The sequence below is a fragment of the Nomascus leucogenys genome, chromosome X (genome assembly GCF_006542625.1).
Source record: "Nomascus leucogenys isolate Asia chromosome X, Asia_NLE_v1, whole genome shotgun sequence".
Classification (NCBI taxonomy): domain Eukaryota; kingdom Metazoa; phylum Chordata; class Mammalia; order Primates; family Hylobatidae; genus Nomascus; species Nomascus leucogenys.
In genome coordinates this window covers 11800836-11872924 of record NC_044406.1, presented here as the reverse complement: position 1 = coordinate 11872924, position 72089 = coordinate 11800836, and the positions used below count along the sequence as shown (strand labels likewise).

At 40.5% G+C, this 72089-nt stretch overlaps 1 protein-coding gene and 1 long non-coding RNA gene across 2 annotated transcripts; one reads left to right on the top strand and one right to left on the bottom strand.

Annotated features, from left to right (window-relative positions):
• Positions 1 to 36989: 36989 nt before the first annotated feature.
• Positions 36990 to 47039, bottom strand: LOC105738515. Its single transcript, XR_001114334.1, has 7 exons — positions 46970 to 47039; positions 46737 to 46800; positions 46585 to 46623; positions 45822 to 45903; positions 40848 to 40901; positions 38698 to 38871; positions 36990 to 37084 (listed from the first exon to the last, which is right to left on the bottom strand). It is a non-coding gene; the product is annotated as an uncharacterized LOC105738515 (long non-coding RNA).
• Positions 47040 to 61824: 14785 nt separating this feature from the next.
• ATXN3L (ataxin 3 like) lies at positions 61825 to 63572 on the top strand. Its single transcript, XM_012500886.2, has 2 exons — positions 61825 to 62527; positions 62681 to 63572. Exons 1-2 carry the CDS (start codon positions 62294 to 62296, stop codon positions 63356 to 63358), a joined length of 912 nt encoding a protein of 303 aa, XP_012356340.1. The 5' UTR covers positions 61825 to 62293; the 3' UTR covers positions 63359 to 63572.
• Positions 63573 to 72089: the final 8517 nt, after the last annotated feature.

Sequence of the window (72089 nt, the reverse complement as noted above, 5' to 3'; positions counted from 1 at the left end):
TGAGCCTCCAGCCATGACAGATGGCTCGCTCTCAGTATTACAGATATTTTTTCTCTGATCAGTGTCTCAGCTCCAATTTGTGCTTAACATTTTTAACTGCCCCTCATCACTGCCATCACCTTAGGCATTTATGGAGATTAATTTATACTACATATGCATATGTATGTGTCTGCATGCATATAATGACCAGCACACACACACATAATTTCATTCTGTTTACCATTCGCACACAACAACTAGCATTGTGGTCATGCTGGTTGCCCCTCCCTCACTGGGTTATTTCTTTCGGACAATCTATCTAGATGATCTTACTCACTGGAAAGGCGTGATACGAAGGCGACTCAGCTGGGTGAAAACGTGGTTGGAGCATAAGCGTCCCAGCATCAAACAGTAATAGAAACAGCAGTAGCAGCAGTGTATTTCTACAGCACTCTTAAACTCGGCTTGGATTCTCTACAATGGCTGTGGGTAGAAAAAATAGCAGGGCCTCTGACGAGTTGTGGATCATCTCCAAAACCCCTCTCCACCACATTTATGAGTACTTGAAACCACAAAAGTTATAATCTCCCAGTCCCAAGGGCCTATTCTATATCCTGCTGCTCCAGCCAGGCAGCTTCATTTTTGGCTCTGAGAACCACATCTCTGTAATTACAAAACTTGAGTTCAAACAATGTGGGGATTTTCGGGAGTGGTTGAGAAAGACTGTCAATAGAGAGACTGCACATGGCAGCTGTAGCCCAAGCCAGGGAATATTCTCATCAGCAAACCACAGAACAGGCTTTGGAACAATGTCTTTTACCACACCTGCTATCCCAGTCATCTTCACACGTGAAAGGATAAAATTTACACAGATGTTCATTTCCTCCAGGGAATATTTCAAAGCAATGATAGTTTTCATTTATTATTTTATGTCTAATTATTAGCACTGTTCTTTTTTTTTCTTTTTTTTTGACCAATGATGATAGTAGTGGTTTCCTTTAAGACTGGATATCTAAAATAGTCTATTTTATATCCCTTAGCAATCTTTATGTTTCATATATTTGATACAAATAATAGTATTGCAGTGGTGGTCAACCAGGGTTGATTTTGCCCTCCAGGGGACATCTGGCAATATCTGGAGACATTTTGGTTGACACAACTTCTGTGGGAGTGGAGGTGCTCCTGGTATCTAGCAGGTGGAGGCCAGGGAAGCTGAAAACTGGATTATTCGTTAATTATGCCACTGCTATGCTGTCAGTAAATCTGACGAATGCTGTTCTGTGAAAAGGAGAGCTCAAGGGTATAGAATTCCAGGTGCCAAGCAAGCCTTCTTCCAGCATATTTTGACCTGGATGAAGGCTCACCCCAGAAACCAAAAAATTTTACTTTGATCTTGACTAAATTCTGGGGACCAGCCAGAATATAGGGGCTGGCATGTGATTGTGATGGGATTGTTTGCCCTGCCAGACAATCTAAGTTTGATCTATTTTTGGTGGATGTCTTGGGGCCTGGTGTCTTCTTCTTCCTCTTCAGTGCTTTTCTCAAGACTAAGGATTTTCTTAACCTATAGTCTCTTGTACAGCTAATCATATACTCTTTAAGAAGCAAACAAAATTGATGTGCATAAATCAAGTGCAAATTGATTTAAGATTGATTTCTTTGGTTTAAAAAAAAATGAGAGTGGCCGGGCATGGTGGCTCATGCCTGTAATCCCAGCACTTCAAGAGGCTGAGGCGGGTGGATTGCCTGAGTTCAGGAGTTTGAGACCAGCCTAGGGAATGTGGCAAAACCCCATCTTTACCAAAAATCCAAAAAATTAGCCGGGTGTGATGGCGCATGCCTGTGGTCACAGCTACTCAGGAAGCTGAGTTAGGAGGATCACTTAGGCCTGGGAGGCGGAGGTTACAGTGAGTGGAGATCGCACCACTGCACTCCAGCCTGGGCAACAGAGCGGGACCCTGTCTGGAAAAAAAAAAGAGTGGCAAATACTTGGCGTGGGAGGCATGCATGACCCTGCAAAGATTTTCACCAGGTCTGCCCACCTTCTTTTACTATTAAGCCATAAAACTTCTGAAGCCAGTCTTGCCCGCAATATTCTATTTTCTAGAATCTGCAGAGTCAGAGTTCAATGAAGGATTTTTTTAAATTGTAAACCAAACTAAAAATAACCTAAAAACTTACCTTTTTGAGAGTGATACTTCCAGACTGCAACATTATATAAGGATGATCTCTCCATCTTCTCATCCCCAGATGTCCTGCTGCTCCTAATGATAGAATACAGAGAGGCGGACCCTATTTAGGTGGGCATGTGATGTTCTTTCAGCAGATGCCCAAAGAAAAGAACCAGTGCTCTTTGTTTTGTCTCTGGTCAGCTTCTAGTACTTTTTCTAGTCCTCCGTAAGTAATAGAATTTCTCTACGAACATTGTTAAACTAAAGCTGCTAATATTTTTAGGTGGGATAATTGTGTTATGGTTACATTTTCAAAAATCTTCTTTATTTTTAGAGATAAATGCTTAACTATTTGTGAATAAAACAATCCAATGTCTGGAAAGTAATTCAAAATAACTCAGAGGGGCTGGGCACAGTGGCTCATGCCTGTAATCCCAGCACTTTGGGAGGCTGAGGCAGGGGGATTGCTTGAGCCCAGGAGTTGGAGATCAGCCTGGGCAGCATGGTGAAACCCTGTCTCTACAAAAAATACAAAAATTAGCCAGATATGGTGGTGCATGCCTGTGATCCCAGCTACTTGGGTGGCTGAGGCAGGAGGATCGCTTGAACCTGGGAGGCTGAGGCTGCAGTTAGCCAGGTTCATGCCACTGCATTCCAGCCTGGGCAACAAAGCAAGATCCTGTCTCAAAACAAAACAAAACAAAAACAAACAAACAAGCAAAAAACCAAAATAGTTCAGAGGGAAGGGTATGAATGAAATGAAGTTAACCATGAGTTGATATTTGTTTTAACCTGGTGATAAATACATGCTGGTGTATGTATGCTGATGGGAATGATCCAGTTTAGTTGGAGCAACTGATGACCAAGAAGAGAGAAGAAATCGCCTAAGAAGCAAACATTTAATGATGTCATGTGAGGACAGGTGGATTTCAGAGACTAAAGCCTCTTAAGTAATCACTTAAACTTGGAGTTTGAATTTTGAGCATGCTGAAAGCATTCACCCTCCACTCTGGTCATTTTGCCAGATATGAAAATATTTAGAAAATGAGGAAAGACGTTTCTAAGCCACATTAATTTCTATTTTGGCTAGATTTTGCTCTCGATCTTTTTTTTTTTTAACATACTGGGAGTCACATTGAGCATATTTGATACCTTTAAATATCAAGGGTTTATTTAAATGTTGAACCAATTCATTTGTCCTATAATCTTGACTTTATAAGGGTGATATCTGGGTCAATACTCAAAGATTTTATAAGAATACTTTGGTTGATATCACTTTCTTCCACCCCCTCAAAATAATGAACTACCCAGAACTGTAATGTTTCCTCCTCCATTAGGTCAGGGGTGGGTGAAGCTTTCAAGCTGCTATCACTTTTTCCAAATAGTTTTACTCATTCTTACTCCTAATTAATCTACAGTATTATGTAGCAACGAAATAAATAGTCTCCTAAGGAAAGCATTCTCTCCTTGGCTGTTCTAGAAAACTCTGCTGACTCATTCGCAGTTGGGCTTGAAGAGTTTTTTTCAGGCTCATAATGCCAAAGAAGCTACACTTTTTCTGAGAAACGCCTCTGCTTCCCTGACCTTAACTAACAGGGGAAGCTTTTCTTTTGGGTTTTCGGTGTCTGGGCAACTTACGGGGTTTAGCGTGGTTCGGGGAGCCATTTCTAAAGAATATATTCTACAAGTTAAAGATTCAGTTGCTGTCTACCCCACCTCCAAATTCCTTTACATGTGTATCAGATAGCTTTTTATGCTCAGGCCCTGGGTTCATGAGGACTGGTTTGTGGCTCTGCTGGTTGCCCCTCCCTCACTGGATATTTCTTTTGGAGAGTCTATCTAGATGATCTTACTCACCACAAAGGGGTGATAAGAAGGCGACTCAGCTGGGTGAAAACGTGGTTGGAGCTTAAGAGTCCCAGCATCAAACAGTGATAGAAACCGCAGTAGCAGCAATAACAGATGTTCCAAACTACACATATACACAAAGATTTCAAATAATAACAATAAGATGGACCTCAATTTGTGGTCCATCTGATGAAATCTTACTAAATTGAAATTGGATTGTAAATGTTTCCAGCAGAAGTCAATGAAAGTGATCACGTCTTTCTACTGTTTATTCTTGATATGATGGTTTCAACTGATATGAGGCCAGGTATTTAGACCTGGTCTAGCTTGTGCCTGTATTTTCTACTCAATTACCTAATTTATCCTAACACTATGAATCTACCCAATATTGATGTACCTACATGTTTGTACAAGTAGTCATTAAAATCATGCTCGGTAGGGTAAATCAAAGTCAGTCTTCAGCTCATTGCCAATGGCATTTTCCTGTTTCTTTGATAGGAAATCCCACCCTTCAGAAGACATGCCTTTCAAGAGTTCAGTGGTGGAGTTTTACTTTGACTTCCTGGTGATAGAGGTAGGAAGTCAATCAATCAATCTGGTCAAATTAACAGAGGATACATGGAGTAAACAAAAACAGCCCGGGGAATAGAGTAGTCTGAGATCTAATTTTGACTACGTACTTTTATCTGGGCAAATCTTTTGAATTCTCTGAACCTGTTTCTTCATCTATAAAATGAGAGGTTAGAATGTTTATTCCCTAAGTTACTTTGATTTTTGCATTCTGATGGTGTATTTACTGAAGACTATTTACTAGGTACAGTCCCTTATAAGAAATGCAAAAATTTTAAGACATAACACTTCCTCTCAGAATGCATGCAATCTTGTTGGGAAAAAATTTTTTAAAAAATAGTAGTATATGCTACATCTTGTGGTGGTGATAGGGAGGTTATAAATGTTCTGTCCTCAAAGTTGAGGGGACCTTCATTCTAGCTGCTATTTGGCGGGAAATGTATGCAGAGGAATATAGTGAGGACTTGTATGAAATGTTAATTTTAACTGAAACAGATTTATCCCCAGGACTGGGGTCAGAAGACAAATACAAGAGTAAGGGGCTCTACAATCTAAAAGCTTCTAAAGGGTGTACAAGCAGTTAGTCATTAAAGTCATACCTGGTAGAGTAAATCAGTCTTCAGCTCATTGCCAATGGCATTTTCCTGTTTCCTTGATGGGAAGTTCCAAACTTCAGAAGGCATGCCCATGCTAGACATACTATGCTAGTAATGCAATGCAAGATGGGTTAATCTCCAGCAAAGCATATAAAAACTGTGAGAGTTTTTTGTTGAGTTGCATGGGTCAGGAAGGACCTTCCAATGAGGTAAAAGTTTAGATGGATCTGGAATTTTGGAAGGAAGCCATTCAGATAAAAATCATTGTGGTATTTGTGATATGATAACTCTCTTTCCTGAAAGCTTTATCAACCAAAGGAAATTAATATTGGAGGGAGACCCACTGTGGTTGGTTGTTCATGATCACAGAAGTGGTGAGAAAATAGGTTGAAGTTCTTCTTTAGCTTAATTGGATCCTGTTGTTTAACAAGTATAGGAATCAAAAATAACAATTTAATGTTTTGTACATGGCTGTGTGGGCTCAGTAATCCATAGTTTCAAAAAATATGATTCTGACGTTCAGCCAGATTTAAGAGCCAATGCATTATTAGTCATATCTCCATGGAAGCACTGTGTTCAAATTGGGAACTTTAGTTCAAGGGAGAGATGTAGAACTTGGAGAAAATCCAGAGAAAAGCAATCAAAGCCATTAGAAGTCAGGATGGTGGAATTCTAGAAGAAATGGTAAATGAAATGAAGAACAGAATGCTAAGGGAGAATTAGACTTTGAATATGGAAACCACTGTTATTTGGGTGGTAGCTGACAGTTGTTCTCTGGGTATATGAGAGAATAAAAAAAGTGGGAGTGAGCAAAAATGGGAGCAATTGGGATTTAAAACAGATTTGCCAGCAAAGTCTTGACAAAATCTGTGAGAGAGTTGTTGGGAAGTTAAAGGTGGAGATTATGGTGTTTGGGTAGATTTTTTAAAGGTATAATTTGTATTGATGTCAAAAGGCAAGAGATAGACAAGGCAAAGTATCATTACTCCATACATATTCAAATTACTCAGGGCTGAGCTTTAATCTACATCTACCAAGGGACCACAAACAAGAACACACTTAAGGAATGTAGATTTACATGACTAAGGGCCCTGGACTCTCTCTGGTGATTATAGATACTTTCTGTGTACTTGGAGGATGAAGAATAGGGAGAGAGAGGTCTTTTGTGTCCCTATGAATGTTGGAGGCCGGAAAAACTTGCACTGCATTTAAAAAATCCTCAGACTCTCTAGCAATTGGCCATGATGGGGTTCATTGCCATTAGTCCACAAAGTGGGGACTGAGCCTAAAATTAGATTAGGTCTGGAAGGGAGCTTGCAGACACTCTAGTTTAGTGCTTCCCCAAGTGTGTTTGAGAAACAATCAGGGTTGGAATGTTAGGACTGTTCCACTAAAGAATAAAAGGACTTCATTAGTCATATAAATTCTTATAATGCTGAGCTAAAAAGTTAAACAAATTTACTTATTGCAGGGATTCTCAGAGGCTTGATTCTTCCAGCAGGGCATAGTAACAAGCATATGCAGTGCTGTATCTTATAATGAAATACTTTGAGACAAAAGGAATATTCTGGACCAACTCCCTCCTCTAGTTTTTAAGAATAGCATTCTGAAGTTCACAGAGGTAAAGAGAGTTACTCATATGTAGACTTAGTAACAGGTCAAGGCATAGAAACAAGTCTGTCAAATTTTGGAGAGTACTTTTTCAGGACTCCACTCTGTTACAGTTATATACTTGTGTTAGTTAAATAGTTATCATTTCTAGGATGCATTTGGGACAAACCAACATGAGCAGTTCTTATACATCCAATGAAACGTTGTTGATAACCAAAGCCAACAGGATCAATTGCAAAACTCATACCACCATGAAGACATCACGTGATGCTGACCAATGGGAAAGTTGTGATTGGAACTGATCTTGAAACCACTATACTTGAAGACTGTCTCAGGTCAACATTTTAGCATGCTCTGTATTATATTATTGCAGCACAAAGTTCAGCATGAAGGTCTTAATTTTCTATAGAAACTTCCTTTATGAGTACTACTCTATGCTTCTAATACATGGTTTGTGTGTACATAGACATTTACCTCACACACAGGATAGAGGGTAGAAGAGATAATGCACTGCAGATGGATGTTGGGAGTCAAGTAAATTGCCACCAATTAAGTTATTTCTGATAAAGTGATTCTTTATGCCTTATCTATTAAAAACAAAGCAAAACAAAACAAAAACACCTCTCTATGCCATTTCCCCCTAAGGAATAGAAAGTATTAATCTATGTATCTGAATAGCAACCACAGATCATTATTTAAGCATAAATTCCCTGCTGTAATTTGTGGTTTTGACCATTTTATACACAATGGAATTAATTTAATTTTGGATAAAAGATACAGAGTAGTAAAAGGGATTGGAACCAAATAATTGCTGTTTTTAAAAAAATTATGCAAGAGTTTTCTAGAGCCTTTGTTTTATAGTTTTTCAAAGCCAGCTATATTTGTGGCTGTTGGAAGAAGCTGACTCCTGCTGTGTGCAGCTTGGGTTGCAGAGGCAGCATATTCTGCTAGTATATTTTAGCTGTTTTTATGCTGAGATGAATAGGCTATTTGAAGTGAAAGGCGGACTGGTAGTTCCTATTGGAATGAAAGGATCATAAATCCATTCATGCCAAACTGAACACAGTTAGACAATGCACTGAAGGCAATTTTTATCTGGTAATTACTGTCTTTGTTCAGAAGCTTTGCCAATGCTGATTGAAAAGATCCCAGAACAAATAGTGAAAGGACACAGCTCCTTCATTAGCCTAAACTGCATTTGAATCAAGCCTGCCTTTGATGACATTTTGTTTTTCTTTTTAAACAAAGAGTTAATGTGCTTTTTAATTTGTGTATTTAAATTCTAGGGAGATGGGAAAGGATCATTATCTCCCATCTTCCTAACCTTGCCTAGAGTAGGCCTTCTAAATGAGACCAACAGACTTTCCTATTTGAGAGCTTTGCATTTATGGCTGCTACCTGAAAGGGCAAGGGTCAGCAAGCAAGCCAGATGGCTGGAAAATCTCCTGAAGACTGGAGGGATGAATGAGCATATTAAAGACTCTCTATTGGATGGAGAGCAAGTAACACCCGGATTAGCAAATTTCCTTTCTTTGGGGGTCATCTTGACTCTCTGTTATCGTGGACATTGGCCCTTGCAATCAATTGTCTTGGTCCTTCAGGATGCTAATGCTGACCTAACCTCTTTATGCTGAAAGAGTGGAAGAAATAAAGAAGAAAATAAAGGGAAAGGGGGAAAGGGAGAAGGAAGGAAGGAGGAAAGAAAGGAAGGAAGGAAGGGAGGGAGGGAGGGAGGGGAGGAAGGAAGGAAAGAAATCGAGAATTACTCTGTTCACCCAAGACTTCCACGCAAAATTATAGGTAAAATAAAACCTTTTCTGTCTCGTTTGAAGATCCATTTTTCAACTCAAGTAACATTTGTGAAATACTCTGTGTGTGCCCAAAGTTACTTCTAGACTGTCTTTCTAATCTTGCCAATGATTTAATTGAGCTATGTGCTGCTTATGATGTGTTCCTGGTTGGCCTGGAAATATTGAAAGATGAAGATCGTAAATGAAAAGACATTCAATGCAATACTGTTAATTGATACCTACTTGATGGCAGTCATTGGAGGTAGAAGATGAATAAGTCACAGCTCCTCCATTAAAGAGGCTGTTAATTAAACAATATTGGTGCATGCCAGTGGTCCAAATACTTATCTAGATACTCACAGATGAGATAGGGAAGCAAAAGTCAACATAACATTTTAAAAATATGCTAAGGAATTAACCACTTAATAAAGTTTGTCCTCAATCAATATTGTGTGAGCATCTATGCTAGTCAATATTTAAAGATGAAGACCTTAAATGAAAAGCCATTAAATTCAGCTAATACTAATCGGTACCTACTTTATGGCAATCATTGGTGGTAGAAGATAAGTCACAGCTTCTCCATTAAAGAGTTCACAGTCTAGCAAAGGAGCTTCGTAAGTAACTGTGACATTGAATGTGGCTGTTGTAAAATCTAATGATGCAATGAAAACAGTTGTTAAACTGAAATCACAAATGTTACTAACATGAAGGAGTTCACAAAGCTGATGATGCTGGAGAATGGCTCAAATCATTGGCAAAGCCAAAATAAGAATTTGGTAAGGTTAACTTGGGAAAAAGAAAAACTTAACAAAGATGATGTCAGAAGATGGGAGTCAAAAAACAATTTGAATATCAAAAGCTTTGGAGAGGTCTGTGGGGAAACTGGTGAAACCTCAAATGTTTTTGTAAAGATGACCTTATGACTGTGCACGAAAGTCAACTGTGAAGACAGGGTGCACAAAACTATCATACAGTTTTGCCAGAACCACTGTGCCAAAAGAAAAATCAACACTTATCTCATTGTTGTTCATTTTAAGAGTTAGGATATGGCAATTATATCCCAAATTTTTCACAAATAAGAAAATATAAATGTATTTTCCTACTTTTTAAAACAAATTGGTTTTCTTTTTAGAATAAAATCCTAGTCTAATCTTTTTTTCCAGTACTTACTGTGACATTTGGTTTCTATTTTGGGTGGATTAATTTTTTTTATATTGCTCACCCATGCCTCTAATTCAAGTATCAAAAATGTTAGCCTCTTCTTCACTTTAATTTTTCTTTCTAACTCCAGAAACTTTTTTCTTTGTACTCTTGAGTCTCCTTAAGTGTGCTTATGGTTGTTGCATTCATGTTGTCACATGCCTCCTTTGCTCTTGAGTATTCTGTCCTAACTGATACTTCTCTTCCTAGTTGCTGGGTCCTATGTAATGTGGTACTGTTTTTCCTTGCCGACCCGCTGGGAATGTTACAGGTGGTTTAATTTTAAATGGACTTTTTCAGAAACAAATTACACTTGGGCAATGAAGGCTTTCCATATTTATGACACAATATGATAAGCATGTACATAGATAAGCAATTACAGACAAATAGAAAAATAGTTGAAACTGAAGGATAGTTCTTTTGAAATGCACTCAATGCATGTACATTTCCTACGATATTTTACAGCAGTGCTCTTTTGAGTTAGATGTTCTCAGAGTCCAACCTATGGGAAGAAGAAGAAGATGATGAATGAATGACAATGTCTGGCTACTGATATCTGAACTGGAGAGAAAAATACCAGCTCATGTTGTCAGTCCAGGATGCTGGGATACCGTAAAACAGCCCAGATTTGCTTGCTGCCTCTCTGACTTCTGATTTGATCCTTGTTCTCAGGCTTTCCAGCCACATGATTTACCTTGGTCCTAGATCACCTCCAAGTTCACCAGGCCATACAGGGTCTTGAGGAATGCAGGTACCTAAACCCCTCCTCTCTTTTTGGGAGAATTGCCAAGTCAGGGAATGAGTGGAGTGTTTGCTAATAATTCTGGAAAGGCTTCTCTAGGTGCAAGTATTTGCATTCATTCCAGTTACTTTCCTTCACTTTTTAAGGTCCTTGATTCTGAGTATTGGCAAGGGTGTTATGCAAGGCTGTTGCTTTGGTAATGTTGGTTTGGACAATCACTTAAGTGCTGGTGTTCTATTCCTCACAATAAATGGAAGTGTGAACATTGTGATCTTGGGCTCCAGTGGCCAAGAGGAGAGCAGACGCTCCTCTCCACAGGTTCCTATCAGAGATACTTAGAGCTTAGAGTTGGGGAAACTGACCCAGCAATATCACCCTGCCATTTGTAAGCTTTCAGACTCCCATCTCATTCCTTTTTTATTTTCCTGCTGCTAACTCTTAGATGTGCTATTCCAACTATTATGATGCTGTCAATAATTGGTAGTTTTAAGGCGTATTCATCCTGTAGCCCAATATTTCCAGCTTCCATTGTGGCCAATCATAGTACAGAGTTTCACTGCAAAAAGACTAATCTGACATCTAAAAAAGTATGGAAAATGTATATAACTTTACAGAAATCTCTTAGACTAAGGGGAGTATGATTCATATCACACAGCCACATTTCTAAAAATCACCAGAACCATTAACCTCTGCAGTGCCATTCAACACAGGGTGACAGCTCTCTAGTCCCCCATCTCTAGAAACTTCCCCAAACTCTTCCCTGAAGCTCACTCCTCCCTGCCTCTCCTCTGACTTGTAGCTTTTTCTTTTCGGGATTGTTTCTTCCTAAGAGCAGTTCCCTGCTTTTCCTAACATAAACCAGCCTAGTCTTTCCTTTCTCCTGACTTCCCTATTGCTACCCCTCGTCTTGTTCAACAAAAACTTGAAAACAGCATGTGCCTTGTAAGGCAAGGGGAAAACAAGAAAGGCTATGAATGCTCATTTACCTTCGTGGTACCTGAATGTTTGTGTACTTTGAATATTTTGTCCCTGTGAGAGTCCCTTATGAGAATTCTGCCACTACCTTGAGCAAAAATCCTTGTAAACTATTTTTCACATGACACTGAAAGTCCTCCTGAAGCTTCCCTTTAAAACAGGCTCAGCAAACATTTTCTGTAAAGAAGCAGACAGTAAATATTTTTTGTTTTTCAGGTTATAAGAACTCCGTTGTAAGTACTGAACTCTTCCGTGGTAGCATGAGAGCCACCATAGGCAGTATGTAACCAAATGGTGGCTGTGTTCCAATACAACTTTATTTGCAAAAACAGGCTGGTGACCCCTGCTCTAAAACAGTGCTTCTCATTCTTGGCTGGCCATCAGTATTACCTGGAGAGCTTTTTCAAATCCGGAGGCCTAGGCCATACCCCAGACCAATTAAATTAGGACCTCTGGGGTGGGACCAGGTCATGCATATTTTAAAGTTCCTCAGGTGAGTCCAATGTGCGGCCAAGGTTGGCAATACCTGCTCTAAAACTCAGGAACCAGCCACCTGGAAACTGATGGGAATCCCAGCCTGGAGAGATACTGATCTGTCAATCTCTGGAGTGGCCAGGTGGGGCCTCCTGTAAGCAGCCCTACTATTCCTTTACCCTAGTGTGTCCTAAAAATGTGGTCATCTTCCACATGTACATGAAAGGCTGAGAAGCATCCACTTAGGAAATAAGTAGCCACAAATGCAAACATTATGCTAAAGTTACTGGCACTTCAGCATACTACAGGCAAATGCCACCAGTTAGCCAGGCGTGGTGGCACGTGCCTGTAGTCCCAGCTACTTGAGAGGCTGAGGGGAGAGGATCGCCTGAGCCCAAGAGTTCGAGGATGCACAGTGAGCCATGATTGTGCCACTGCACTCCAGCCTGGGTGACAGAGAAAGACCCTGTCTCAATAAATAAATAAATAAATATATAAGTAAAGTTATTGAAATTCCTTGGATAGTGATACATGGAATAGTTGTTTCTTTGATAAAGCTAAATTTAACTATTCACTCTCATCTAAACTGAGAAATACTAATATATTCAACTGTTACTTTTTCTTGGTCCTACAGGCTACATAAAAAACTGTGATTTTAACAGGATTGTCTCTCTCTAGGGAGATGAAAATAAACTGTATTTTCTGTGAGTAAATCAGAAACCCGTTCCTCAGTTCACGGCTGTGCTGCTTTTTAAATCTTCCAGAGCATGTCTTAGTTGGTAACAGTGAAGGACTGGGTTAGAGTAATACTTCTCTGTTTTAATTGGAACCTGGGTTCAAGCAGATGGAAATGCTGTTTTAAGTTATTCTGAAGCTGAATTGTCTGTGACCATTTAACTTGAAGTGTAACACTTTGTAGAGACAATCTCTCCATGGATAGGACTCCATTGTACCTGATTTACTGCTTCTCGGCTGTCATTTAAGAAAGCCTTGCAGCTGGCCATCAGCCAGGAAACAAATCCACTGCTTTTCTATTCCTTGGCAAGCCTTGGCCTGTCACGTACTTTTGATTGTCTTCGAAACATCGACCTAACAAGACACTCAGATTTCAGTGCTAGCAAAGACACTCTGTCTAGTATTGAGCTAGGATTATGAGGATGGAGGAGACAGTAAGCCCCAGTGCACATCCTTTCTCCCTCCTCTTGGTCCAAGGAGCACATGCTGCCTCATGGACTTTGGGATGAGTCTTTGCATAGCCAGCTCATTGCCTCATGCATGCCTTGGCAGTAGTTCATGCCACATGCCCTCCCTATGCCCCATTTGGTTGAGTCCAAACAAGTTATGAGTTTATTGCAGCAGGCTCAAGGGCTGCTAAAGGGAGAAAAGAACACCAGTAGAAGGTGTTTCTGGCATCTTAAAAGGCTCTTTGGAGAACTTCACATGAGCACAATGACTCAACGTGGTCCTTTCCAGATTTTCAGTTCCTTCCATGGCAGCTCTAGGAGAACAGAGACCTATTTGAAAGGCTGGCAGGGCCTTTTAGTTACGTTAGCAAAGAAATTCATATTACCTTGAGAAAATATTGGTGGTACACATCAAAAATGGGGAAGGGGATCTGATGGAGATTGGGAAGGGAGATAAAGTCCACTCCTTTTAAGTGTTCCCACCAGCACCCATGGCAGTGCTATTGAGTCCCTTGGATTCCTAACCCAAGTGATTTTGAGTAGGCCTAGAATTTGCCCAGATGTTTTGCAGTGGTAAGTTCTCATTTGAGTGAAGAGTTGAATAGTAATGGAAGCAGAAAAAAATATGTTACAGAGGGTAACAGGTGCCATTAGTAATTTTGCTCAGACTTTTCTAGAAGACTCACTTTCTGTTCTTTGCTTAGACAAGGCCCATCTTTCCTACTCACTTCTGTCTTAACCTCAAAGCATTCCATAACTGCCCCAGGCCCCAGTAATTAGCCTTCTTCAGACCTTCACATTTGTTCCTTAAATGAAAACAGCTGCTCTATTTAGAGGTGCCATGAAGACACTGGCCTATGTATTCTAAATTTCCTCCTGGGATAATCCCTGAGGCACTTTCATGAAACTCCCAGGGCTCTAAAACAACAAATTTGAAAAATCTTCGGCCTCTACCATTTTCCTAGCATGTAGCATAAGATACCTTGTGTTGTGTTTTATCTATTGATTTTCTATTTTACAGAAGTAATATATATTTATCAATATTTGGAAGATACAGGTATATGAAAAGAAAAAAAATGAAAATGCATGTCATCCCAGACTCTGAGATGAACACTAGTAACGTTTTGGACTTTTCCATTTTGATCATTCATCTATGAATTTGTATGGGTATCTATGCTCATAAATATTGATTTAAAGCTAGCCTTTTATTTCAACCTAATACTTTAACATGAATAATTTTAGTGTCATTAATTATTTTTATCCAAGGTCATTTTTCATCTTTAACAAACTTACTGAGGTATAATTGGCAAAAAGTAAGCTACACATAGTTAAAGGGTATATTTTGATAAGTTTTAACCTATGCATATACCAATGAAACCAACACTGCAATCAAGATAAGGAACATGTCCATCTCCCCTAAAAGTTTTCTTGTGCCTCTTTGTAATCCCACTTTCTTCTTTCTGTCCGCACCCACCCCAACCCCTACCCCAGGTAACCACTGAAATGCTTTCTGTCAGTATAGATTAGTTTGCATTAGAATTTTACATAAATGGGCCAGGCACGATGGCTCACGTCTGTAATCCCAGCACTATGGGAGGCCAAGGCAGGTGGATCACCTGCAGTCAGCAGTTTGAGCCAGCCTGGCCAACATGGCGAAACCCTGTCTCTACTATAAATACAAAAATTATCTGGGTGTGGTGGCAGGTGCCTGTAATCTCAGCTACTCGGGAGGTTGAGGCAGGAGAATTGCTTGAACCCAGGAAGTGGGGGTTGCAGTGAGCCGAGATTATGCCACTGCACTCCAGTCTGGGCGACAGAGCAAGACTCCATCTCAAAAAAAAAAAAAAAGAATTTTATATAAATGGAATATTATACTATGCACTCTTTGTGTCTGCATTCTTTCACTCAGCATACTTATTTTGAGGTTCATATTGTTGCCTATATCAATAGTTCAATCCCTTTTATCACTGAAGAATATTCCGTTGTATGGATATACCACAATTTATTTATCCACTTACATGCAAATATGGACATTTGTATTGTTTCCAGTTTTGGGCTATTTGAAATACATCTTCTTTTAACATTTATGTACACGTTTGTGAGGCCATATGCTTTCTTTTTCCTTGGATCCAAGGTAATTTTAATGGCTGCATTATATTCCATTGTATGAATGTACCCTTGTTAATCTAACCCCTATTTCTGATGTTTAGATTGACTCATGATTTGGGTTCCCTTGAAAGTAAAGTCTGAGATCCGAGACAAGGATTTGCAAGAATTTATGTGAGAGAAGCAGAAGAGAGGGGTGGGGAGAATAAGTCAAGGAAAGGAGCAAAGCCACAAAGGTGTGTTAGTGAGATGCTGATCACTATGGGCAACTGAAGCTCAATCCCATGGGGTCCCTTGGAGGAATCACATAGAATAGTCCTCAGAATGGTCTCTGGATGGAGAGGTTGGAGCATTCATCCTTCATTTCTTTCTCTCATTGGTGGACTGTGGTCCCCTGGGAATATTAACTGCTCCACTTTTCTCTGCCACATCCAACACAGGCAGAATGGCCTTCTGTGGGATCCAACAAAACTCTGAAGCAGAAAAGCCTTGAGCCAGCAAGGTAAGCCCACAGTGAAAGGCTGGGATCATGCATGAAACTGTCCACTACAGGTGTACTAAAAGCAAGGGGCTGAGGGTAGTGGTGTGAAGAATCTATCTTGCTTCAGTGGCGTCATATTTTGCTATTATATACAACAGAGCATCAAACATCTTTGCACTTAGACTTTTTTTTGATTTTTATTTTTAGACAAGGTCTCACTCTGTGTCTCCCAGGCTGAAATGCAGTAGTGCAATCACAGCTCACTGCAGCCTTGACCTTCCAGGCTCAAGCACTCCTTCTGCCTCAGTCTGCTGAGTAGCTGGGACTATAGGTGTACGCTACCATGCCTGGCTAATTTTTTTTTTCTATTTGTTTTGTAGAGAGGCAGTCTCACTTCGTTGCCCAGGCTGGTCTCAATCCCTGAGCTTAAGCAATCCTCCTCCTCAGCCACCGAAAGTGTTGGGATTACAGCTGTGAGCCACTGCATCCAGCCTGCACTTAAACTATTATATATATGCTATGATATGTTCATAGAAGTGGAGTTGCTAGATTAAAAGGTATGTGCATTGAAAGGGTTTTGATTCTAGTCACCACATTATTCCTTGGAAAGGCCTCAGTTTACCTCTCATAGGTTGTATATGAGGACATCTGTTTCTCTGCTCTTTTGCCAATACTGAGCATTTTCATTAAATGAACAAAGAGAAACTTTGCTAATGGTCAAAATGATTTACTATTTTATATTTCACTTAATTACAGGCTCCACATATCAAGAGACCACACCTTATTCATCAGACACTGGATTCACAAATGAGCATATTTAAAGCAACCATCAAAATTTGTCCATGGTGATGGGACTTTGGGCCTGTAAAAAGTAGCCTATGGACAGACTGTGGAACACCCTAGTTCCTGAGCTGTCTTTCCCAGTTAACCCCTTCTGATGTGACTTCTGGATTTGTCAGGTGATTTCTGTTCTGCTGCTGAACAGAACTGGGGCCCTGCTCAGTGTCTCACTTAACCTGTGCCTTGCTGGTTCGATGCTGGGTCCATGCTTGCCCTCACAACTGACCTCTGTCCTTTATGTCTCTCCAAAAATATTGTGTCTTACCTAACAGCTTGTCTTCACTGGCACCTGCCTTGTAGTTAGGACATGTGGGACTTTTTGACCCTTCATAATCCTGGAAGTCAGGCCAATGACCCTGGCTGTAGAACTTACTGTGTCTGATGGCATTCAAGAGGCTGCCCCAAGACCCCAAATCTTAACTAATTAAGATACATGAGGAAGAGATCTTTTGAGAATAGGGAGAGAGAAACACTTGCTGGCATTTCATTTTGGGCACAAGGCATGACTGTGCATCCCAGGCTGTGATCAAAATGTCTGCCTCAGAGCTTCTGGGCTCTTCTCTGTCCTGGGCTTTCACCTGTTGGGTTGGCACTGCCTGTGGCCCCACACGTGGCTATCCCCTTTCTGACAGCTGTGCTCCAGCAGGTGGTGTGAGCCACCCTCATCACCTGCTGTCTGCACTGACATTTGATCACTTGAAGCTGTACATTTGCTTCCATGTGCACATTTTGCCCTCCGTCAGCTTGCCAGCAGCAGTACTTTTAAAATCTGTGACATGCATGCCCAGCTTCCCAGGGCTGACCACAATCATCCCCACTTCAACACCCACAGATGGCTGTATTTCAGGGCTTCATTTGACCTGCCATTTGGCTTAAGAGAAAGGGTGTGGAGAAAAGTCCTGGACAAAGGATAGGAATAGGGCCAAATCAGAAAGCCTCTGAAGAGACTGGGCAGCATTATTGTTTGAGAGAATCGACAGTCCTGATATCAGAGACTGACCCTACAGGAATCCCGAACAGTTTCTTTTTCTAAATAACCTCGACTTGATGAACAGCAATTTTTCAGTTTTAAACTGTGTTTTGCTTTGTTTCATTTTGTTTTTTGACCATCATACAGACTATGATGACAGGTCAACCGACTATGGACCATGATGTGCATTACTGACAGAATTGAGATTGTTTATAAAGTCATGTCCAGAAAATATGGTACTGCTGTGAGGAAAGAATAGAAAAGAAAGAGGTACAGAGAAAGAGAAAATTGTATTCCCTAAAAAACTACTATTAGCAATAAGAGAGTGCAAAAGAAAGACAACTATACAAAAATCTATAGCTATATCATTAAACCAGCAGTGCCCAATAAGAAAATATAATGGAGCCTAGAGGAGAGGCCAATTCTTCACGCTCTCAACACAGAATTTATTGGGTGAAGTATAACAAAATTACTTCTGAAATAATAGAGGAGCTCAAATATAAGTATGTGAAATCCACAGATACCAGAAGAAAAAGAAAAATCTCCAAGCCAATAAAAAATAGCACAAAGGATATAAATAACAAGAAGAAACCCAAATAACGAGTAAAGATACGGACATCATTAGTAATCACAGAATTTCACATCAAAACAACAGTGAGAGTGTTTATAACCAACAGATTATAAAACAAACATTTTGATTTTTGACAATGTGAGCTAGAGGTGAGGATTTAGAAAAGAAAATGGAAACTCCCTTTGACTGCTCACGGAAGCAGTGCTTCCCAATTATTCATGGTGCAGAATCAGGTCCTTTTATTCTTTTTTTCTGATAAGAAATTATTATATAATTGGTCATACCCCACATCCAGCTCCAAATACAGCATATATTTTTTTAACATCATATTTTAAAAATAACTTTTTTTTTCATTTATCCCTCATATGTCTTCTAAGACACTACTCCTAAAATATTTTGATTTTCACAGTGAAAAGCTTTTGGCCTCACTTAACCTATATTGTCCAAATGGGCCCTTTCCACAATTTGTTTTAGCATTACTATTGTTGTTATTTTAAAATAATCAGGTTTTCTTTTTCAGTCCGATGCTTTTGTAAAATATAAAAATCACGTTTGGATATCATAGAAATATCAAATTATGATAAATACTTCTAAACACTTACTCTTAATGTCTGTACTTATCATAGACCAATAAGTCATGGTTCATGGACCAGACTCTAAATTTTTATGGTCAAAGAATGAATTGAAAGTATGTTAAAATTAAGCTAAATTAAAAAAAAGTTTACCTTATACTTCAACAACTTACTTCTAGAAATCTATCCTAAATATATGTTGGTTTAAGACACAAGGAAACAAACTAGAAATATATATTAATAGGAGAAAGGATGATTATAGTCTAGCCATATGGTGGCATATATAGCTGTTAAAACGAATAAACAATATTTACATAAAATTGGAAAGAAGTTACAAAAATGGGCTCACATTATTCAAACATGCATATGTTTGAAAAGCATAGAACACACATCTAGAAATGCATGTATTTATGTGTACAAGTGTGCATAAACACAAATCCTAAATTGTTAGTGGTGTTTACCTTTGGTGATGGGATTGGTGGGAAATTTGCACGTGCTATTTTATAACAAGTAAGTATTTCTGTTTAGAATCTCTTTATTTTCTGTTTAGAATCTCTCAGTTTGTCAAAACCCTACTGACAAAATTGCTGCAATTTCCATGTATTCCTGAGTATGTGGTCAACAACAGACAGTAGCCTGTGAGGGAAACCCAAGTGTTTGCTCAAAGCTGGAACAGGAACCCAGACTTCTAGGAGAGCAGATGTTTCTAAACACATGGCCACATCCAGAAAGAAGCAGTGCAGATCTTTTAGGGCCTCCCAAGAATCCGGCATAAGACACGTTCTTTCAGGCCCTAATCAAGTTCCCTGCTGTGTGCCAGTAGCTGCAGAGACCAGACACAGAGTATCAGACATGTTAGAACAGGATGGGCTGTCTTCACAAGGAGCTTACCAGCTGCCTGGAGAATAATCCAGACAAAACACAAAGGAAGTCCTTTAATGAGCACCCACTACAGAACAAAGTACCAAAATAGAAACAGGATCCCATAAAATCAGAAAGAAAACAAAGATCCTTACTGCCATTGTATTAGTTAATATAATTCTAAAACAGATATAGGGACATTGCTATTGGAAATGAGAAAACAAAAAGTATTATTAGAGATGATATAATTGCCTACTGAGAAACTCCAAGATAATTAAAAAGTGGCTATCTTTATGGGAGTTTAGCAAAATGACTGGTTAAAGATAAGTGAACAAAAGTAACCAGCTCTCCTGCTCTCCCTGAAGTAACTAACCAAGATATAAGAGGTGTTGGGGAAACAACACTCCACCCTAAAATGTCTAGACATAATGTTAATTTTAAAACTGAATCTATGTGAGGAAAATTACAAACTGCAACTGAGAAAGTTAAAAGAAAACATGAATATATGAATATAGAATAAGATGATTGAATACAGAATAAGAAGACTGAATATTATCGAGGTAAATTTTTCCCAAATTAGCATATTGGTTTAACACACTCCAAGAGTAATTAGTTGAGCTGCTCTGCTAGATATTAAAGCATAATATAAATTTTGAAAAATTATGTGAGAGGACCTTGGTTCAATACTTTTTATTTTTTTAGAGATGGGACCTCAGGACGGGTGCGGTGGCTCATGCCTGTAATCCCAGCACTTTGGGAGGCCGAGGCAGGTGGATCATTTGAGGTCAGGAGTCCGAGACCAGCCTGGCCAACATGGTGAAACCCCGTCTCTACTAAAAATATAAAAATTAGTCAGGCATGGTGGCACACCTGTAATCCCAGCTACTCAGGAGGCTGAGACAGGAGAATCGCTTGAACCTGGGAGGTGGAAGTTGCAGTGAGCAGAGATCACACCACTGCACTCCAGCCTGGGCAACAGAACGAGACTCAGGCTCAAAAAAAAAGAAAAAGAAAAAAGAAAAAAAAAAGAAAAGACGAGATGGAACCTGACTGTGTTGCTCAGTTTGGAGTACAGTGGCTATTCACAGGTCCAATCATAGTAGCACACTGCAGTCTCAGACTCCTGGGCTCAAGCAATCTTCCTGCCTCTTAATACTTCTTTTAGAAAGAGACACATTATTTCATTGTTCTACTTTTTGTGTGTATGTATACACACACAAACATACACAGACACATTAAAAACTACAGAAATGAGATCATACACTGGCATGGAAATGGATATATATCATCAATGAAAACAAAGTGATTGTAGAAAAAGAGTCCTGATATATGAGAAGATAACGGATAACAAAGGAAGACTCACAAACCAATGGGTTAAGAGATTATTCGTCAGAGTTGAAAATAATTGACTCTGGGGGAAAGTGTTATATTCACATCTCACATCATGCAAAGAATAAAATGCAAATACTTTTAAGAATTAGGTATAAAACATAAAAGCAGGCCGGGTGCAGTGGCTCATGCCTGTAATCCCAGCACTTTGGGAGGCTGAGGCAGGCGGATCACCTGAGGTTGGGAGTTCGAGACCAGCCTGACCAACATGGAGAAACCTCGTCTCTACTAAAAATACAAAATTAGCCCGGTGTGGTGGCGCTTGCCTGTAATCCCAGCTATTCTGGAGACTGAGGCAGGAGAATCGCTTGAACCTGGGAGGCGGAGGTTGTGGTGAGCCAAGATCATGCCATTGCACTCCAGCCTGGGCAACAAGAATGAAGCTACGTCTCAAAAAAAAAAAAAAAAAAAAAATTAGGTATAAAACATAAAAGCAAAAAATAGTGGAGAAAATGTTGATAGGCATAGAAAATGTTTTAGAATAAAGTTCTCATTTACCACAGTTATATGACCTAAAAGATGCCTAAGAATAAATTTACACAAGGTATGCAAAACCTTTTATGGAGAAAAATACAAAACAGTACAGAAAGATGTGTAAGACGGCCTAAATATATGCAGAAATATAGCAGGTTCATGAAAGGAAAGATAAGATCGGGAAGATGATACTTCTTAAACTAATCTATAAATGCAATGTAATTCAAATCAAAATTTAGAAAGGATTTTCTGTGGAAACTGATGAGCTGACCTTAACATTCATATAGATGAGAAAGAGACCATAATAGCTAAGACACATGAAACTTGCCCTACCAAATATCAAGACTTATTTTTTAAAATATAGTAATTTAGATAGCATGCTACTTGTGCAGAGTTGGACAAAGCAGATCCAGGCATATATAGAGATTTGATGCGTGACAGAGAAGATCTTACAAATCAGTGGGGAAAGTATAAACTACTCAACAAACGAGTCTGGGAAATTAGTTATCCTTCTGAAAAGAAAATTAAGTCACTAGCTTATACCACACAAAGATAAATTCCAGACAAAGATTTAAATGTCAAAAGAAACCATGTAAACTTCTGGAAGAAAATAAAGGAGAAAATCTTTATAATCTTAAATCTTCCATAGACAAGCACAAGAAAACAAAACCCTTAATTAAGGAAAAAATAGACAAATATAACTACACTAAAATTATAAACTTAAATACAAGAAAAAAGCACCTTAAAATTAAAAGAAATTATAGACAGGAAGAAGATATTTGCAATGCATATAATCAACAAATGTTGGTATCTAAAATATGTAAAAAAAGTTTACAATTCAGCAAGAAAAAGACAAATACCCCAAATGGGCAAAATAGATGAAAAAGCAAATTCACAGAAGAGGAAACTTGAACACCAAATGAATGGAATGTTGCTCTATTTCTCTAGTTTTTAGGAAATGCAAACTAAACAAGAATATGCCATTTCACAGCCAACAGATTTGCAAAATGAAGGAAAAGAAACTTTCATACATTGGTGGTATAAGTTGATAATCATGCTGGAATGAAATTTCTCACTCTACCTTTGTGAATCTGTAACCTAGAGAGGTTATCTGACATGTGCACAGGGAATCACACACCAGATTGGTTTTTGCAGCATGTTTGTAATGGTGAAAAATGGAAGTAACTTAAATGTTCATCAACCGAACAACAGATATGTAGGTTGTACTATATTCAGCGATGGAATATTACAGAGCAAATCAAACGAGGGAACTAGAACAACATAGGTAAGATACATCAAAACAACCAATGAAAAGGCAAAGGCAAGCTCCTCATAATGCCTGATAGGATGCCATTTTCAAAACTAGAGTCTTACTGTGGATACATGCATTTACGGTAATAGTGTAAAATATGGAGAAGATTGATCCAGATGGGGGTCGCCTCCACAGCAAGAGGAAGGGTATGAACCAGGAAGAGGGCCTGGGGAATGTTAAAATGTTAATATCTGATACATCTGAGTGTTGAGCACATGGGTATCTATCGCTCTGTATATTAATACATGTTTAAAACATCTTACAATAAAAGTGGGGAAATTGTTGATTATACATTTTATTTTTTTTAGAGACAGTGGTTTTGCTCTGTCACCTAGGTTGGAGTGCAGTGGCATGAGCATGGCTCACTGCAGCTTAGACCTCCCTGGGCCCAGGTGATCCTCCCGCCACTGCCTCCCGAGTAGCTGGGACCACAGTAGCGTGTCACCACACCTGGGTAATTTTTTCTATTTTTTATAGAGATGAAGTTTCATCATGTTACCCAGGCTGGTCTCGAACTCCTGAGCTCAATCGATCTACCCACCTTGGCCTCCCAAAGTGCTGGGATTACAGGCATGAGCCACCACGCCCAGTCTCTATATTCTTCTTTAAGCTGGTGGGAGGTTTATGTAGGAATCTTATTTCCCTGAGTACCTCTTCCATTACCTTCGCTCCATAGCAATAGCTATTCCCTGACTTCTTAGTCTACGATAAGGGCGACTGGCATTTTCTCAATCTTACATACAGTAAAAAATTTAAAAAACCTTTAGAAAACTTTGCTATTCTTATTTACCATAATATAAATTCTAAACTAAAAACTGTGTATTTGCTGTGCAAACACAGTTTCAAATACGTGTGCCATCCCTTCCCCACCCCCTAGCTCCAAATATATTGTAGCTTCTAAGTCTATCCTGGATAGAAATTCTGAGGCCAGCAGTGTGCACAGCTTTCCAAACATCAAGGAGGCATGTAATTGGGAAGCTTTGGAGTTGTCCTTCTCCATCAATGGCCGGAATTATAAGTGGAGAACTATGAACTCAACAGTGTATGGAACAAAGCTATTCCATATATGTTGTGAGCATGAAACCATCTTGGACATGGCTCATGTGTAGCTTCCATCTGGCATTTTCGGTATTGTGTAAAATTGTTATGTCAGCAACAGATGGTAAAGCTAAGTGTTAGGAGATATTACTTATGCCCAGTTATCAGGTTTGCAAATCTGAACCTGAAACAGTTCATGGGTCTGTGGAAATGCATGCGGTGCTGGATTTTCTTCTGTTGAGCTGTTTTCAGAGTATTACTTTCTTGCCTGTTTCTCTTTTCTTCATTACTAACAAATCTTGATTTTGTTCCGATATCCTCATCGGAGCTCCTGAGGTGACTTCTCCAGCGTTAGTCCATCAAGCCCTTGGCCCATGTTTTTTGCAAACTGAGGAAGGACTTACAACTCGTGTGTGGGTGAAATGTTTGTATCTCCTCTCTCTCGTGTGTAGCTTCTAGATGTGATTTCTTCCAGCAGCCGTTTAGTGACCGTGAGGAAAACTGCTTTAGGGGCAAGCTGATGCTGAGGAAGGTAGAAAGGAGGGTCTGAGAAAGTCAGAGTTTTTGCCATTAACGAGCTGTTGATGGTCTATAGACTACCTGACTACTGGACATGGTGTTTTAGTAGATGAAATACATCCTTATTGCTCAAGTCTGTGTGAGCAAGGGTTTCTTTTTTTTTTTTTGTGATGGAGTCTTGCTCTGTTGCCCAGGCTGGAGTACAGTGGCGTGATCTTGGCTCACTGCAACCTCCGCCTCCTGGGTTCAAGCAATTCTCCTGTCAGCCTCCTAAGTAGCTGGGATTACAGGCGCCTGTGATCACGCCCGTCTAATTTTTGCATTTTTAGCAAAGATGGGGTTTTGCCATGTTGGCCAGGCTGGTCTTGAACTCCTGACCTCAGGTGATCCACCCTCCTTGGCCTCCCAGTGTTGGGATTACAGGCGTGAGCCACTGTGCCCAGCTGAGCCAGGATTTCTTTTACTTAGAGACCAAAGTATCTTGATAGATGGAGAAACTTCGATATTTGTTAATTTGGAAGTCTCCTTCTATAAAGTTTATGGAATATGATGAAAAGGAATCACAGACATGAATCAAGAGCATCTGACTTCCTGTTTACTCACTTGGAGGTAACGCTATTCATGTTGACAAGGCAGGAGCTCTGAAATCCAGCCCAGCCAGGACAGCACACTCAATATATATCTTACATTTGTTTAACACTTTACAGTTTAAAATATACATATATATATGTAAGTGTATGTGTGTGTGTATATATATATATATTTCCCATTTAATTGTCTCATCAACTACGTGAGGTGAACTGTTTTGGAGTTTTTTTAAAAACTGGAAGTTCAGAGACATTATCAAAGGCAAGCAGGTTAGAAACAGGTCTCTTAAATTTAGGAACACTGAATTTTCTGCTGAGTTCTGATTACTTTTCAAATACTCTGTATTATGAATAGATGTTTTCCATAGAAATACCTTACCAATACTTAATTATGAAATGATAAATGTTTTGGAAATTGTAAAGGTCAGGCTGGCACAGGTTATCCTCTGGTAAAAAATGCCCCCAAATCTTAGTCCTTTTACAATAGCAAAGGGCTATTTCCAGTCATGGGTTGGCAACAGCTCTCCTCCATATTTTCCTCACTCCAGGCCCCAGGCTGATGAAGCTATTTCTATATGAACCATGGCTGGTCATGATGGCAGAGGGAAATGCACATGGCAAACCACGTGCTGGCTCAAAATCTTCTGCCTAGAAGTCCCACACGTCGTGTCCACTCTCATATTTTGGCCAAAGCAAGTCATGTAGCCAAGTCAAACATCAACAGAGTGGGGAAGAATGATCCTCCCCTAGAGAGTACTAGTGACAAGCTGGGCACAGGGGCTTACACCTGTAATCCCAGCACCGTAGAAGGCCAAGGAGGAAGGATTGCTTGAGCCTAGGAACTCGAGACCAGCCTGGGCAACACAGTGAGACCTCCATCTCTACAAAAAAATAAAAAATATTAGCTAGGCATGGTGGCATGCATCTGTAGTCTCAGCTACTAGGGAAGATTGTTTGAGCCCAGGAGTTCAAGGCTGCAGTGAGCTATGATCGTGGCACTGCACTCCAGCCTGGGAGACAGAGCAAGACACTGTCTCAAAAAACAACAAAACCCAACAACAACAGCAACAACAAAACCAAAAAAGAGAACACTAGTGACTATTTATGAACACGAAATATTTTCCATATTTCAAATGACCTTCTGTTCTAATTCTGTGTCCCTAGATGCAATACCACTCAGCCTCGAGAATGACCAGGTCAAGGGGCTGTGGTATCACTCACGACTGGATGCAACCCACAGTTGACTTACGAAAGTTTCTCAAAGCATGTCCTCAAGAATACTAGTTATGTCAAACATCCCTAAAAATGGGTTATGTAGTCTTATGATTTGGGAAAGTGCTATATCCCAAACTCTTGAAACTTTGCAATGATAATATGTTCAAGTCTCTGAGAAGTCCTCTAAAATGCTGGACTTTGTTTAATCAAAAACTTTCCAAATCTTTTTGATCCTGAAGCCTTTAATTTCTTCCATAATTTTATTATTTGCTTTGCATAACACTGATTGGCATCCCACAGTGCCACTGTTCCCTGATCACAGTTTGGGCCAATTTGTTGCAATAAGACTGGGCTTCGGGTCAGGTCCCTAGGGTTTTAGCTCCACCTCTTTCACTAAATAGTGTGAACTTGGTATAGCATTCATAACTCTGTTTTAATTTCCACATTTGTTAAATGGAATTAGTGTTATCCTCTGAGCCTCTAGTGAGATCATTAACGTGAAGACGACTTAAATAATATAGTGTTTTATATATGCAAAGAACCAGCCTTGCACAAATATTTCAAAAAGACTCATCTTTTTTGTCAGAGTCCTGACTCTTCTCCTTGCACTTCCCACAAGCCCGGCTCTTTGGGCCTGTGTCAGAATAGGATGAACTGACAAATATGCTTGACCTGAACTCATCTTCGTAGTTGAGCTGTGAACACGGAGCCCTCCTCTCTTTGATGTTTCACAGCCAGCTGGGCTCTGCAGGCTGTTGGTGCAGCAGTAATAGTATTTTTGTCTTCTAGATGTGCCTGGATGAATGGGACTACTCAGGTGAAGGGAGACTTGAGGGACCATACATCTACCATAGATGGGGCAGAGACAGAGCCTGAATTCTCATTTCTCATAGTAAATGCACCAGGGCCATGCAATGAAGACTAGGGGAGGTCCCAAGATCCTCGCCCACCCTCCTCAGCTTATTATACACATGCGGAAATTGAGCTCTCAGAAGAATTCCCTTGCTGTGAGTCCACAGAAAGTTGGTGATGTGGTAGAATTAGCAGTCTGGATTTCTCCCTTGCAGCAGACTTCTTGTTCTAGCCCACTTCCTTTCCCTGTTCACTGTGCATGAGGGTAGCTTGTAATAAGATTTCCTACTTCTGAAAGATTTATTTGAATATACTTGTAGTGGATCAGGAATTTTCCACAAGTTGAAGTGACCTATATGTCATTTTGGCAATAAACACAAAATGAAACAAAAAACTGTCATCTACTGTGGAACTGGGAATACTGTCTCCAAGGCATCTTTGGAAACCAGTTCTCTGGGGCTGGGGCTTGGTTAAGGGTCTACTGAGCAGTTAGAGGGTCTAGGATGAAGAAGGAAGGAGGGAGGAGAGAGAAGGGAAATAATTCAGGGTGATGGGATTCTCTGGCAATGTGCAGAGCCCTGGGGAGACAGATGTGCTGTTGATGAAGTTTGTGAAATGGTAAGATGTGAGCTCTCTCAGCACATCGGTGAGTTCTGACTGGCATGGAGTGCACAATAAGGCAATTCATGACCTTAGAGATTTAGCTTCAAGCCCTGGATTCTTTGGCAGCCAGATTCAGCTTTCACAAATAAGATTTTGTAGGTGATCTCTGTTAAAGCCAGAGAGAAAAGCAACAGCAGTTCTGTAACTACTGATAGGGAGCCTTTGTGCTTCAGCCTTTCTCCTTCCATCTGCATCTCCCCAAGCGGATATAAAAGGAAGCCTGGCCAGGCAAGGTGGCTCATGCCTGTAATCCCAGCACTTTGGGAGGCCGAGGAGGGCGGATCACAAGGTCAGGAGATTGAGACTATCCTGGCTAACACGGAGAAACCCCATCTCCACTAAAAATACAAAAAATTAGCCGGGCCTGGTGGCATGCGCCTGTAGTCCCAGCTACTCGGGAGGCTGAGGCAGGAGAATCGCTTGAACCCAGGAGGCGGAGGTTGCAGTGAGCCGAGACCATGCCACTGTACTCAGCCTGGGCAACAGAGCGAGAAACCATCTTAAAAAAAAAAAAAAAAAAAAAAAAAAAAAAACCAGCCTGTGAATACATGCTTTGAAACAGAACATGTATCTTTTTGTGAATAATGTCACCTAATTCTTAAGCTACTTTGGGAGCATAATACACTATCTGATCAATTTGTGCATTCAGGACTAAGTCCTTTATAAGGGTGGTGGAAATTTTGCTTTCAGATGTGTTCCATTGAGGATATAATTAGCCTTTGATAATGAATGGAAAAATCCATTCAAAATAAAGATATCACTCAGGAGGGTTCCAATATATCTTCTCATTATATGGCCTGGACTTCGCATACTTAAATGAGCTTACCTCAACCTACATTTCCAAGGTCTTCCCCTCCCTCTCTTCCCTCTTCACTTTTGGCTATAGTCACGTGACTTTTCAAATATACACACAGATATTACCAAATATGTTCCCAGACATGTAGAGGCAGCATGTTGTAGTAATTAAGACTATGAACTCTAGACCTAGGCTCTTGGATTCAAAGCCCAGCTTTGATAATTACTGTTCCTTTGGGCAAGTTACTTAGTAATTCTGTGCCTCAATTTATCTGCAAAATAAAGATGGCATTAATAGTACTTATCTCACAGAGATGTTGTTAGGATAAAATGAGTTAATATTTATACAGCTCTTGGAACATTGCCTCGTAGATGGTAAGTCCCATGGGCTTATTAAACAAAATGCCTCTATTTCATTGCATGTGCTTTTCCTTCTGCTCAGAATGCTTGTCCACCACTTCTTCAGCCCTCACTGTACTCCCATCACTTTTTAAACAGCTCTACGGAGGTATCATTGACATGCAGTAAACTGCACATATTTAAAGTTTTGACGTATGTACATATTCATGAACACATCTATCACTCACAAAAGGTTTCTCATGTCCCTTATACTTCTTTTCTCCCTCTCCGTGCCCTCCCCCTTGACAATCACTGATCTGCTTTCTGTCACTGTAAGACTTCTTTGAATTATCTGGATTTTTATATAAATGCAATCATACAACATGTAGTCTTTGGTGTCACTCCTTTCACTTAGCATAATGTTTTTGAGTTTCATCCACATTGTAATATGTATCAGTAATTAGTTCTTTTTTATTGCTGAGTAGTATTCCATTGTATGGATATACTACAATTTGCTGATTCAATTACCTGTTGATAGATATTGGGGCTTTATCTATTTTGTTACAGTTGTCTTCCTAGTGCCTCAAACAGTGCCTGACATGTAATAAGTACTCAATAAATAGTACTTTAAAATAAGTGAATGAAAGAATTCCTTCTGGTATGCTTCACCTTGTCCTTAAAACAATTATTGTTGCTATGAACAATCTGCAGCCATTACAAACCATGCCTTCAAAGAATATTGTATCATATGTAAGAACACAAATTGTTGCTGATAACAGGTCAGGTGAAAAAGGCAAAACCCCAGAGCATATAAAGGCCTAGAATGCATGGAGCCGTCTAATATATATATATATATAAATATATATATATATAAATATATATATATAAAAATATATATAAATATATATATAAAAAAATATATATATATATGACCAACATATGTAATCTCTTTGACTTTATTTTTACTACTTCCCATAGTTTCCAAATTTTTGACAATGAAAGGAGATTAAACTTTTTTTTTTTCAAAAATGCAATTATATTTTTAAGAACAATCTGGCCAGGCACAGTGGCTCATGCTTATAATGCCTGTAATACCAGCAATTTGGGAGGTCAAGACAGGAGGACTGTTTGAGCCCAGGAGTTCAAGACCAGCCTAGGCAACATGGTGAAACCCCGTCTCTGCAAAAAAATACAAAAACTATCCAGGCGTGGTGCCCCATGCTTGTAGTCCCAGCTACTTGGCCGGCTGAGGTGGGAGGATCAATTGAGCCCGGGAGGTCCAGGCTGCAGTGAGCTGTGATCACACCACCACACTACAGCTTGGGTAACAGGGCAAGACCTTGTCTCAAAAAAAAAAAAAAAAAAAAATCTCAAAAAAAAGTCTCAAAAAAAATAAAAAATAATAATCTGCTCAAATGTTACTTCTTTCATGAATCTTTTGCCCTCTCCCCCAGAAGAGCCAGAATCAATGGCTCCTGGCTCCTTCTGTAAAGGCAACATGGTATGTATCAGTCAACTCTTGCCAAAGTAATGCTGTATACAAAATCCCTATCAATCTCAGTAGCTTACCATTACAAACCTTTCCTTCTTTCTCCTGAGTCTGCAGGTTGGCTAGGTGAGAGGCATGGTGCTTTGCTTCAGGCCGAGGGTCAGCTAGTCTACTCTGATTCTATGCCTATTACCTTCTGACATGGCTTTGTGAAAGGTGAGCGCAAACACATGATGCCTCTCAAAGCCAAGACTCAAGAACTGGCCCACAGTCCTTTACACCCATATTCCATGGCTAAAACACAACGCACAGCTAACCCCGTGGCAGTGGGGCAGAGAATGATCCTTCCATGGAGATCAGTAGGTGTGGGAAAGGAAATACTTGTGGAACAATAATTTAATCTACCACATTATAGGAGACAAAACACTGGTTTTGGAGTCTTTTGAACCTGGCTTTGAAAGCTAGCTCGACCACTTAAGAGCTGTGTGCTTTGGGGCAACTTATTGTTTACCTTTTTTGTTAATTGGAGGTAATAAAATGGCTGGAAGAGGGGTTGTGAGCTTTAAATGAGGTTAGGTGTGTGGTGACCACAGAAGTACACTAGTCAGAGCTCCTTCTAGATAATGTGCAGTTGACAAATAAACATCCCAGCACTGGGTGCTGTCCCCCTGGATCCTCCATCAGGCTTGCCCTGAGGCCATACTTCCCTCAGGCTGCACCCGGCCATTGATGAAGCCCAACAGAGAAACTAAATCAGGCCCATTGCTGGAGGATGAGACTCCTCTAATAGGAGACATGGGCTTGAAGGCCTCCCACTGATCTGGCTTAAACATTCTGACACCAGCACTGCAGTCTGAGGCTCCAATCCTCTTTCTCCCTTCCTTTGCTCCTCTAAGCTGGTGTCAGACCTGCATTGCAGTTGGGAGACTCTCCCTGCACACCCCTGCTTCCTCCCCTTTATCCTGCACAGGTGTTTCTCCCAGTACATCTCTAGCACATTCAATTTCTCTTTTTTTTTCTTTTTTTGAGACAGGGCCTCAGTCTGTTGCCCAGGCTGGAGTGCAGTGGTACAATCATGGCTCGCTGTGGCCTTGATCTCCTGGGCTGAAGCAAACCTCCCATCTTAGCCTCTTGAGTAGTTGGAATGACAGGCACGCACCACCACACCCAGCTAATTTTTTGTGCGTGTGTGTGTGTGTGTGTGTGTGTGTGTGTGTGTTTTTTATAGAGACAGGGTTTTGCTATGTTGCCCAGGCTAATCTTAAACTCCTGGGCTCATGTGATCCTCCCACCTCGGCCTCCCATAGTGCTGGGATTACAGGTGCGAGCCACTGAGCCCAGCTGCACATTCAATTTCCAATTTCATCTTGGTGTCTGCTTCTTGGAGCCAGACTGAGACACTGAATATTAAGTGTCTAGTAGAGTGCCTAAGAAAAAGTAGAAACTCAATACATTTTGTTTTTAAAAGATTATTTCTCTTGTTTACTCAAGATCTTTAACGTGTATCTCATCTATAGCTGTTGTCACACTTCACAGATAGTTGAGGGTTTTCTGATTTTAGAAATTGTGATAAAATATGTGCAACATAAAATTTGTGATTTTAACCATTTTTAACTGTACAACTCAGTGGCATTAGTTACATTCACAAAGTTGTAAAACCATCACCATGATCTGTTTCCAAAGATTTTTCATCACCCCAAAATACTCTATTACTAAGCAATAACTCTTCCCCCGCTTCCAGTCCCTGGTAACCTTCATTATACTTCCTGTCTAAGTTGTTTTATTACTTATTTCCCATGGTTAACTGAACTCAAAGGCAGGAATTTTGTCCTAGTTGTCTCTGTATTTTAGGTTGTGTACTAAATCTTAATAGAAATGAAATGAAAAATACAAACAGGGATGTACACTACTAGAGTGATGAATGCACCAGATTGTTTAACTTGATTGTAATTTTGATTGACGTTACTCTCTCTCAATATCTTTGCTTCATAGTAAAACTTGTAAAAGAAAAAAGGGGGGTTTCTATGCATGCAGTTTAAGTTAATCTATCTTTTTCCCCTTGTAACCCCTTTCTCTTCTCTACTGCATTTTCTAAAGATCACTGCACACAATCGTTTAAGCAGAACGCTGGTTGTAGGTCAACAGATGATTTTGTAACAAGGGGCAAAGGAAAAAATGCAAAACTTCCCCTTTCTCAACATTAGTTAGCATGGGAAAGTTAACATGATGTGCTTCAGAGGGTTCATTAGAGGGGGCTTTCCTTTATGTGGCATTTGACTTTGTTTCTACTCAAATAAAATGAACTGGCAAAACATCGGAGCAGAAATGTGTATGCCTTTCTGAATAAAAGGAGCCTGGAGGTTGCCGTTTCACCTTGTTGATTGTTTCCTTTGCTGTGTAGAAGCTTTTTAGTTTGATGTGGTCTCACTTGTTCATTGCTTATGCTGCTTGCGTTTTGGGGGTCATATCTAAACATATCACTGCCAACGTCAAGGAAGGCTTTTGCTGTGTTTTCTTCTAGGAGTATTATGGTTTTAGGTCTTTAATCCATTTTGAGTTAATTTTTGCATATAATGTGAGATAAAAGCCCAGTTTCATTCTTTGCAACATGAGGGTATCTAGTTTTCCGAAAACCATTTATTAAAGAGACTGTCCTGTTCCCATCATGTATTCTTGGCACTCTTATCAAAGACTAGTTGATTGTACATGTGTGGGGTTATTTCTGGGCTCTTTATTCTGTTCCACTGATCTATGTCTCTGCTATTACAATCAAATCAGTATCTCCAAGAGATACTTGAGCCTCCATGTTCATTGCAGCATTATTCACAATAGCCAAGATATGGACACAACCTAAGTGTCTGTCAATGGATGAATGAATAAAGAAAACATGGTATGTAAATACAATGAGGCCAGGTGTGGTGGCTCATTTCTGTAATCCCGGCACTTTGGGAGGTCGAGGCAGGCAGATCATTTCAGGCCAGGAGTTCGAGACCAGCCTGGCTAACATGGCGAAACCCTGTCTCTACTAAAAATACAAAAATTAGCTGGGTGTGGTGGTGGGGCGAACAATAAGTTGCCCCAGAGCACACAGCTCTTAAGTGGTCAAGCTAGCTAGATTTAGTACACAACCTAAAAATTAGCTCGGCAGGATGGCAGGTGCCTGTAATCCCAGGCAGAATAGAATAATCCCAGCTATTCAGGAGGCTAAGGCACAAGAATTGCTTGAACCTGGGAGGCAGAGGTTGCAGTGAGCCAAGATCGCACCATTGCAGTCCAGCCTGAGTGACAGAGTGAGACTTTGCCCCAAAAAATAAATTAATTAAATAAATAAATACAATGAAATACTATTTGATCATAAAAAGAAGAAAATCCTGCCATTCATATGGGAAACATTGTAAGTGAAATAAACTAGACACAATTACTATACGATCTGAAAGAAACCAAAATATCTCACCCCAAAATATTACGCATCCCTATTGCTCACCATACACGAAAATTAACTCAAGATGGATTAATAGCTTGACCCAGTGCGGTGGCTCATGCCTGTAATCCTAGCACTTTGGGAGGCCGAGGCAGCTGGATCGCTTGAGCCCACGAGTTCAAGGCCAGCCTGGGAAACATGGCAAAACCCTGTCTCTACTAAAAATACAAAAACTGAGGTGGAGGATCACCTGAGCCTGGGACGGTCGAGGCTGCAGTGAACGTGACTGTGCCATTGCACTCCAGCCTGGGCAACAGAGTGAGACCCTGTCTCAACAACAACAAACAAACAAAGATGGATTAAAAGCTTAAATCTAAGGCCTGAAACCATACAAATTCTGGAAGAAAACCTAGGCAAAATTCTTCTGGACACTGGCCTAGGCAAAGAATTTATGATTAAGATCCCAAAAGCAAATGCAACAAAAACAAATAGGACCTAATTAAACAAAAAAGCTTTTGCACAGCAAAAGAAATAATTATCAGATTAAACAGACAAGCTACAGAATGGGAGAAAATATTTGCAAATTATGCATCCTGCAAAGGAACGATAGCCAGAATCTACAAGGAACTCAAACAAATCAGCAAGAAAAAACAATCCATTAAAAAGTGGGCAAATGACACAAATAGACATTTCTCAAAAGATGATATGCAAATGACCAGCAAACATGAAAAAATGCTCGGTCAGGCACAGTGGCTCACACCTGTAATCCTAGCACTTCTGGAGGCCGAGGTGGGCGGATCACCTGAGGTCAGGAGTTCAAGACCAACCTGGTCAACATGGTGAAACACTGACTCTACTAAAATACAAAAATTAGCTTGGCATGATGGTGGATGCCTGTAATCCCAGCTACTCGGGAGGCTGAGACGGGAGAATCACTTGAACCTGGGAGACAGTGGTTGCAGTGAGCCAAGATAGTGCCACTGCACTTCAGCCTGGGCAGCTGAGCGAGACTCAGTGTCAAAAAAAGAAAAGAAAAAATGCTCAACATCAGTAATCATGAAGGAAACACAAATCGAAACCACTGTGAGATACCACCTTACCCCAGCCAGAATGGACATTAAAAACTCAAAAAACTATAGATGTTGGCATGGATGTGGTGGAAAGGGAATGCTTATGCACTGCTGGTGGGAATGTAAATTAGCACAACCTCTGTGGAAAACAGTATGGAGAGCTCTCAAAGAACTAAAAGCTCTACCATTCAATCCAGCAATCCCACTACTGAGTATCTTTCCAAAGGAAAAAAAAGTCACTATATAAAAAAGACATCTGCACACATATGTTTATCACAGCACAATTCACAATTGCAAAGGAATGGAATCAGCCTAAGTGCCCATTAAACAATGAGTGGAAAAAGAAAATGTGATATATATATATACACACACATATACATATATATACACACATATACATATATATACACACACATATACACATATACATACATAAATATGTGTGTGTGTGTATATATATACACACACACACACACACACATACTTAGATGGAAGTGGAGACCATTATTCCAAGAGAGGTTAACTATGGAATGGAAAACCAAATACAATTTCTCACTTATATGTGGAAGCTAAGCTATGGGTATGCAAAGGCATACAGAGTGGTATAAAGGACACTGGAGACTCAGAAGGGAGGTGGTAGAGGGAGCATGAGGAATGAAAAACTACATATTGGATGCAATGCACACTACTCGAGTGATGAATGCACTAAAATCCCAGACTACCACCATGCAATTCATCCATTTAGCCGAAAACCACTTGTACCCCTAAAGGTACTGAAATTAAAAAAAATTTTTAATACATATACTTCGACATATTTTGAGGTGGCTGTTCACAGGGCCTGCCAACAGAAGTGGCCTGCAAAGCTATCTTGTGTGAAGGAGATTTGCAACTGTAGAGGCAGTAAAATGAAGTAAACAACAGATGCTATCATGTATTCTTTGAAACACCACCCCACTCTCTGCCTCTGGATCCAGGAAGGATCACCTGGAGTCTGACACTTTAAAGGCCCTACAGAAACATTTATCACAGGCTCCCATCTCTTCTCTCTGAGGGCTGCTACTTGTGAGACTTCATCTGCATAACAAGACCACCTTTACTAGCCAGGCTTCCTCTTCTCTCTGTCCCATAACCTGTCTTGCCACCATAACCTGTTTTGCTATAATGCAAGCCCTCATTCTTGCTGTAACCTCAAGTTGGTATAAAAGTGTCAACCCTCTAGCCATTTCTTTGAGTTTGTATAACTTGTATGACTTCCATACACATGTGCACACAATAAAATTTGTATGCCTGTTTTTCCTGATAATCTATTATCAGTTTGTTTTATAAACTCAAATGACTGAAACTTCAGGGGAAAAATTTAAAGCTTCCTACAGTCTCACTTATATGTGGAATCTAAAAAAAGTCAAGCTCACAGAAGCAGAGAGTACTATGGTTGTTGCCAGGGGCTGGGAGGTGAGGAAAATGGGGAGATGTTGGTCAAAGGGTACAAACTTTCGGTTATGAGTAAGTTCTGGTGATCTAACACACAGCATGGTGATCACAGTTAATAATACATTCTTGTTTACCTGAAATCTGCTAGGAGAGTAAATCTTAATTGTCCTCACCTCCCCCCCCACCCACACACACAAATGATAACTAGATATGGCGATGAATGTGTTAATTTGTGATAATCACTTCACAGTGTATGCCTATATCAAATCATCACATCGTACAGCTTGAATATATGATTTTTGCTTGTCAATTACACCTCAATGAACTAGAAGAAAAAGTAAAAGGATCCTGGATCACTTCAAAACATAAGCATGGCTGTGATTGTGTGAGAAAATCAAGAATGCAGCTAGGTACATGTTTTGAGTTTAGAGTCTGTGCACAGGTTGGGTCTCCAAGCCTAATGAAGGTATCCTAAAGTAGTGGGAAACATCACCATGTTGAGCCTGCTTGGAGTTGGGTGGGTTGGAGTCAACTGTGTGGATGACATACCACAAACTCCAATTTGATTTGGAGATACATCTCTGACAAGGTAATGATTTAGAATAGGGTTCCTCAACCTTGGCACCATTGCCAGAGCATTCTTTGTGATGGGAGCTATCCTGTGCATTGTACGATGTTTGTAGCAGCAACCTTACCCTCTACCCACTAGACTGGTATCACTCCACTTGCCCACCCTTACACCGCCTCCCCAAGTGGTGACGACCAAAAATGTCTAGACATTGTAAAATGATGTCCCTGGGGGGCAAAATAGCACCTGGTTGAGAACCACTGATTGAGATGAGAATGACCATGAATAAATTTCACCATTGTATTATGCCTGTATTTCTGCATTTTCAAAGTGGACATACTATTTTTCCAGGTGTTTCTTCTAAAGCTTTTGTTTGGATTTCTGCGTCAGAAGAAGGAAATGAAAAGAATGCCTTTAAGAATCTCCTATTCTCTCACATCCTTCCTCCTTCTTACTCATGCTTGCTAGTTTTTTTTCCCTCTTCCTACTGAAATAAGTAATGTTTTATTGAATTGGTTTAGGTTTGCAGTTTCTGTTTTCCTGCTTCACTAAGTATATATCAATAGATACATACTTTGCCACAACAATAAAGAAAAAATACTTTCTGATAGGTGGTCTAGGCTGGACTTCATTTTACAAGGCATTCCAAGGGGGCTGGGCGCAGTGGCTCATGCCTGTAATCCCAGCACTGTGGGAGGCCGAGGTGGGTGGATCACCTGAGGTCAGGAGTTTGAGATCAGCCTGACCAACATGATGAAACCCCATCTCTACTAAAAATACAAGAAATTAGCCAGGCGTGGTGGTGGGTGGCTATAATCCCAGCTACTCGGGAGGCTGAGACAGGAGAATCACTTGAACCCAGGCGGCAGAGGTTGCAGTGAGCCGAGATTGCACTACTGCTCTCCAGCCTAGGTATGACAGAGTGAGACTCCATAAAAAAAAAAAAAAAAACCCACCACCCCCCCACAAAAAAAAACCCAAAGCATTCTAAGAGATTTCATTTTCTGAAGTATCACAAAAGACTTCATTTTCTGAGCATCAGGAAAGTTCTAAAGGTATGTTAAGTCTTCTTCAAGCAAAGGACTGCTGGGCTGAAGCCCCAGGCCTTCTGTTTCCTTGAGGACTTTCTGTGGCTTGGAGGAAAAGCGGAAACTCTCTGGGCATTCTTTCTGCCTCAGCCCACCAGGGAGCTACATAAGCTTAATTAATGTTTGTAAAACATTTTTGAGATGAAAAACACCATTAGCTCAAACCACTGCTATGAAAAGTATTGTTTTCAAAACTGCATCCACACATTAGCTGTCTTAACTAGTCTTGAGGGAGACAAAAAGAACCAAAAGTACCAAATGGTGACAGAGGAGATGATGGAAGCCCTAATGGGACTCCTGGCTCCAAGGAGGAGCAGTGCTGGATGGATTCATTCCTATGTGTGCTGTATGTGTCCTGCTTTCCAGAACAACCTCCAGCAACTGATTATTTATGTGGGTAAATAACGAAAAATGCTGTTTTATGCCCGGGATGTTGCTGAAACAAGAAATCAGCATAGTCTCATATCCAGGGTGAGAACCAGGAGACAGAATTGGCTAGCTGGTGATGGTGCATCTGCTAAGAGATTTAGACAGTAAAGGATGACTGTCAGAGGCCATAAGGCCCAGGAAATGTCCTAAACACAGGGCTGCTGAGCACAGACAAAGCCTTTGTGTTGTACAGAAAAGAATCCTCTCTGGGCACAGCCCTTTACCAAAGCCATGGTGAGACAACTGGGTAGGAAGGGCTCCCTGGCAGAGTCTCTGGCCGACCTGCACACTGGAAGGAGCGCGTAGTGGGATGGAGCCACAGAAGGTCCAGCTTTTGCAGGGGAGAGGAGCCTTGCCCCTCCTCTTCCTCGGTGGTACCTGGGAAGCCCACGGGCAGGAAGCACACTCTCTTGCTTTGCTAGGTGTCTCTTTTCTCCTTTTCTTCCTTTTCACCCAATAAAACCCTGCCCTACTCACCCTTCAAATCATCTGCAAGCCTCAATTTTCATGGCCATGTGACAAGGACCCCATCTTCAGCTGAACTAAGGAAAAGTCCCCAAACAATGGGAAGAAAGGCAGGGAGTAGACATCCATTTTCCTGGCATGGATTGTGGAGGGGTACCATGGTTCTGACCAGATGTGTATCAGGAGCTTGGAATTCATAAGCAGAGAGGTAAAGCAGAGCTGAATTGAGGAGGTGTCCCTTCCTTTGAGCTCTCATGGTTTGGTGAGCAGGGTATGACCTGGAATTTGGCCCTCGATCTAGCTTCTACAGCCTGACATCCTGGTGTGCTGCATAACCTGTGTGGCCAAGTGCTGGGCCTTAGAAGACCAAGCCTAGCAGGATGGGGTTGCACCTCTGAGCTGCATCTCTTTAAATTGCCTCAGAAAGAATCTGGAAGCTGCTAGAATATCTACTACCAAGGTCCTCCACCAGATTTCTGGCGTCTTGCCCTTCCCTCCCACTTCAGTTAGTTAGTCCCAAGTTGCCACTCTCTTGTCTGGAGACTTGTCCCAACTACCTTCAAACTGTATAATCCTTCACTACCGTCACTGATGACAAGAGGAGAGCTTGATAAAACTCATAAAGCCTTGCATTTATTTGTGAGTCTGTTATAAAGTTCTAAAATTCAGCACTTTATCTTTCAATACGTTAGGGGAAAAAGTTATAAATATACCTGCTTCTGAGAACTTTAAGCTTCATGTTTCATATAATAATTTATCTTTCATTCCAGGGTTGGTAAAAAAACATATTTTTCCATAGAATCCTGGTGTCTGTGGTTTTATTAGAGGAGCCACAGTATTTTTAAATATGAGAGCTTCATCAGAGAGTGATTTGCTGGCCTATGGGTTTGAATACATTTGGCACAGACAAGTAAGTGAGGTCACTTTGCTCTCTTTTAAAGACTGTCCATTGCATTTCAAAGGAAACCCAAGCTCCTCCTCATGACAGGCAGGGCTTTAAAAACCTAGCCCTTGCCTCCCCTTGGGCCACTTCCATCCCTGCTCACTGCCCTTCATCCACACTGCCTCTCTCTGTCCTCTGGATATGTCGCTTCCCCTTGCTGTTCTTACAATGCTTAGACCTTCACTCTTCAGCCGACTGGCTCCTTCTGTCATTCATTCTTTGCTCCCCTCAGAGAGAACTGCCCTGACCACCCAAATGAAAGAAGTCCTTTTCCCAAATTACTGTCACCTTACTTTAGGATATTTATTTTTAATTTTAAAAAATTTAAATTGCTATTTTTTTCATCTTCAGTGTCCAGCTGGAATGGATATTTTTATAGCACTTACTACTCTGCAGTTAATATATGTCCTCACCTCTATATTCTCTATTATGTCCAGGGTGACTATGTAATGTATTATCCAAACTGAGACACCCTTGAGAGTGACAGCTATTAATAATTATAATGAGACAATGAAATAAGGTGAGACTCTCCCAGGGACACAAGAATGTATGGATCATTGGAGTTGAACCCATTAGAGAATGTAATCTTCCTTAGGGCATGAACTTTATGTGGTTTCTTCACTGTTGATCATCAAAGCAGGGAACTGTACCTACTACCGGTAGGTACTTACTGTTAAATGAACAAATGACTTCTATATGCATAGATTTACACGTTTAAATTTTCCTTGTCATTTTTGCATTTTTCCATATATTAATGTATATATTTACAATGTCATTTTAAGAGAAAGAAATCAGAAAATTATATGAACCTTATGTTCCCTATATGATATGTATAAATGTGGGTAATGACTGATAACAGGGAAAAATAAAGTGTTTATATATTTTAGTGATGGTATAATGCTTTTTCTTTCTTTTTCAATTTGTTTTATCCCTGTGACATTATCTGTAAAATTTTCCAAAACTAAAAGGCAAAAATGGAAAAATGAAAGAATGTTTTCTTTAACATATCTGACCCCTAAGCTACATCTCTAGCTCTGGCTTGCCTCTGTTTTATGAATTCCAAGCTCCTCAAACATATCTAGCCAGAACCATGGTACTCCTGCCACAATCCATGCTAGTAAAATATAGGTCCACTCCCCTGCCTTTCTACCCATGGCTCAGTTCCCATAGAGGTTACATGTGAACATCTGATGGTGGAACCTAAATCATGCTCACACACCTGTGTTGCAGGAAGTCTGAGGAATGAAGTTGATAGATTTCTTTCCATCACATGCTGAAAGAAAGAATGGTTGTTGAATGAGCCAATCCATACAGAAGCATTTATTTACTTCAACACATATTGAATGCCTACTATTTGGATGGCCCAGAGGTGAGAGCAACTTGTTGAAAGCTTTTTAAACCCTCATTTCTTTAACCTTATTTTTCCATAATTATCTTAATCTACTATTACAGGTTAACCCCTTTAACTTCTCTTTTCGAGCAGAATTATACTGTACGGGTCTTGGTCCGACATATTTTCCATGGTGTTGAAATACAAAGCAGTGATTCCATACCCAGATGAACAATAGTTGTGAAATGGATCCTAGAAGAATGGTAAAATCAGAGGAGAATGGAAGGTCATGGGTTTCCCATTTGGCTGAATTAAAATTCAGACTAGGTTGCTTCCCTTCCCCTTTGTTGGAGACATTTATAGCTGGGGGTTTAAGACTGAGATCCAGGCTTCCTTAAAGAAAGTTTTATTTTCAATTTCAACAAAAAAGCAAAGTGTATGATGGAGAGTCTGACCAATTGGATATGTATTTCCATTTGAAGAAGCTCTTGTATTGATTTAAAGAAGCTCTCGAACACTTGTTTTATTGCTTTTCAATTGGTCTCAGGTTTTCAATAAAGACAATAGGAGGCCAGGCATGGTGGCTCACGCCTGTAATCCCAGCACTTTGGGAGGCCGAGGCGGGTGGATCACGAGGTCAGGAGATTGAGACCATCCTGGTCAACATGGTGAAACCCCTTCTCTACTAAAATACAAAAACTTAGCTGGGCATGGTGGCATGCACCTGTAGTCCCAGCTACTCGGGAGGCTGAGGCAGGGGAATCGCTTGAACCAGGAGGCGGAGGTTGCAGTGAGCCGAGATGGCACCACTGCACTCCAGCCTGGCAACAGAACAAGACTCTGTCTCAAAAAAGAAAGAAAGAAAGTAGGACAGTGGAAAGAGCACTTGTCACTGCAACTTGTGACTTTGATTAACCTCTCTGCATGCAGGCTCTCATTCATGGTAGTGTTGCACTAGTTGATCATCAAGTTCTTATCCAGCTCTTATTTACTATGTTTCAATGGTGTAATTTAAATAAGTTAATAACCAAATAAATAATTGAATAAGAGCTATTTGAGTCCCCCATTAATCTACATTGAGTTTCACATATTTTTTCTAACATATCACCTAATATCTATTTATATCAGGATGGTGAGAGTACAAATGTGTGTTTTTTTTTTTTTTTTTTTTGAGACGGAGTCTTGCTCTGTCGCCCAGGCTGGAGTGCAATGGCGCGATCTTGGCTCACTGCAAGCTCTGCCTCCCAGGTTCATGCCATTCTCCTGCCTCAGCCTCCCAAGTAGCTGGGACTACAGGCGCCTGCCACCATGCCTGGCTAATTTTTTGTATTTTTAGTAGAGACGGGGTTTCACCGTCTTAGCCAGGATGGTCTCAATCTCCTGACCTTGTGATCCGCCCGCCTCGGCCTCCCAAAGTGCTGGGATTACAGGCGTGAGCCACCGCGCCCAGCCGAGTACAAATGTTTTTTCCATAGTATGCACACCAGTATTCCTCTTCCTTGGCTCCTTTAACCCTCTAACTAATGATTGTATCTATAGCCTAGTTTTCTTTAGGAAAAAAACACATTTTACATAATGTATTTCTATATTGATAACTCTTAGAAGTTAAAATATTTAATAAACATGAGCTTAAGACTCTGGGTACAAATGTCATTGTGTAGAAATCAAACAGAAAGAAATGGATGTAATAAAAGATGACTGTGGGCTGGGCACAGTGGCTCATGCCTATAATCCCAGCACTCTGGGAGGCTGATGAGGATGAATCGCTTGATTGAGCCTAGGAGTTCAAGGACAGCCTGAGCAACATGATGAAACCCTGTCTCTACAAAAAATACAAAAATTAGCTGGGCATAGTGGTGTACACCTGTGGTCCCAGCTACTCAGGAAGCTGAGGTGAGAAGATTGCTTGAACCTAGGGGGTCGAGGCTGCAGTGAGCCATGATTGAGCCACTGCACTCCAGCCTGGGTGACAGAGCAAGACCCTGTCACCAAAAAAAAAAGGACTGAATAATACGTAATATTCAACATTGAATGCTAGAATTAATTTAATAAAATATATAGTTGACAAAATATTCCATTTTTCTTTCATTCCCACGGACACTAACACTGATAGAGACATCATCATCTCTTGGCTGGGTATCTGCAAAACCTATGGTCAGTAAATGTTAGGAACACCATTATCTCTTTCCAGAATACCTAAATAAATCTGAGGATAAAAACCAGAATTGTGGATACATAATTTCTTGTTAGAATGGCTGCAAAACCACACGATCAATACTGAAGCTAGTGAAACACTATCTGTATCCTGGAAAATTGCAAAAATTCATGGTCAGTACCATGGTTAGGGCCACTATCATCTCTTAACTGGACACATGCAATATCCCATGGTAACTAATGTGGTTAAGGACACATCACCCTTTACCTGGACAACTAAAACATCCTAAGACCACTAACATGGTAAGGGACAGAACAACTTTTATCTGGATACATGCAAAATTCAGAGGTCAGCACTGTACATACAGACACCATCATCTTCTAATTAGATACTTGCAAAAACCCCATGGTCACTAATGTATTAGACAAACACCATCTCTAACTTGAACACCTAAAAAGGCCAAAATAAACATCACAGTAGGGGCACATCATTCCTTGCCTAACTGCAAAATCCCATAGTCATGATCTTGATTAGGGACACCATCAACTCTTATCTGGATGCCTGCGCATTTCCAAGGAAAACACCTTAGTTACAGGCATCTTCATAGCTTAATAGGATATCTGCAAAATTCCCCTGGTCGCTATGGTGGTTAGTCAACATGACTTACAAGAATACTTGCAAACAAACTTGGTCACTATGTTGGCTTAAGAACACCTGTATTGCTTACCTGGATATCAGCTTTGGTACTAACATCATCTTGTACTTGGATGCAAGCAAAATCTTGCCTTCAGTACCATAGGGAAGTTTTCAATAATCTTTTAATTGGAATTCACAAAAACCCAAAGAGACAATAATGCTTAAGGACAAATCTATAATCTGGACACCTGAAAATTCTATGGGCACTATAAACTTAAAAAAAAAACCATAAAATCTACCTAGATACTAGCAAGTATCTAGGATCAACATTGTAGTTAGAGACACCATTAACTCTTGAGTGGACATCTGCAAAAACAGCAATCAAGAGATGACGGTTCAACTAACAATAATATTTAATTTGTGATTTTGCTGCTATCAGTTAAGAGATGATATGGGCCTTAATCACAGTAGAGAAGGCACCATCATCTCTTAAGCGAATCTTTAAAAAAATCATGATAAAAATTGTGTTAGGAATGCATGTACTATACGAACACCTGCAAAATTCTATGGTTACTTGATAATTATGGGGCCCTTCAAATCTACCTGGAAACATTCAGATGTTCAAAGTCGACAACCTACTTAGAGGCATATTTTCGTCTTGACAAGATAACTGCAAAAAAAAGTCATGGTCAATATATAGGTGTTGGACAAAATTATAACTGACTTGGATACCTGAATATATTTTAGTCACTACTAAGGTTAAACACATACCTAAACTCAAACAGAAAGGGATACTGCTTCAGAGTATTTATTGGGACACTATCATTTCTTACTTGAATAGCTGCAAAAAACCTCTGATAACACAAATGTTAGGGGCACCATGTATACTTACCAAGATATCTGAAGATCACATGATCTGTAGGATGCTTAAGGCCCACATAATCGCTTGTCTACAAGCAAAGCCCCCATTAATGGTCATTATGAAGTTCAACATGATCTTTTGGCTGGAACCTGAAAAACACACCGTGACAAATGTGATATAGACACAACTTTTCAACTTGGACAATTGCAAATAATCTTATCCACTTCCATCATTGTAGGATACATCTCTACCTGGAAACTTGCTATAATACAAGGTCTACACCATGGTTAAAGACACCATTGCTTTCTGACTGCACATCTGTAAAAATACCATGGATAATACTGTGATGCAGAACATATGAAAATTACCTGGATGTCTGCAACTCATAAAACACCCACAGTGTGAAAAATAAATTTTCTCTAAAACACAGAACAATAGGGTAACATGGTTACTAGAATCGTTTTTTAAAAATCACATGGTAAACAAGTTTAGGCAAACAAACATCACTTATCTAGATATGTAAAGACCAGATGATCTGTGATGTTTTAAGAAAACAAATGTTTTCTTAAAATATAAAAATATAAAAAGGGAAAATTCATGGTTTTGAGAATTGGTAAAGACTATCATTTCCTATCTGAATATTTAAAAAGAAATCATGGTAACATCAAGTGTTAGGGACACAACCATCACTTATATCTATATGAAGATAAGGTAACCTGTGCTCTGGTTTAGGTCTCTCCATCATCATTTACCTCAAAACCAGCAATATCACATATTAATTACCATAGATAGGCTCACCATGATCTCTTGACACACCCTGGAAAACACATTGTGGGAAATGGGTTTGGTACTAGTCTAATTCTACTTGTACAACTACAAATTCCCTTGGTTTCTTGAATCTTTTGGGGCCCATAAACGCTAGATAAGGGCAGAACTACAAAGACAAACTATAGGAAGAGGCACCGTCCACTCTTTGACAGATACCTCCAAAAATCCCATGGCCAATGTGGTCATGAGCAATATGATAAAATACCAAGATAGCTGCATATATGTCTATCAGTACAAGTGTTAAATACACATTATCTCAAAAGAAAAATACATTAAAAACTCATGGTTCCTGTTAGTATTAGGGACAATTTAATTTTTAAACTGCATACATGCCACAAACAAGGTTTATATAACGGCCTTGAAAACACCATTCATTACTTACATGACTGAAAAGACGAAGGCATCTAATGAGTTAGAGTCACACCATCTCATGCCTGTATACTATCAAACAACTTTTGGGAAGCCTGAAAGAGACAAACACAGTAACACTGTGTTAGAGGGACCATACTCGCTTACCTAAAAATCTGAAGAACAGGTGGTCTGTAGTGTGGTAAGACCCCATTTATCACTGACCTAGTTACTACCAAGAACACATAAATGACCACTGTTAGGTTCACTATGATTTCATGACTACGGGTACCTGAAGAAACACATTCAATGATGAATGTGTTTAATGAAACATGCTGTTTTACCTGCAAAAAAGGACGGGGCACCTGCAACTTGTATCAGTCATTTTCCTCATTAGAGGAACCACCAACGCTACCTCGATCTTAGTAGAACTTTGAGATCAACACCAATGTTAGAGAAACCATCATCGCTTGACTTAGAAATCTCATTGTTCATACTGTAATGTGGAAGAGTAGGATGACTCACCTGGATACCGGCACAGCCCTCCTTAGAGACTAATGTTAAACACACATTATACCTCTTTTATTTTTTTAAGAGACAGGGTTTTGTCCTGTCACCCAAGTTGGAGTGCAGTGGTGTGATCACAGCTCACTTTAGCCTCGACCTCCTGGGCTCAAGTGATCCTCCTGCCTCAGCCTCCAGAGTAGCTCATACTATAGGCACATGCAACTATGCCCAGCTTGGTTAGATACTACACATTATATCTAAACTCTAAAATAATAAGGGCTAATGCTTACTAGCCTTGGTTGGGAAAACATCATTTCTTAACTGAATGCCTGCAAAAAAACCATGGTAACACAAAAGTTAGAGGCACCATCCACACTTAATTATAGATCCGATGATCAGATTGTTTTCTGAGTGCTTGCTTAAGGCCTACATCATTACTTACCTAGATGCAAGCAAAGTCTCATTATTGATCATGATGGGGTTTACCATGACTTCTTGACAGGATCCTAAAAACACATTATGACAAATTTGTGTAGACACAGCTTTTTTCCTTGAACCCTGCAATTAAGCTTATTCACTACCATCATTGCAAGAACCATCAAGTATACCTGGAATCTTGCAGTACTGCAAGGTCTATAGCACTGTTAAAGATACCATTTTCTCTCTACTACTTACCTGCAAACAAACTCACAATTGCTACTATGACATGCAACTCCATGGTTAATTCCTTGGATAGCAAACAGCTTACCAATCACAAAGTTAAACATAAATTTTCTCTAAAATATAGAACAGCAGGATAACATGGTTGCTAAAGTTGGTAAAGACTATCATTTCTTACCTGAGTACCTATGGAAAAAATCACATAGTAAAAAAGTTTAGGTAAATGTATACCACTTACTTAGATATATGAAGATCTGGCCGGGCGTGGAGGTGCACGTCTGTAATTCCAGCACTTTGGGAGGCCAAGGTGGGTGGATTGCTTGAGGCCAGGAGTTCGAGACCAGCTTGGCCAACGTGCCAAAACCCCATCTCTAAAAATACAAAAATCAGCAGGATGTGGTGGTGCACACCTGTAATCCCAGCTATTCAGGACGCAGAGGCACGAGAATCGCTTGAACCTGGGAGGTGGAGGCTGCAGTGAGCCGAGATCACCCCACTGCACTCCAGCCTGGGTGACAAAGCGAGACTCTGTCAAAAAAAAAAAAAAAAAAAAAGGTATATGAAGATCTGATGGTCTATGATGTGATTAAAGAACACACCATCACTTGCCTGCATACCAGAAACGTCTGCCATACCAACCATTGTTAGGTTTATCAGGGTCTCACTACAGAAACCTGAAATACACATTGTGAAATATGTGTTAAAGGACACAAACATTTCCACCAAGGCATCTGAAAATAACCTTCGTCACTCCATCATTACAGAACACAGAAACTCTACCTGGATACTTGTAATAATGCAAGATCAATACCACTGTCAGGTAAGACGGTCATTTCTTGACAGGACACCTATAAAAATCCCCTGGTTACTGCTGTGGTGAGAAACACCAATAACAAGGATAGGCACTATCACTCAAAACTCAGAGGTTAATCATAAAGTTATTCTAAAATATAAAAAGTGAGAAAAATAATGTTTTTTTAAATTGGTAAGAGCTCTATCATTTCTTACTTGAACAGCTACAACAAAATCATAGTAACAGAAGTGTTAGGGACACCATCACTTACCTATATAAGGGAAGATCAGATGGGCTGGGCTGTGTTTTAGGCCCACATTATCACGTACATCCATATGAGCAATGATCCCTGTTAACTATTATTGATAGGCTCACTGTGACCTCTTCAAATGAACCTAAAAAATATACTGTTGAAAATGTGTTTCCTAAATGTATCATTCTACCTGTACACCTGCAAATTCCCTTGGTCTCTTCCATCATTTCAGGGCCCATCAAAGGTAACTGGATGCTTGCATAACGCCAAGGGAAAACACTTGTAAGAGAAACTTTCCTCTCTTGAAGTGATACCTACAAAAATCTCAGTATTACAGTGATGGACAATATGATAAATTACCTGGATACTCGCATATCCATATATCACTACAATTGATAAATACACATTATGTGTAAACAAGAATACAGTAAAATCTCATCCTTTCTAGCAATGTTAGGGAAAAATTAATTTCTTAACTGCATGCATGACAAACACAAGGTTACAAGAATAGTCTCAAAAAATCATTAATCACCTACATATCTGAAAATAGGAAGGTTGCTAATGTGTTAATATCACATAATCTTATACCTGTATACTAGGAAAGAACTTAACAGGATACCTACAGGAATACATGGTAGACAAGTGTTAAGGGCATCACCCTCACTTACATGGAAATGTAAAGATCAAATGGTCTGATTGTGGTAAACACACTTTCTCAATTAGCAGGTTACAGCAAGGTTCCATTAATGACTATTGTTAAGCTCGATTGTGAGCTCATTACAGAAAACTAAAAAACACATTGCTCAAGTGTGTTTAAGGAAACAATTTGTTTTACATAAAAAAAGACAAGACACGAATAATTCTGGGCACTTCCATCAGCAGGGAACCTTCAACACTACTTGGATTTGCCATGACTTCAATGTCAACAATGTAGTGGCACCATCATCTCTTGATGATGTTGAAGTCTCATGGTCAATAACGTGGTGGGAAACAGTAGGAAAACTTACCTGGATACCTGCATATCCCTCCCTCACTATAAGACTAAGCACATTATAACTAAACTCTAAAATAATGACTAATGCTTACCAGCATTGGTTGGGAAAATATAATTCCTTAACTAAATACCTGCACAAAATATGGCAACATAAAAATTAGGAAAACCATCTACAGTTACCTACATTTCTGTAGATCACATTTTTGTAGGGTGTTTAAGGCCCACATCATAATTGGCTTGGATACCAGCAATGCCCCATTGTTGATCATGATGAGGTTTCCCATGACCCCTTGACAGGAACCTGAAACCACATTATGACAAATGTGTCTGTGGACACAACTTTTCCACCAGAACCCTGCAAATAACTTTTTGACTGTCATCATTGCAGAAGACATAAATCTACATGAAATTTTGCAGTATTCCCAAGGTCTACACCCTTGAAGGACACACCATTTTTTCTTGACTACCTATCTGCAAATATACCACAGTTACTAGTATAAAGCACACCAAGTTGTTATCTGTGTACATGCAAATCATTTGATACTCACAGCGTAAACCATAAGTTTTCTCTAAATTAAAAACAATATAACATGGTCACTAGAACTAGAAATACTGTCATTACTTACAAAAATAACTGTTACAAAAGCACATGGTAAACAGTTCACATAAACGGACATCACTTACCTAGATATATGAAGATCAAATGGTCTGTGATGGGGTTAAACTGAACATCATTACTTACCACAGATACCAGAAATGTGGCCTGATAATGACCCCTGTTCATTGGGATTTCTTCCAGGAATCTGAAAAACATATTATGACATATGTGTAAAAAACACATAACATGTTCTAGCAGTACAATTTGCTAAGAGCTTTGGTTGCTTTTATCACTATGGAAAACATGAACTCTACCTGGATACTTTTAGTACTCCAGGACCAAAACTATTGTCAGACACCTTCAAAATTTCCATGTTTACTACAGCAGATGGGAACATCTCATAATAATCTGAATATGTGCAATCCAACAACGCTCACAGGACAAAACAAATGTTTTCTTAAAATATAAAGAGGACTAATTTAACTGGCGTGAGATGGTATCTAATTGTGGTTTTGATTATTCCTCAAGGATCTAAAACCAGAAATACCATTTGACCCAGCAATCCCATTACTGGGTGTATACCCAGAGGATTATAAATCATTCTACTATAAAGACACATGCACACGTATGTTTATTGCACCAATATTCACAATAGCAAAGACTTGGAACCAACCCAAATGCCCATCAATGACAGACTGGATAAAGAAAATGTGGCACACATACACCATGGAATACTATGCAGGCATAAAAAAGAATGAGTTCACATCCTTTGCAGGGACATGGATGAAGCTGGAAACCATCATTCTCAGCAAACTAACACAGGAACATAAAACCAAACACCACATGTTCTCACTCATAAGTGGGAGGTGAACAATGAGAACACATGGGCAGAAGGAGGGGAACATCACACACTGGGGCCTGTCAGGGGGTGGGGGGCTACGGGAGGGATAGCATTAGGAGAAATACCTAATGTAGATGACGGGTTGATGGGTGCAGCAAACCACCAAGGCACATGCATACCTATGTAACAAACCTGCGCGTTCTGCACATGTATCTGAGAACTTAAAATATAATTTAAAAAAAGATAGTTGAATTTTCAAAAAAAATTTATATATATAGAGGAAAAACCCTTGGTTTTGAGAAGTGATAAGGACTCCACATTTTTTTTTTTTTTTTTTTTTTTAGACAGAGTTTCACTCTGTCCCAGGCTAGAGTGCAGTGGCGCTATCTTGGCTCACTGCAAGCTCCGCCTCCCAGGTTCACGCCATTCTCCTGCCTCAGCCTCCCGAGTAGCTGGGACTACAGGCGCCCACCACCATGCCTGGGTAATTTTTTGTATTTTTAGTAGAGACGGGGTTTCACCGTGTCAGCCAGGATGGTCTCGATCTCCTGACCTTGTGATCCACCAGCCTTGGCCTCCCAAAGTGCTGGGATTACAGGCGTGGGCCACTGCGCCCGGCCAGGACTCTACATTTCTTACCTGAATATCTGAAAGAAATCATAGTAATGACAAGTGTAAGAGCCATGTTCATCTCTTATCAAGAAATATGATATTCACAGGCTGTTTTTTGGTTTAGGTTCACATCAACACTTAGTAACATAAGTATCTGCCACTGAAAACCAAGGTTAGATTAACCTTCATCTCTGTAATAGGACCTCAAAAACACACTATGAAAAATATGTTTCAGGACATAAGTTTGTACATCAGAAGAACAGCAGATAAACTTAGCCACTTCCACAGTTATGGGACATATCAAATCTACCTGCACAACTTCAGTGATACATGGTCAAAATCTATGCAGAAATCCATTATTTCTTGACTGGACACCGGGAGAAATCCTATTGGCAGAACAGGGGTGGGGAACACAGTGATACATACCTGGCTGGTTACCTGCAATCCCTCAACACTCTCAGGGTTCAGCATATACTTTTGGTGAAACAGAAAATGGGAAAACTTGGCCTATCTGCGATTGGTAAGGACTCAATCATTTCTCTCCCAAATACCTGGGAAAGAAATCATGATGGGAAGACATGTAGGGACACATGATCACTGAACTAGGTCTCTGTAACAGTCCCACACTGCAGGCTGTGGCACTTACTTCACCCAGCAATGTCTCACATTACCTAGGATTGAGAGGCCTGCTGTGATGCCCTGACACACATCTGAAAGACATATTATGGAAACTGCTTGGTCCACAACCTATGCTACAAGGACAATCACAAATACTCTTGTTCACTGGCATCATTTCACGACTCATCAAGGCTACCTAGATAACAGAAGAACTCTGAGGCTACAGCCTATAAGGGATACCTGCAGAAACACCACAGTCCACATCGGGGTGACAGACAATATGATCAACTACCTGGGCATTGGCATATCTGTCTATTGCGTGGAGTGTGAAATTTGTAAAAAACAAACAAAGCCTTACCTCTGAATGAGCAAACAGTAAAATCTCATGCTTAGTGGCATTGGGAATCACTAATTATTTTTTCCCAATGACACATATGCCAAACACAAGGTTACTCTACCAGACTCAAAACCGTCATTAATTTTATCTACATGCAGGAAACACAGAATGTCTTTCATGAGATAATGTCACAACATCTCCTACCTCTCTACAGGAAGAGAACTTTACGGGACACCTGCAGGAAACCATGGGAAAAACACTGTGTCAAGCAGAGTGCCCTCTTTGTCCAGGAAATCTGAAGTTCAGGTGGTCTGTACTGGCATAGGACTCATGCGATCAATTACGTAGTTACAATCCAGGGCCCCTGAATGGCCACTCTCAGGCTGGCCTTGATCTCACGACTAGCAGCAGCAGAAGAAACGCATCTGACAGGTGTTTTCCGGGATGCCACTTGGCGTACCTGAAAGACAAAAAAGATATGCACTACACAGCCTGGTCACTGCCATCATCTGGGAACCACCGACCTTACCTAGATCCTGGCAGAACTCCAACTTCCACCCCACTGCTGGCACCATTATTGACTCCGGACTGAGGATGTGTCAGAACTATCATTCCATCCTGTGGTCTGGTAGAGTAGGATAATTTACCTGGACACCCACATCTCCCTCAGTCAACACGGACTCAGGTTCAAGGCACATTTTCCTAAAGTTGAACATAGCAAGGACTAATGCTTACCAGTCTTGATTGGCAAAGCATTGTTTCTTAACTGAATAACTGCAGAAAATAAAGAACAGAAAATAAGCCGAGGAACCCATGGCAGGACAGGGACAAGAGCCGGAAAGCCATCTGCATTTACCTGTGTATGGGAAGATTGGATAGTCCGTGGCCTGCTTAGGCCCACGCCGTCACCCACCTAAATACAGGCACAGTCCTCTGCTCAACCACGAAAATGTTTCCTGTGACCTTTCCACGGGAACCTAAAACCACATATGTGACCAATGTATCTATGGACACAGCATTTCCACTAGGACCCTGAAAACCGCCTGCTCACGATCATCATTGTGGGAGCCAAAATTGTACCTGGATGTCTGCAGGCCCTCCAACGTCTAGGCCATTGTAGGACATGCCATTTTCTCTGGCCCGCTTCTCTGCAAAGCCACCATGGTTACTCCTGTGATGCACAGTGCCATGTGAGTTCCCTGGGCACGTGCCAATCAATCAGCACTCACAGGGTACATACCTCATACGTTCTCTCCCGGACTGAAAACAACAGGATCACATGGCAAGGAGAACGGGGAGCTACTACCCTTTCTTACCAGAACACCCATAAACCCATCACATGGTAAACCGTTCAGGGAAAGGAACCTCACTGACCTAATACGTTAAGATCAAATGGTCTGTGTTGAGTTTACAGCACACACCATCACTTACCCAGATAGCGGACACGTCCCCTGTTCGTGTTTCTGGTTAGTCAGGATTTCCTCCCGGGAACCTGGAAAGCATAAACTGAGATATATGCCTCAGAAACACACAAGCTGTTCTAACAGGACACCTGCAAATCACGATGCTCACATCCATCACTGAAAGACTCTTACCTGGATGCTGACAGGGCCTCCAAGCTCAGGGCCGTGGTCCCAGAAGACAGCATTTCTCTCTACAGGACACCTGCAAAATGTGCACAGTCACTGCTGTGGCTGGGAAAGCCAGATCATTACCTGGTATTTGCTGTCCCACTGCACTCACAGGGTTAGTCACTGTCTCTGAAATATGCAGAGGGAAAACTCACGGTTTAGTATGCCAGGGAGTCTTACCATTTTTTCCTAGGACAACTGAAGTGAAATCATGGAAACAGGAAGGATGGACACCATCATCACTTTCCTAGACAGCTGAACCTCACGTGGCCCGTGCGTTGCTTTCAGTCCTCATCAGTGCGGACCTCCAGACCTGTATCATACTCATTGTGATGTCACGGTACAGGGCTGAAATAGGCACGAAGACATATATGTAGAAGGACACAGGGTTTTCCACCAGGACTCCTGCAAAGAACCTTGAGTTCTTCCAGCTTTATGGGACACACCACTCGACCTGGATACTTGCAGTAATCATAGGTTGACCCTGATAGCAGAAAACCACCGTTTCACAACTGGACACTTCCACAAATCCTAGGGGCAGCATGGGGGTGGGTAATACAGTGATAAATACCTGGTTACTTGCAATCCTTCAACACTCACAGGGTCAGCATACACTTTCAGTGAAAGAGAAAATTAGAAAACCTAGCCTATCTGAGATTGGTTAAGACTCAATCATTTCTCACCTGAATACCTGGGAAAAAATCATGGCGGGATGACGTTTAGGGACACATCATCACTAAACTAGTCTCTGTGAAAGTCCCACGCTGCGGGCTGTAGTTAAGGCCCACATCAGCACTTACCTCTGCCAGCAATGTCCCACGTTACCTAGCTTTGACAGGCTTGCTGCGATATTTTAATGTAAATCTGAAATATATATTGTGAACAGTGTGACTGGTACACGTATCATTCTACCTATATACCTCCAATCTTTTCTGGTCCCTTTTATTATTTTTGTAATCATCAAATATACCTCAATACTTGTAGAAATTTGAGGAAAACGCCTTTTAAGAATCCTTGTACTTTCTTGATTAGATCCCTGCATAATTCCAGTTGTTAATTTCATGGTTTTGGACAATACTGTTAATCCAGATGCCTGTGGATTTGTGCAGCCCTGTAAGTGTTCAATACTCATTGTCTGTCAAGATATGCAATAAATTCTCTTGAGTATTTGTATTACTAGAGGCATATTTATTTTTAACTGCATAAATGTGAAAAACAAGTTAATATTGTGTAAAACATCAATAAAGTTGATATCTGAAAATACCAAGGTGTTTTACATAGTAATACAACATTATCTGGTAGCTGTATACTAGCCCAAAACCCTGAATGGATTACCTACAAAATACATAGTAGCTTAAGCATTAGGGATCCCTTTTTACATACCTAGAAAATCCAATGCTCTGCATTGTGTGATTACCTCCATTACAGGAAGCAAACAGTTATCACTACCTGTTTACAAGCAATATTTCATTACTGAGCATTATGTGATTCACCTCATAGTTTTGACAAGAACCTGAAACATCATATAAGACAAATGTGTTTAAGGTCACAACTTGTTCTCCCCGGACACTTGCCTACAACCTTGTATGCGTCCATTATTTTGGAATACACATCAACTCTACCTAGATACTTGCTTCAATTCAAGGTCAACACATCTTTGTTAGAGACACCATGATGGGTGGTGATAATTGCACAGCTGATAATATCCCATGGTTGCTACTCTGATGGGGAGCCACAAGATATTTTCAAGGACACATGGAAATCATTGACCACTCACCTGGTTAAATGTAAATTTTCTGTGAAATACAAACTCTGTGATAACATGTCTGCTAGAATTAATAAAATACTATCGTGTTTTACCTGCATACATACCAAAAATCAAATGGTAAAACTTACCTAGATATATAAAAATCAGATGATTCATGATTGGTTAGGGTGTGCATCATCACTTACTTAGACCAGAAATGTCTTTATTAACATCCACTTTTAGTTTCATAACAATCAGTTCACAGGAACCTGAAACACAATGTGAATATGTGTTAAAGGATGCCATGTTTTCCAGGAGGACACTTGCAAATAATCTTGGAGAGCTCCATCCTTATGAGACAAATCAACTGTACCTGGACATTTGCAGTATTCCAAGGACAACACTGTTGTCATATCAAACTATCATTTCTTGAGAGGAAACCTAAAAAATCACGTGGTTTCTACTGCAGTGAAAATCACCATGATCATTGCCTGGATACATGCAATCCCTCAAACTCAGAGGGTTTGCCATACATGTTCCCTAATATATGAAAAGTAAAGACGCACGGTTTCTGGAATTGATACAGGTTCTATAATTTCTTTCCTGAAGCCCTGCAAAAAAATTATGGAAAAGGCAATAAAGAAGTGCTTGGGGCGCTGTCATCACTTACCTATGCACATGACGATCAGATGGGCTGCGCTGTGCTGTGCTTTTGTCCCACACCATCTCTTGCTTTGATATCAGCAACGTCCCATCTTTCACAGACTCCCTGATTACCTTTCACAGACTCACTATGATGTCTTGACTTGGATCTGAAAAACACATTGTGGAAAATGCATCCGGTATTGTGGAAAATGTGCTTGGTAAGTATCTTCAGATACCTGAACACCTGCAAAGTCCTTTGATCACTTGTATCATTTCAGGACACATCCATGCTACCTGGATGCCTGCTGAATTCCAAGTTCAAACCAAGGTAAGAAACTCCTTCATCTCTTGAAGACATACCTGCAAAATGACCGATAACCTGGTGACAGATAAGACTATAACTTACCTGGATACCTGCATATTCACCTGTTGCTCGGAGTGATAAATATGCATTATCTCTAAATAAGCATACAGGAGAATCTCATGTTTACTGGTATTGTTAGGAACTAATTCTCTAACTGCACACACGTCAAAAACAATGTTAATATATGTGTCTTAAGGATATCATTAACTGCTCAGGTATCTGAAATCAGAAGGTCTCTCATGAGTCAATGTCATATAATCACTTACCTGGACACCAACAATGTCTCCTGTTAACAAACATATTTAGGTCCATTGTGATCTCTGGATAGGCATCTGAAAAGCATAATTCGAGATATGTGTTGAAGAACACAACCTTTTGTATCAGGATGCCTGAAAATAACCTTGATCACTGCCATCATGCAGAAACCATCAACTCTACCTGAATATCTGAAGTACTCCAAGGAAGTTCTGTTGCCAGATAAGAACATCATTTTCTGACTACACTCTCAAAATTCCCATGGATACTAGTGGAGGAGGAACACCACGAACGTTATCTAGATATGTGCAGTTCTTCATCACTAAAAGGGTTGAGCATACATTCTCTGCAGAATAAAAAAGTGAAAATTCACGGTTCCTCATATTGTTAAGGGCTATCTCATGCTTAGCTGAATAGTTGCGATAAACACATAGTCAAAAAAATGTGACACCATCATTACCTATATACACGAAGATCAGACGGCCTGTACTGTGGTTTAGGCTCACATCAGCACTTACCTGGGCACCAGGTGAATCCCTGTGAATGACCATTTTGAAGTTCATCATGTTCTCTGGACTGAAACCTGAAGAACAAATTGTTACAAATGTTCCTATGCACACAATTTTTTCCTCCTGAACAGCTATGCACAAAGTTGGTGGCTTCCTCCATGGCAGGACTCATCAATTCTACCTGATTACTTGTAGTATTCTATGGTCTGCACTACTGTTAGTGAAAACACTTTCTGTTCACTGCACACTTCCAGAAGTCCCGGGGTTACATCTGACAAGCAGGACATCATAAGAATTACTTAGATATCTGCAAATCCAACACTCACTAGGCTAAACATAAGTTTACATTAATATGTAAAACAAACTTAACATAGTTAATAGTAATAGTAAGGAGATTATCATTTCGTACCTGAATACTTTAAAAAAAAAAAAAAAACTGACAACACTACGTAGAAGCCAACAATACCACTGTGGCTCACATCACCACTTACCTGGACACCAGCAACGTCCCATGTTAACCATCTTTAGGTTCCCCGTGCTCTCTTGACAGGAATATGAAAAACACTTTAGAAAATACATGTTAAAGGACACAATTTATTTTCTATGAGGATGCTGTCAACTAACCTTAGTTACTTCCAATATTACTGGACACATCAACTCTACTTGAATATTTGTAGTACATCAAGGTAAACACCATTTCAGATAAGACCATAATTTCTTGACTGGATAACTGCGAAGATCCTATGATTACGAATGCAGTGGGAAACACAATGGTAATTACTGTGACAATCCCTCAATACTCACAAAGTTAAAGAAATTTTCCCTAAAATGTAACAAGAAAGAACTCCTGGGTTATATTACTAGTAAGAACTTTTCATCACTGAATACATAAAGAAAAAAGAAACAAACACAGTAACAAGTATTTGGGACATCATTAATCACTTACCTAGATATAGGAAAATCAAGTAGACTTGCTGTGATTTAAACTTACCACATCAGTTACCTATATTCCAGCAGTGTCCCACATCAACTACCATTGTTGGGCTCACCATAATTTCCTGACAGAATCCTGAAAAACACATTATGAAAAATGTTATATTTGATATACATCTGATTATACCTGGTCACCTGCATATTCCCCTGGTCATTTCTGTCATTTTGGGATCCATCAACATTACTTGAACACTTGCAGAACTCCAATGTCAAAATCTAGTAAGAGACACTTTCCTCTCTTACATGGATACCTGCAGAAATCCCACGGTCATTATGCGGTGATGAAAAATAGGATAAATTAGCTGGATACCTACATGTCCATCTAACACTAGGATTATTAAATACACATTAGCTCTACATAAGAATACAGTAAAATCTCATGCTTATTTATACTGTTAGACAAAACTAATTTCCTCTATGGAAACCAGCCAAAAAAGAAGATTAGTATCAGAGTTCTCAGCACCATCGTTAATTACCTGGATATCTCAAAATAGGAAGGTCTCTACTACATAAAAGTCGTATTAGTTCTTAACTCTATACCAGTAAAGCCCTTGTCTGATAGCTGAAAATAAAAACATGGTAATACAAGTACTAGGGACATCATCATCACTGACCTAGGTATGTGAAGATCAGATGTTCTGTAGTGTGAAAGACCCACATCAACACCTACCATATTAACAATCATTGTTCGGTTCACCACCATCTCTTGACAGGACTTTGAAAAACACATTTTGAAATATGTGTGAAAGGACACTTTTTTAAGCATGATGCTTGCAAATAACTTTTGTCACTTCCATCATTATGGGACATATACACTCTAGCTGGACATTTGCACTACTCAAGGTCAACAACATTGCCAGATGAAGCCACTGTTTGTTGACTGCATGTCTGCAAAAATCCCATGGTTACTACTGTGGTGAGGAACACCATGAAAATTATCTGGATACGGCAATGACTCAATACCCACGGGGTTAAAGATAAATTTTCTAAAATATGTAAAACTGAGAACTCATGGTTCCTAACACTGGTAAGGACTATGGTTTCTTATCTCAATATCTTCAAAACAAACAAGCAAGCAAACATTGTAACAACTGTTGGGGCACTTTCATCACTTACCTTCTTATGCCAAGGTCAAATATTTTCAGCTGTGCATTAAGCACACCTCATCACTTACCACATACTCATAATGTCCACCATTAATGGCCATTGTTAAGCTCACTATAATCTCATGAAAGGAACCTGAAAAGCGTACACCTCTCATAATACCTGGACACCTGCAAATACCCTTGATCACTTCTTTTTGTGACTCATCAATGCTACCTGGATAGTTTGAGAGGTATGAAGTTAAACCCTAATAAAGACACTTCTCTCCTTTGAAGAAATACTTGCAAAAATCCCATGGTCACTGGCGGGGTGATAGACAGTGTGATATCTTACCAGATACCTGCAGGTTTCTCAATTGCTACTAGGGTTAAGTACAAATTATCGCTAAAAAATTTTTTTAAATCTCATGCTTACTCTTACTAGTGGAGCAAGTTCATTTCTTCCCTGCAAACCTGTACCAAACCAGGTAACTATTACAGTTATGATCACCATCATCAATTTCCTAGATATCTGAAATTCAGGTCTCTAGTGTATAAATGCCACATGATTTCTCACCTTTATATTAGCACTGTCCTTACCTGAATGCCTCTTTATAAAAACAACATTCTTACAACCACAGTATTACAGGCACCATCAACGCTTACCTAGATAACTGAAATCTGAAGCTCTCTAAAGGGTAAAGGCTCACACCATCTTTTCCCTCTCTTTTAGCTAAGTCCATGTTCACTATCATTGTTAGTTTCACCATCATCCACTGACAACACCTACAAAACCCATGAAGGCAGCCATGGTTAGAGATACGTCTTTTTCTACTTAGACCACACAACATCTCATGAGAATCACTAGCAGTAGGAGAACCATCAAGTTTACCTTGATACTTGCAGAATATCCAGGTCAAAACCATGGATATGTCATCATCTCTTGACTGTGTACCTGTAAAAATACCATGGTCAATACTGAGATGAGAAACAGTACGATAATTTACTTGGAAACTCACAAATCCCTCAGTCTTAGCCAGATTTCAAAACATGTCTGCACTAGTAAGCAGTAAGGGTGTACTCTTAAATAGGAATTATGGGAACACTATAATTTGTTACCTGAATATCTGCAAAAAAACAAAACAAAACACAGTAACACAAATGTTAGAGGTATCATCATCACTTATGTAAATTTCTGAAGGTCAGAATGTCTACTGTGTGGTAAGACCCACATCATCACTTGCCTGGATACCAGCAAAGCTCCATGTTAATCCCCATCGTTGGGGTTACCTTGATCTTTACACTGAAACCTGAAAAAACACATTGTGACAGATGTGTTTAAGAATGCAACTTTTTCTAGCAGAACATCTGCAAATAACTTTTGTCACTTCCATCTTTACAAACCCATTAATGCTACCTGGATATTGGCAGAACCTGAAGGTCAACACATTGGTACGGGCACCATCATTTATTGTCTGGGCATATACGAAAATCTCATGGTCATTACTGTGGTGAAGAAAGTTATGATCACTTGCCTAGATACCTGAAAATCCCTCATTCACTCCTAAAGTTAAACACACAATATCTCTAAACTAGAAAACTGGTTAAGCTAAATCTCATGGATTCTAATACTTATTGGTAGAGCCCGTATCATTTTTTTTTTTACCCGAATACCTGCAAAACACATGATACCAACACATGCTGAGGACATCATCATCACTTACCTCGATGTCTGAAGAGCAGATGGTCTGTACTGTGTTTAAGGTCCACATAATCACTTAGCTAGATTCCATGAAATTCCTACAAAAATGACCAATATGAGTCTCACCATTATCTCTTGATAGGAGCTTGCAAAACCATATGGCAGCAGTAGTGGTTAGGGATACATCTTCTATATGGACCTCAAAAAATCCCATGGTGACTAGTATTGTTAGGGGAACCATCAACTCTACCTGAATCCTAAGGTTCTAAGGCCAATGTTGTAGTTAGAGACACCATCATCTCTTGACTACCTGCTGAGAAAACATATGGTGGCAACCCTGGTCAGGATACATGTCCTTCCATCTGGACCCCTGATAATTCCATGCATATACTCACTACAATCATTAGGGCAACCACTAAGTGCACTTGGACACTCAGAGAAGTCCGAGGTCAACACAGCAGTTTCACACACTGTCTGTTCACTGGACACCTGCAAAAATCTCATAGTTACTACTGTGGTGAGGAACTCTGTGATATCCTACCCGGATACCTGCTAATATCTTTGTCACTACTAAGTTTGAGAAAGATTGTCTCTGAACTAGAAAACAGTAAAATCTAATGGTTACTACTTTTGTTAGGCACACACATTTCTTACCTGAACACCTGTAAAAACACATGGATAAGAAAAGAGTTCAGGACATCATCACCAGTTTTCTAGATGTCTGAAGATCATTTGGTCACTCATGTTTTTCAGGTCCACATCATCTCTAACTAGGATACCAGCAAAGTCCCATCTTCATTGCCACTGTGAGTTTTATTGTCATCTATTGACTGGAACCTACAAAATTCTACGGCTATTACTGTGGTCAGTGACATCATGATAACTTAGCCAGACAGTTCCAAAATCCCATGGTGTCCATTCGGTTAAAGCCCATGTTATTTCTTTCCCAGTTACCTGCCAAATCTTCTGTTTAGTGCTGTGGTAAATTTCACCTTTATTTACTTACTAAAACCATGCTGACAAGCATAATTAGACAGACATTATTTTTATAGGACATCTGAAATTCCAATGGGCACTACTATGGTGCAAGTCACCATTATCACCTATGGGATAACTCCAAAATCCCATATTCACTTTAGGTTTACCATCAGCTCTTGACTGGATACTGGCAAAACCACCTTGGTCACAATAGTGCTTTGTGACATATCATCTCTTACCTGAATACCTACAGAAACCCATGGTCTTCATAAGGTTTGAACACCTAACAACTATCACATGGCTATCTACAAACTGCCCAGGTAGCTGCCATAGCTGGGCATACAACATCTTCCAGCATACCTACAGAAACTCACGGATACAATCAACATGGATTTCATCTTTCATGAGAAACAAGAAGGTTTCCTGTGTGCTCAGCACTGTTTGAACAATCTACTGCAAGGAGAATATTTTAGCCCTGTGGAATTAGCCTCAATTGCACATCAGCTAGATGAAGAAGAGAGGATGAGAATGGCAGAAGGGGGAGTCACCAGTGAAGAGTATCTCGCATTTTTACAGCAGCCTTCAGAAAACATGGATGATACCGGTTTCTTCTCCATTCAGGTAATAAGCAATGCCTTGAAGTTCTGGGGTTTAGACATCATCCATTTCAATAATCCTGAATATCAGAAGCTCGGGATTGATCCTATAAATGAAAGATCTTTTATATGTAATTATAAACAACACTGGTTTACCATTAGAAAATTCGGAAAACACTGGTTTAACTTGAATTCTCTCTTGGCGGGTCCAGAATTAATATCAGATACATGCCTTGCAAATTTCTTGGCTCGATTACAACAACAAGCATATTCTGTATTTGTTATCAAGGGTGATCTGCCAGACTGTGAAGCTGACCAACTCCTGCAGATCATCAGTGTCGAAGAGATGGATACACCAAAACTTAATGGAAAAAAATTACTAAAAGAAAAAGAGCATAGAGTCTATAAAACATTCCTTGAAAAAGTGTTAGAAGAAAGTGATGAGTCTGAAACATCAGACCAAGATGAGGATTTTCAGAGGGCCCTTGAACTAAGTCGCCAAGAGGCCAATAGAGAAGATGAAGATCTCCGCAGGGCTACTGAGCTAAGCATGCCAGGTAGTTCCAGAAACACATCACAAGACCTTCCAAAGACATCATGTGTAACTCCTGCTTCGGAACAGCCGAAGAAAATAAAAGAAGACTATTTTGAAAAGCATCAGCAGGAACAGAAGCAGCAGCAACAACAGTCAGATCCGCCAGGTCGCAGTTCATATCTACACGAAAGGCCAACAACAAGTTCGAGAGCAATTGAGAGTGATCTCAGTGATGACATCAATGAAGACACGGTACAGGCCACTGTCGACACCGTTTTAGAAATTATGAGAAAGAAGTTGAAAATCAAAGGAGAAAAATAATGCCTTTAAAAATAATTTAGATAGTCGTACTTTCCAACATTATCCTGTGTGATTATACTGTAGGATCCATTTTGGTCATCTTTCAAAGAGATGAGGAAATCAGGCTTTTAGACAGTTTGCAAACAAAATGATGAGAGAGATGTGGGACTAAATAATGATCGTTCAACTACTAGCCAACGAGACATTCAGCAATTAATTAAATTTAAATTAGCTTTCCAAATGTTCCTTTGATTTTTGAGCGTACAATATCTAACGTGTCTAAAATTGGGTCATTTTTCATGGATCTTTTTGTATACCAACTAATTAGCTCTTGCCATAGAACTTTTTCCATATAGTCTCTTCTATTGTAGATAATGTGGCTCATTTTGGTTGCTTTTATTTCTCATGAACCAATTTAACCTTTCAGGAAAGTGTCTCTTGTCTGTGTTGATCATAGTAACGGTTTTAGAAGGATAAATAGTTCGCCCTCCAACTATGTACTGTGCACTTAAGTATATTCTAATGTTATTTCCTCTGATCACAATTTCTGCTACCTGGTCCTTAATTATTTTCCACAAGTCATTTGAAATATGGTAATATTTTCTGAGGTTTTGCTTTTTACGCCCTCTGTGGTAAGATCATTATTTCATGACTCTGGTGCATTACTCTTTCTTTGTTTGGGGGTGGGCTGACGGGGGCAAAGACTTGCTCTGTCGTCCAGTCTGGACTGCAGTGGCCCAACCTCGGCTCACTGCAACATCTGCCTTCTGGGTTCAAGTGATTCTCGTGCCTCAGCCTCCCGACTAGCTGGGACTACAGGCATGTACGAGGACGCCCGGCTAAATTTTGTACTTTTAGTAGAGACAGGGTTTCACTATGTTGGCCAGGCTGGTCTCGAACTCCTGACCTAAAGTGATCTGCCTGCCTCGGCCTCCAAAAGTGTAGGGATTAAAGCGTGAGCCACTGGGCCGGCCGCTGGTACATTCCTATACTCTGAAATCAGCCCTGCACAAATATTTGAGAATGAGCGACTTTTTAAATGGGGAAAAAAAAGGTAACATCAAGATTTCAGGATATATTATTGCTTATCTAGATATCTAAAAAATCATATGGTCTGTAATATGTTTAAGGACCACATCATGTCTTACCTGGGTCTGTAATATGTTTAACAACCACATCATGTCTTACCTGGGTATCAAGAAATCCCATGTTTGCGCCTACTGTTAAATAGGTTAAATAGTCATCATCACCTATTGACTACAACCTGCAAAATCCCATGATTAGGGACACCATGATCACTTATTTAGAAATCCCCCAAATCTAATCATGTCCACATGGTTAAAGCCCACATTATTTCTTTCCTCAATTCTTGCTAAATCCTATATTCATAAGAGTGGTTAAGATTGTCTTCATTATGTTGCTGGAATTTGCAAAAAAAGCCATGGTGACAACCATAATTAGACACACACCACCTGTTACCAAGATATGGGCACTACTCGTGGGCATTACCATGGCTTAGGCCAACATCATTCCCTACTGGATATCTTCAAAAACTTATATTCACCGGAGCTTTAAGTGAGATACTTGTAAAACACCTTGGCACTTGGTTACAATTTGTGACACATCGTCTCTCATGTGGATACCTACAGAAGCCCATGAGATCGACCAGATATAGAAATACCTACCAGACATGGAGACCTACAAATTAACCAAATTAAATGCCATTGCTAAGGACACATCATTTCTTTCCTGGGTAACTGAAAAACTGTTAAATACCTTGGGACTACCATTTCTAGTGACACATTATTACTTAATTGGTTATCTGCAAAATGCCATGGTCTCCACATTTTTAGAGATTTTTAGAGACACCATCATATCTTCTCTGGCAGCTTCCAAAATCAGATGTGTAGAAGACACATGTGTAGAAGGACACGGGGTTTTCCACCAGCACTCCTACAAATAACCTTGATGATTTCCATCTTTTTGGGACACACCCACTCGACCTGGATACTTGCAGTAATCTCAGGTGGACCCTGATCGCAGAAAACCACCGTTTCTCGACGGTTCACCTGTAGACATCCTAGGGGCAGCACGGGGGCAGGGAATACCATGATAAATACCTGACTCCCTGCAATCCCTCTACACTCACAGGTTTCAGCATACACTTTTGTTGAAACAGAAAACGGGAAAACCTGGCCAATCTGGGATTGGTAAGGACTCAATCATTTCTAAGCTGAGTACCTGTGAAAGAAATCACGGCGGGAAGACGTGTGGGGACACCTCATCAGTGAACCAGGTCTCTGGCACAGTCCCACGGTGCGTGTTGTGGTTTATGTGTGCATCAGCACTTACCTCAGCTGGGCTCTCTCAAAAAAAGAAAAAAAAATACTATAAAAACACAGAAAAAAATAGTCATAAATCCAACAAATATATAAAGCCAGAGCTCTTGGCTGGACACTTATAAAATACTTTGGTTACGGTAGTGGCAGTTACTTACAATTTGTGACACATCATCTCTCATGTGGATACCTACAGAAGGCCAGGAGATATGCCAGATTTAGAAAAACCTACCATACATGGAAGCCTACAAATTACTCAGATTAAATGCCATTGCTAGGGACACATCATTTCTTTCCTGGATAACTGTTAAATACCTTGGTACTACCTTTTCTAGTAACACATTATTCCTTAATTGGAATCTGCAAAATCCCACCGTCACCACATTTTTAGAGACACCATTATCTCACACCTGGTGACTTGCAAAATCCCTTGTTCACTACGTGGTTAGGATCTCTGTCATCTCTTAATTACTGACCTACAAAATTTCATCATGACCGTCACGGTTAAGGGGACCATCATCTCTTTACTAGACCCCTGACAACCTCATGGTCACTTTTGTGGTTAGGTTTGCTATCATATCTGGAATACCACAAAACGCCATGTTCACTAACACGGTAAGAAACATCACCAGGTCCTACTTGCCTACCTGAGGAAAATCAATTTTGATACTAGAGTTAGGGCCACCATTCACTCTTATCTGGATATCTAGAACATAGCATGGTCACCCACACGATTAGGTTCATCATCATTTCTTACCTTTATAACTTCAGTATCCCATGCTCACTTCCTAAGTAGAAACACTCATATCTTATCTGGATATTTAAAAAAATCCCATGGACATTACCAGGGATTTCCTCGGGAGAACCTGGAAAACATACACTGAGAAACATGCCTTGGAAGCACATGAAGAGCCAGGTGTGGTGCTCATGCTTGTAATCCCAGCACTTTGGGGGCCGAGACAGGTGGATCACCTGAGGTCTGAAGTTTGAGACAAGCCTGCCCAACATAGTGAAACTCCATCTCTACTAGTAATACAAAAATTAGCTGGGAGTGTTCCACATGCCTGTAATCCCAGCAACTCGGGAGGCTGAGGCAGGAGGATTTCTTGAACACAGAAGTTGGAGGTTGGAGTGAGGTGAGATCGAGCCACTGCACTCCAGCGTAGGCAACAAGAGTGAAACTCTATCTCAAAAAATATATATAAATAAATAAACACACAAGGTGTTCTACCAGGACGCCTGCAAATCACGATGCTCACATCCATCATTGAAGGGCTCTTAGTTGCATGCTGGCAGGGCCCCCCAAGCTCAGGGCCGTGGACCCAGAAGACAGCATTTCTCTCTACAGGACACCTGCAAAATGTCCACAGTCACTCCTGTGGCTGAGAACATCAGATCATTACCTGGTATTTCCAGTCTCTCTGCACTCATGGGGTTAGGTGTTATCCCCAAAACATGCAGAGGTAAAACTCATGGTTTCTAGTAAGCCAGGGACCCTTTTCATTTTCGACCTGGTCACCTGAAGCGAAATCACGGGAACAACAGGGAGGCCTGACACCATCATCACTTACCTAGACAGCTGAGCCTCACGTGGCTCTTGCAATGGTTTTGGTCCTCATCAGTGCTGACCTGCAGAGTAGCTGAGCTTCCCATTAAGGTTCCGTTGTCAGATTCGTTGCGATGTCACGGTAGGAATCTGAAATAGGTATAAAGACATATGTGCAGAAGGACACAGGGTTTGCCGCCAGCACTCCTGCAAAGAACCTTGATTATTTCCATCTTTACAGGACACAGACACATGACCTGGATACTTGCAGTTATCCCAGGTCGACTCTGATAGCAGAACACCACCGTTTCTTGACTGGAGACCTGTAGACATCCTAGGGGTAGCACAGGGCGCAGAATATAGTGATAAATACCTGGCTCCCTGCAATGCCTCCACACTCACAGGGTTCAGCATGCACCATCGATGAAACAGACAATAAGAAAACCCGGCCGATCTGGAATCAGTTAAGGACTCAATCATTTCTCACCTGAGTACCTGTGAAAGAAATCATGGCGGGAAAGTGTGTAGGGACACATCTTCACTGAACTGGGTCTCTCTGACATTCCCACGGTGCAGGCTGTGGTTTAAGCCTGTGTCAGCACTTACCTCACCCCGACTCTTTCTTAAAAACAGAAAAAAAATAGTTAACAAGAAAGTCTTATATCCGACAAATAAATAAAGCCTGAGCTCTTAACAGGATACTTATAAAATACTTTGGTTACAGTAGTGGCAATTACTTACAATTTGTGACACATCATCTCTCATGTGGATACCTACAGAAGCCCAAGAGATCTACCAGATTTAGAAAAACCTACCATACATGGAGACCTACAAATTACCCAGATTAAATGCCATTGCTAGGGACGTATCATTTCTTTCCTGGGTAACTGCTGAATACCTTGGTACTATGATTTCTAGGAACACATTATTCCTTAATTGGATATCTGCAAAATCCCATGGTCACCACATTTTTAGAGACACAATCATCTCTTACCCGGTGATTTGCAAAATTCCTTGTTCAGTATCACGGTTAGGATCTCTGTGATCTCTTAATTACTGGCCTACAAAATTTCATCATAACTTTCATGGTTAAGGGGACCACCATCTTTTTACTAGAGCCCTGACAATCTCATGATCTCATGGTTATTTTGTGATTAGGTTCGCCATCATATCTGGAATACCACAAAATGCCATATTCACTAACATGAGAAGTGGCATCATCAGCTCCTTCATTCCTACCTGAGCAAACTCAATTTTGGTAGTCAAGTTAGGGCCACCATCCTCACTTATCTGGATATCTAGAAAATATCATGGTCACCCCCATGGTGAAGTTTATCATCATTTCTTAACTCTGTAACTTCAGTATTCTACGTTCACTTCCTAAGCAGAAACATTCATTTGTTACCTGGATATTTAAAAAATTCCAGACATTACCATGGAGATGGTCACTGTCATCTTTTCACTCTATAGCTAAAAAATCCCATGGGCACTACCATGGTTAGGGACAGGCCCATCATCTGTTTCTGCATTCCTTCAAAATACCATGGTCACTACAATGACGAGAGCCATGATCATCTCGTACCTGAATCACTACCAAATCCGAGAGTCCATAAATCGCCTGGAGAGACCTCAGTGCTGTCCTCATGCTCTGACTTCTGCTGCCTGAACCTGAAACTGCAAGTGTGACAAGTGGCTCAACGGACACAGCTTTTCCATCAGGACCCTGCAAACGGCCTGCTCAGTATAATCACTGTGGGAGTCAAAAATGTATTTGGATGCTTGCGGGCCCTCCAGGGTCTAGGCCATTGTAGGACACACTATTTCTCCCTGGCCAGTTTCCCTGCAAATCCACCGCAGTTACTCCTGTGATGCACAATGCCACATGAGTTCCCTGGGTATGTGACAATCAATCAGCCCTCACAGACCACATACATCATACATTCTTTCCAGGGCAGAAATCAATAGGATCACACGGCGAGGAAAACGGAGAGCCGCTACCCTTTCTTACCAAAATACCCGTTAACCCATCACATGATAAACCCTTCAGACAAAGAAACCTTGCTTACCTAGATATGTGGAGATCGCCTGGTCTGTGGTGAGTTTACCGTGAACACCATCACTTACCCAGACAGCAGACAAGTGTTCCCTGATCCTGACTCCTGTTTATCGGGATTTCCTTGTGGGACCCTGGAAAACCTACACTGAGATATATGCCTCGGAAACACACAAAGTGTTCTAACAGGACACATGCAAATCACAATGCTTGCATCCATCATTGAAGGACTCTTACTTGAATGCTGGCGGGACCCCCTAAGCTCAGGGCCGCAGGCCCAGAAAACAGCATTTCTCTCTACAAGACACCTGCAAAATGTCCAGCGTCATCGCTGTGGCTGGGAACCCCAAGATCATTACCTGGTATTTGTAGTCCCACTGCGCTCATTGGGTTAGACGTTGTCTCTGAAATATGCAGAGGGAAATCTCACGGTTTCTAGTGTGCCAGGGACATTTGTCATTTCTGACCAGGACACCTGAGGCAAAATCATGGGAACAACAGGAAGTATGGACACCATCCTCACTTACCTATACACCCGAACTTCAAGTGGCCCACGTGTTGCTTTGGGTCCTCATGCAGCCTTGACTTGCAGAGCAGCCCAGCTTCCTGATAGGGACGCGTGTTGGATTCACTGTGATGTCATGGCAGGAATCTGAAAGAGGCACCAATACATATGTGTAAAAAGACACGGGGTTTTCTGCAAAGACTCCCACAAAGTCCCATGATTATTTCCATCTTTATGGGACACACCCACTCGATGCATATAGTTGCAGTAATCTCAGGTTGACCCTGATAGCAGAAAACCACCGTTTCTCAACTGCACATCTCTAGAAATCGGAGGGGCAGCACAGAAGTGGGGAACACAGCGATAAATACCTGGCTCCCTGCAATCCCTCAACACTCACAGGGGTCAGCATATACTTTCATAAAATGGGAAAATCCGGCCTATCTGGGAGTGGTGAAAACGGAATCATTTCTCATCTGAATACATGGAAAAGAAATCACAGTGGGAAGATGTGTAGGGACACATCATCACTGAACTAAGCCTCTGTGACAGTACGATGCTGTGGGCTGTGGTTTAGGCCTGTGTCAGCACTTACCTCAGCCAGCAATGCCCCATGTTACCTAGCTTTGAAAGGCCTGCTGTGATGCCCTGACATTCATCTGAAAGACACATTGGGGAAACTCTGCTGGGTACACAACCTATGCTACGAGGACACCCACAAATACTCTTGTTCATTGGTATCATTTCACACCTCATCCAGGGTACCCAGATAACTAAAAATATCTAAGCCAGAGCCTACGAGGGATACCTGGAGAAACAGCACGGTCCACATCGGGGTGACAGACAATACGATCAACTACCTGGGCATTGGCATATCTGTTTCTCGCGTGGAGGGTCAAATTAACCGAAAAAAAAAAAAATAAATAAAAACCCTTACCTCTGAATAAGCAAACAGTAAAATCACATGCTCACTGGCATTGGGAATCACTAATTATTTGTTCCCAATGACACATATGCCAAACACAAGGTTACTCTACCAGACTTAAACTGTCATTAATTATCTACATGCAGGAAATTCAGAATGTCTTTCATGAGGTAATGTCACAACATCTCCTACCTCTCTACAGGAAGAGAACTTTACAGGACACCTGCAGGAAACCATGGGAAAAACACTGTGTCAAGGAGAGTGCCCTCTTTGTCCAGGAAATCAGAAGTTCAAGTGGTCTGTATTGGCAGAGGACTCGTGTCATCCATTACCTGGTTACTATCCGGGGTCTCTGAATGGCCATTCTCAGACCCACCTTGATCTCATGACTAGCAGCAGCAGAAGAAACACATCTGACAGGTGTTTTCTGGGATGCCACGTGGCGTACCTGAAAGATGAGAAAGACACGCACTGCACAGGCTGGTCACTGCCGTCATCTGGGAGCCATCAACCTTACCTAGATCCTGGCAGAACTCCAACGTCCACCCCACTGTTGGCGCCACTATCAGCTCTGGACTGAGGATGTGTCAGAACTATCATTCCATCCTGTGGTCTGGTAGAGCAGGAAAAGTTACCTGGACATCCGCATCTACCACAGTCAACATGGACTCAGGTTCAAGGCACATTATCCTAATGTCGAACATAGCAAGGACTAATGCTTACTAGCCTTGGTTGGCATAGCGTTGTTTCTTAAGTGAATAACTGCAGAAAATAAAGAACAGAAAATGACCTGAGAAAACCCACGGCAGGAGAGGAAAAATAGCAGGAATGCCATCGGCAATTACCTGTGTATCGGAAGACTGGATCGTCCGTGGCCTGCTTACACCCATACTGTCTCCTCCCTGGATACAGGCAGAGACCCCCTGCTCGAGCATAATGAGGGTTCCCTTGACTTCTGGAAGGGAATATGAAACCACATGTGTTAGCAATCTGCCTACAGACACAGCTTTTCCACCAGGACCCAGAAAACCACCTGCTCACTAACATCATTGTGGGAGCCAGAAATCTACCTGGATGCTTGTGGTCTCTCCAAGGGCTAGGCCATCTTAGGACACTTCATTTTCTCTGGCTGTCTTCTCTGCAAATCCACCTTATAGTTACTCCTGTGATGCACAGTGCCACTGGAGTTCCCTGGGTACGTGCCAATCAATCAGCACTCACAGGGTACATACCTCATACGTTCTCTCCAGGACAGAAAACAATAGGATCACACGGCAAGGAGAACAAGGAGCCACTACCCTTTCTTACCGGAATACCCATAAACCCATCACGTGGCAAACCGTTCAGGGAAAGGAACCTCACTGACCTACAAACGTGAAGATCA

Bases quoted from the DNA above. Each gene is read 5' to 3' on its own strand.
- ATXN3L (XM_012500886.2), top strand. From the start codon at position 62,294: ATGGATTTCATCTTTCATGAGAAACAAGAAGGTTTCCTGTGTGCTCAG. The intron at 62,528-62,680 runs GTAATAAGCAAT...TTCGGAAAACAC, and splicing joins CCGGTTTCTTCTCCATTCAG to TGGTTTAACTTGAATTCTCT.